Raw genomic sequence first — 72,089 nt, 5'->3', positions numbered from 1 at the left:
TGCACGAAGATGTCAAACTAAGTAGAAATGGTAGTTTTTTGTCCATTTACTTTAAAGTTCAAACTTATAGAAAGCAATATGAATTGTTAAATGGGAATTATATTGGATAAGCAGACACAACAAAAAGGTAATCAGAATGACATTTAAAAAGAAAAATAATTATTTTTATTTTAGCACAACACACTGGTATTTAAAAAAGTGAAGAATATGTTAGAAATTAGTTTTCTGTTGAAATAAACCCTGAATGAAAACAATTCAAACAATTTAAGCAATTAATGATTATGTTTTATGTGTGAGACCCTCTGCCATATACTTCTGATTGGAGAAGGAGGGAGAGAACTTCTGTCATAGAACTGCCTGAGATAATGAAAGAGGGATTCATAAATAAACAATATTAAGAAGTATCTATAATAATGGAGTTATTTATAAACTTTGAATACAATGCAGCATTGGGTTTTTAAAATGATATGCTAAGAATTTAGAATTCAATTAAGTTTTAGATATGAAAAAGATAAAAGGAATTTGAAATACTGTGTAAAATTGAAAAAAAATGGAAGCTGTTTTTTATTGTTAATGTGATTTTGATTTATAATGCTATACAGAATTCAGAAATTCAGACTCCCACACCTTCAGATATGTACACTACCCCCACCACCAAGGCAACATCACCCTCCTTCATAGTCCGTTGGGTCCCTTCCGACATGTGTTCTTCCTCTTTCCCCTCCAGCACTGGTAACTCCAGTTTCACAGTCAGAATTCAGGACTTTTTTTGGTTTGGTGTCCTCTAACTCTATTTTGTTTCTCTATATTCCACATTTGAGTAAAATTATCTGAATTTTTTCTTTCCCCTGTATGATTAATTTGACTCAACTTAATCATCTCCAGTTTCATTTATGCTGTCACAAGTGGCAAAAGTTCATCTTTTTTATAGCTGAGTAATATCCCAGAGTTTGTATATACCACATCTTCCTGATCCACTCATCTGCTACTGGTCATTTAGGTTGCTCCCATACTTTGGCTACTGTTAATAGCGCTTCAATGAACATAGGTGCATATATATATATATATATATATATATATCCTATGAATTAGTGCATTTGTATTCTTCAGGAAGTAGACGTAGGAATGCGATGGCTGGGCTATTTGGTAGATCCATATTTAATCATTTGAGACACATCTATATTGTTTTCCATTTGAGACCAGTCTACATCCCCACTAACAGAGTAAGAGAGTTGGAAAATTCTTGATATATCTGGAACCATACAAATAGAGACAGTTATAACTTACATTATTATCATAATGAGAAAGAAAAAAAAAACTCGGGGTGGGTGTGGGTAGGAGATGGTCTGGTTGGTAGGTCCTTACCCTTGCATTTACAACTGCATTATACAAATCTAAAGCAGAGACACAGAAAGAAACAATAACTGGATTGTTATCATAGGTAGTGAGAAAAGGGAGAGCTAAGAGAGAGAGAGAGAAAACTGATAGACCAAACAAGACTGGTTGCAATCCATCCTACCCCAGATGGCATTCACGTTGCAGAGTCCAACCCAAAAGCCATTAGGAGAAGGTGGTGGCTGTCTGCTGAGCAGAAGCTTAGAGCATGGGTGGGATCACAGTGTATGTACAAGGTGGTGACTGATCCACTGAGGAGAGACTGGTGGCAGCAGTACACATGGAAGAAGAGGCTGGCCACGTGTGGAAAGGGCAGGCACTCTGAAGCTAGAACACAGTCTAGAACAATCTAGAGAGCCTCGGGAACTGGAGGTGCCCATGTGGAATAGCTGGAGGTGAGGAACTCGAGAGCAAGGGACTAGAGTCACAAACATAGCTCTTTACTATGAACAGAGTCCCGGCCAGAGTTGATTCTGGTTTTTAAATCTTCATGGTCACTCTGCTCTACCCCTTGCCCATAACTGCCCATCTCTCTTGCTCCTGTAAATATAATATTGGTATAACCAGTATGATTTAATTCTGAAATATTCATCTTCCTTAGTGCATATATAGACATTTTAATAATAAAGTCACATTTTCATAGTCAAGTCATAGTAATCTGTTCCCTTCGCTTTACTGAGAACCCAATTTATACAGAATCCATTGACATACTCACTGCTTAGCTCCTCCATTCTTATTTAAAAACTATAATTATCCTGGTTTTGGGGAGGGGATACAATTTTCAGTACAGTTTCAAATGAGGAAGACATTTAATTTGGAAGAGTAGATAAGTAAGACCTTTTTATTTGGAAGGAATCATTTTGCACTTTAAGAGAAAATTAAAGGTCAGAGACAAAGGGCATGTTTGGACTACTTTATGCAGAAACAATCCAGCTAATCACAGAAATTGAAAGAGAAAAATGTGAAGACAAGTTTTAAAATGTTCATCTTTGTAGCAATAACTTCACTCACATATCCATGACCTCTATTTTTGCAGTCAATCTCCAGTGAAATTATAAAGCAAATTTACCTTTGGAATCCTTTTGTTTCATTGCTCCTATTTTTTTTTTTTTTGTGGCAGTTAACTTTCATTTCTAAATCTTTCCTATTTCCATTGAGAATCTTCCATCAATATCTTTATGTTAGTCTTCTTTCTTCAGATATGTCTTTAACATAGTTCTTTCAGTTCATTAAGTAGCTACCCCTTAATTAGATCTAAGTCTGGACCTTCTTGACTCTCTTATCTATGTCCATATCCTTAGTCTGTTATGTGATTGACTAGAAAATTTTTGGTATCAAAAGAAAAATTCTTTGAAGTGAAGCATGATAAATATTTTTGACACCCGTGTAAGAAAATGAGCTGTTTTTCTGTATCAGTAACTTTCATCAAATTGAATTAGTGGTGTATTGCATTAGTTCTCTTTCCCACTATTATAACATGTGAATTCTTAATAAGATAATTATGTACTGTATTAGGCAAATTTAATATTCATACATTATAAAAAAACATTGCTAATATGATAGAAAACTGCTAGGAGGAGCAAATGATTTCATTAAAACTTAAATAAAGCTCACTTTGCATTTTTCCCCTCCTTGAGTACCTGTCTATACTAATCAGATGGTAGGCAGTGCAGAAGGTAGTCTGGGCCCTCGAGACTAAGCAGAATATATGTCATCCATATTCTTACCACAATCTGATGTCACCTTTCAGGCTCAAGATCTTTCTACTGCTTTGTAGTTGCAATCTTTTAGTACAGAATTTTTTAGGATGTTTTAATTTAAAATGATCATGACTTGCTCTACTTTGTCCTGGCTTTGTTAATTTATGTCTGTCATAACTGCAGAAAGAAGATATTTGTGAGCAGTAGAATAACTCAATGAATGTTCATGAGCTCTGAGTCAATAAAATGATGACACAAATTCCACATCCTTTTAATGTGACATCTGCTTCATCAGTTGAAAGAATTACAACCCCTTGCTTTGGAAGAGTCTTAATGACACAGACTAAATTTTAACAGATAAGTAACTAAGATGAACATACTATTCCCTTCCATGCATAAAGAGAACAGTATTTTAATTGGACTGAATTAGACTATATGCTATATTTTGAAGATCTCCAAATATTTTACTTAATTTGGCTTTAATAACCACACGCAATATTAAAATGTAAAATAAAGCAAAATATTACAAAACCAAATGTAATAAATATGGTATTTTATTCCAGATTTTGCCATAGTAAACAAAAAAAATCTGTACATATTATTTGGAAGTTGTTTAGCCCATGTGATTCAGCCACTGCAAGTCAAAATGCAGGAAAATATATCAAAAGTAATTTCTAGTTACAGTCTATTACACAGATGTTAGAGCAAATAGAAAGCTTTCAGTGGAGACTAAATTAGGAACTAGTGGACATGTTAATTCTGAGAAGAATGTTTAATAGTTATACTCTATAGAAAGTTGATATTTAATATATGTGTATATTTTATAAAATCATGAATGCATGTGGTTTTCAAATTTTATAGCTATTTATAGTTATGTGTCAACTACAATTTACTAGATACAATATTTATCAATTATCAGATTGCTATGATTACCAATCAGTGGAGAACAGAGGAAAAGTTAAACTATGTCACAATGTTTCTGACTATTTTTAGGTCCTTGAGAATTCATTCAGGATGAGCCTTACAAATCTCTAAGGCTTGACTATCAAAATCATTTACAAATAAAAGTGAAAAATAAGACAAACACATTAGCATACCATAAGGCTTAGAAATACCGTACAAAGGAAACATATTGTCTAATAAGTACCAGTGCCAAATCTTCAACAATTACACTTACATAACATATTTATGCTTGTTTTTATGTTGATAGCCAAATGCTCAAATGACAAAAAAACAAAAACAAAACTATTATTAATGGAAATTTTGAAAAGAACATAAACATTTCTGTTACCATATTTTTGTTCTTTCAACCCTCAGATTTTACTTCAAAGTATGATATTAAAACTTGTTATGAATTTTAGACAAGGGTAAAGTTAATCTGATTATAAGTTTAAACAGAGTCTTATTACATAACTACATTTTAAAATGATCAATTTTATGGTGAAGTATAGCACTGGAATTTTAGTGGTAAACTTAATGTAGTATATATACAGGTTGGTTTCTAATGATGCACACCAGAAACTTTTATAATGATATCAAACAGTGCTACTTTAATTATATATGTTCTCATGTAATAGTTGAAATTTTGGATTTTAAGATTATCATTTAAAAAAATTTTGGATTTAAAGAAATCAGTTATTATCTGCTCTTGAAATGTTTTCACACACAATTTTTCTCATGCACTAAATTAACTCATTGTTGATGCTTATTCTTAATGTTTTTATGCTTCAAAAGAAACTGACAAGGTTGTGTAAATCAAAGAATAGAGAAAAATATTAACCTCTAGAAGAATTTCTTTTTCTTTCTCTTTTTTTAAAGATTTATTTATTTATATAAGAACTGGGGTATAGGCCAGATAAGCGGGAGGGTGAGAGGATTCACCAGAGACAGAGCAGGGAACAGAACAGGCAGACTGACTGAAATACACTAATGAGGGGAGCAATAGGCACCATGTGTGTATCTCCTTGGCTGGAGACCAAAGTAGTGCTGCAGAGGCTGTGGACAGCTTCACAGCACTGCACTCAACCCACTGCATCACCAGGGAGGCCCCTAAAAGAATTTCCTAAACAAATTACCGCATTTATTGTATTTGTATGTTGAAATATTGAGCTCAATAAAATTAAATTTGATTAAATTTTAGGACATATAATACCAGACTAAATAAACAAATATTTGTAGAAATAGAATGTGATACCATAAAGAAGAATAAGTCTTACCAAAGCTAAAATACAGTAAACCATTAAATTGTCATGAAATCAAATTAAAAATTATTCAGCTCACAATTATGTAAATGAGAATTGCTGCATTTTCAGATCTTTTTGCAATTTCATTGCTGGGACAAATTTTAAAGTAATTCATGCAATATGGAAAAATAGCAAGGTCAGGAAAAGACTCCAGTCTACCTCTGTCTTTCTTAATGACTTAAGGTAATTGGCAGTCTTACTGTTTATGTCATTCTTTAACTTTTTTCAAACTAACCTTCAAAACATCACATCGCTTATGCATATATTGTTATTTTGATAATTTATTTATGATAAGTTGCTCCAATTATAGCAAATTGTAGCATCTGTGGTTTCATTTATGGTGTTGAAGGAAAGTGATTACTGTATTACGAGGCGGTCATGCTCTGGAGTATAACAAAACATGAAATATGACTAGGTTGAGCAAGTTCTTATTTTCCCGCGATGTGGTTTTCTCTGAGGAGCCACATCTTGTACTTACCAGATGTTCCACAATAATAGTAACTTTGGAGTTGCTTAGTTGTTATAGCAAGACAATCTTACTACACAGGAAAAGATTGGTGTTTTCTCTGCTGGTTGAAAATGAAATTGGCAATTTTAAAGGCAGTTTCAACTGAGCAATGTGGTTTACATTGATTAATCTATCTCATTAGAATATTAGCTAGCCAATCAGAACCCATTTCTCTCCATTTTCTAATCTATGCCATATGTCTAGGTCATAAAAAAACACTTTCTTTAATTTTGGCTACTAAGGAATTTGTATTAGAAAAGAGGCTGCCCTTTCCTCTTATCCACAAAACTGAAAATAAGTTTGTTTATGATAGGAAATGTTATTGCTCTAATTCAGATTTACTAAGGTTTAAAGACAAATGTGGAAAATCATTTGATTGTTCTATCTTCCAATCTTACCTCTTATTTCTTGGTGTTAGTTTGAAAGGAAATAAATTAGTCATAAACATGTATGGTCTGTCTTACATATATTTGTCATGCAAATTTGAATGAATATTACATTCAAAACTGTGGGTAAAGAAATTACAAATCTATTGATCTGGAAAAAATCATGTGATTTACATAATGGACTAATACCATACACATAAAAAGAAGAGTTCTCACGTTTCGTTTCTAAAAATATACCTTTTTAAAATCACATTGTATATGACAACAGTAGATGTCTCTCTACCTTGGGATAAAATAGACTAGAAAAGATTGGGAAGGACTTCCTTGGTGGAGTTCAGAGAGGGTTCTTTTATTACTGTATATCTGTCATGTCCCAGCTATTTTGTAAAGAACACTGGTAATATATATTTAAAACATAAAGGCATATACACATTGAACCACCAAAAGATCTATGGATAGTCCTAAAAAATAAAGAAAAGCAAGAATAGATATGGTTCATTAAAAATGTTTGATGCGGGTCTCCTGGTGGTGCAGGCGGTTGAGCGCCAAACTATGAAGCTGTCCGCAGCCTCTGCAGTGCAGGTTCATTCCCGGCCTGCCCACGAGAATCCCACATGGCGCAGCAGACCTCTCCTGTCTAGCCCGCTGCTCCCCTCAGCAGTGTACTTCAGTCATTTTGCCTGTTCTGTTCCCCGCTCTGTCTCCAGTGAATCTTCTCACCCTCCCATACATCTGCCCTATACCCCAGTTCTTGTATAAAAATAAATCTTTAAAAAAATATATGTTTGATGCATCATTTTTCCTTAGTCCCAAAATTTCAAAAGGAAGTAAATAACCTCCATAGGAAAATGATTGATGCTTTTTTATCCCATCAAATAGTAAATATTTATATAATAAATTGATTAGAATTATGTCATTTAATCTGGAGAAATTTTCCCAAGGCTATTGAAAAAGGTTCTGATAAGAAGTAAATATAATATCATAAACTTAGATGTGGGTGTGTTTGTGTTAAATTTAGATATTGTAAAAATCACAAAGAAAAATATGAAAGGATATATTCAGTTGTAGAGCAAGGGTGTTATGATGACCAAAATGAAGGTAAGTATAGGAGAAAAGAAGCAGAAAGCAAATAAAAACCTAAAAAATTAAAAGAGTATAAACAAAAATACAATAACAAAAAACACCACAAGATATGAAATCCTGAATATATTTCATACCATTATTATTATTATTATTATATAATTTCATAATTGAGTCCTTTGTTAAATATCCTGTCATAACTGTCTTTTTCCATCAGTGTTTTTCACAGCATCAAGATTTATCCATTACAACACTCTTCACAATTTTATTAGTGCTATTGTTATTTGCCCTTCTCCCTTACAACATTCTCAGGTTGAAAAGAACTGTGACAAAGTGACAATTTTGTTGAGCTCAGCTCCTGATATAGCTTTTAAACACCCGTTTTGTGAATGAAAGGAAATCTAACCATTATATACATACATATATATAATTATGCAAATATACATAATATATATAATTATATAATTATGCAAAAATACATATACATGTATATAAATATATGTATATAAATATATGTAACACGAATGGCACATAAATACCTAATAATATCATTGTGTGTCATAAGGAAACTCAGATTAGAGATCAAGAAAAAGAAAAGCTACTGACAGGCATTAGAAGGAAACACAATACCCAGGTGTAGTATAAAAGAAGTTTAGAAGGCAAATGGCTTGGGGACAGAGGCAAGTTAAATGGCAAGTTAAATGGCTACAAATTTGGCTTCATGGACACAACTCATGATAAGAATGTAAGGCAAATGATATTCAACATAATAAAGAACCAAATTAGAAATTTCACCAATCAATCAGAAGAAACACTGCTCTAGTCCCAGATCAGGGTCATGGAAACTCTGCCGTGGCAAGTATGAACCCCTTAGTGCTAGATTTGACAAGGCCTGGAATCATGAGTACAGGGCTGAACAGCCTTTGCAGTGAGATGGGACTCAGGAGCTTATGGCAGCAAATACTTACAATTATGGAGGTCTCTCAATATTTTCTTCAACATCAGGGATGTCATTGTGCTTCACAGCTAAGTACTAATAGTAGTCTGAAGTAAGCACAGCAGAATGAAGGAGGGAGAAGCCAGACTAAGGGCAGTTAAAGAGTGAATGTGAAACTTCCTTTTCTAATAACATAGCAGACTACATACACAATGACAGTGAACAGGATGTAACCATGTCCCAGATTAAGAAATAAAGCATTACCATTGGTTTTGGAACAATCTGCTTGGCCACATATATTTCACATGTCTTGCTCTTTCTAATAAGCTTTCCTAATTTTGTATTTCTTCTTCATTTTTTTAAAGATTTACTTAATTTGTATGCATTTTTAAATAATGGTGCTTTCTGGGGACATTTTTAAACTTAATATAAATAGAATTATATAATTACTTCTTTAATGTACCCATCACATTAACTGTCATTCTCCCTTTCTGAGGAAAGTTCTGCATAGATTATACTGTAATAGAGTAGACAATGGGTTTTTAATGGGACAATATCATCCCCAAGAGGGTGAAAATTAGTTCTTGTGATAGGGAAAAAATTGTTCTTCATAAATAATACTATTATCTGTAATATTAAAATTCCATATAGGGGGGGAACAGAGATTAGGGAAATGTCAAAAAAAGGCTCTTAGGTGGGCAATAATGAAAATAAGTTTAAAAGGCACTGAAGTAGATTAATAAATGAGGTAAATCGAAAATAAAATGAAAAACAAACAACTTCTTTTTGTTTTAGAAAAGAAACTGGCAAAGAAAAATAGGGAGAACTAGGAATGACAATCAGGCAACAAACCTAGAGGCTACCAGTTTAGGCTTGAGTGAGGTTTAAAGCATCAGGAGCCATTGCAGGGAAAATTAAGCAATGGAAAAACATTGGTAGAAAAGATTTGGGAAAAGAGATGTATATAGAAACACATCCATTAAAATATAATGTCAAAGTAAGACAAAGTAAAACAGGTAAGAGTTGAGGAATTACAGTTTCTAGAAAACAACTTGTTCAAGTACTTGATGCTTATCCAGACAAGAAAGTTATCAAAATGAAGATTTGCATAATACACCAGAACTTTTTAATAGGATTATTAGTAATTTTTTAATCATTCAAATGTAGAACTGAGACTAAACAGAATTATGGACCAAAAACCCAGAGTGTATGTTTTATAGAGTTGAAAACAATACACAAAAATATTTTAAACAAATGTCCAATGTTGGAAAACCTGCAGAAGTGTATCTCTCTACTTCCTAAATTTCTAGGCCAGTAGACAACTGATATGATTTAAAAATATACATGCATATTTATGGTAAAAAAGTAAATCTTTCTCATCTATCTTTTTCTCTAACTACCTAAATTACAAGATGTGGTGAAGTCTAAGACTAAGATTCAGTTTTATCTGTGGCCTTGACATCTGAACCCTGGAGGGCCTCAAATGCTTAGGTGTAAGCTTCCTTCCCCACTGAACTCTAGTGGATAAAAACTTCCAGCCAAATAGTCATTCTTGTAATAGGAACCAAGTGTGGCACCTGCTTATTGATGAAAAGCAGGCATCAGTTCCCTACCAGCCTACTGAATGTTTCAGCCCACTCTGTCTTCTGACAGGAGCCAGAATCACCACACTTCTTCCAAAAAAAAAAAAAAAAATGATACCACAGTCCCTACATATTCACTCTGTTCCAGAATGTAACCCCTATTTGGCACTTTTGCTATAGGGTGTTTCTTCCACCTTGAACTATGAGTACATGTGACTAGTAATCTGCTGTCTGTCTCATCTTTCAGTGCTGAATAGTATGTGGATATCCAAGGCAGAAGTCACTCCCTCACCAACAGGGTGAAGAGGAGATAATCAAAGCACTAACACCATTTAAAACTAGTCAAATCATCGCATAGCTTTTTCCCAAAAATTGAGATACTGTTTTTTTTCCATTACAAAAACAGAGTTTTCACTCTTTTCCCACCTAAGTACTGCCTATGAGTAGCTTAGTATTAAAAATAGGATATTGTAATGGGCATGAAGGACTGAAAATTTAGAGTCGTTGGTAAGATCTTTTATTAAATGAGATTTTAATACATATATTGACCAGATAATGTATTCTATAAAATATCATTTCAGAGACTGTATTGTATAAAGTGAGTGCACATATAAAATATTTATTCTCATTCCTCTATCTTTAATGATCATAAAATTGTATTTTCTAATTATTGAAAAACGCCAGCAGTTTTGATTTAAAATGGAAGGAAATGTTGTGCTAATAAATATTTGAATATTTTTCACTTTAATGAAAGAGGAAAGTAGATCTTTCATCCTTCAGAGCGAGACCAAGGGTAGGATGAGAAGGAGAGAAGAGGAAGACAGAGAATAGAGGAGGGAAGGGAAATGGGGGGGACAGAAGGAAGAGGGGAAAAATCAGGGAGAGGGAAGGAGATAATGAAAGATGAGGGACAGAACAGAGCATTAAAATTCAAAAATCATAACCAGTATAAAGGGCACAGTGATTTCTTTCTAATTATATGACTTCCTGTTTGTGAGTGTTACTAAAAAATGTTTTCAATCCTGTCCAAGGGCATTTTACAAAGACTGTGGAATTGATTTAATATTTCCCATTGATCTTGCTGTCAGTCGGCTCCTACACTAAACAAAGACAAAACAAGCCTTTTAAGACAGATCAGTGGTAACTAAATTGATAATTAAATTGTGGTTGTACATGTATGACCTGAAAATGTAATAGGAGTCACCGAGGGAACAATAGAGGGTGATTGATATGGTTTACATTAGCGCACAATTTGGAAGTACGAGCTTCGGCTAAGGGCATGCCCACAAGGATATGCATAGACAGATGTTAAAAAGGAGACTCAAATCTCACAGAACCCAACTATTCAAGAATTTAGATGAAGGACAATTTCATAATATTGATGTAAAAGTCACATTTTACAAGAAGAAATAAAATGCTATGGAAATCTAATCTGAACGTATCAGCAACTGACATTATACTCTATATCCAAAGCCACAAAAACCCTTTACCACAATCAACCATCAAATTGAGATGTGTCAAAGTGGTTCTTATTATGACATATTTCCATTTATTTGCCATAGAATTATGGGAAATGTGGACTTGTTTTATACAATCAGAGTGACATTCAATTCACATAACATATTTAGGTGAACACACACACACACCACACACACACACACACATATAATTTGATTACCTGACTTATACCACCGTGAAAGATACTACAGATCTTTGATGCCTAGGCATCATAGTTTAAAGTTAAAATTTTATTTCTGAAAAGCCCCACAAAACTTTGTAAATTAAGACAATAAAATAACAATCTCTTGCTTAGCTAATCAAGAGAAAGAGGCCAAAATTTCCAATATTAGGAATGAAGCAGAGGATATCACATCACTAATGATCCCACAGATATTAAAAGTAGTATAAAATAATATTATAAACAAATTTCTTTCCATAAATTCTACAACATAGAACAATGGCCCAATTACTTGAAGGTCACAAACTAACAATACTAAGTTAAGAATAATTAGATAATCTGAATTTTCCTAAATGCATTATAGAAATTAAAATTGTAGTTTAGAAAAAGCTTTCTTAAAAAGAAAATTTGGAGCCAACATTGTTTACTAGTACAGTCTACCAAACATTTAAGGAAAAAAAAATTTTCTATGGAAAAATTTACAAAAAAAAGAAGAGGTTGTACTTTCTAATTCATGCTAAGAGTCCATATTATCCTAATACAAAAACCATGCACATATATTTTACACACACACACACACACTTTGATCTATTCATAAACCATTTGAAGAAGTGCTGATGCAATAGTGACGGACGGCTTGAGTGTCTGGGCTATTTGCCCATGTAGCTTACACATTACATTTTCTGCTCAGATAAACCTATATATCTTCATCCCAGTATATCACTTCTGTTTTTCTGTAGATTGCTGCTGGACTAGTTCAACTTTATGACTCTGGGTCTAAAATAACCCAGTTTACCACAGTGTGGATAGTATTGGATGCATCAATTGTTGATTCCTTCAGTCCTACATTCCTCCTATAAGTGAAAACATCCGATATTTTTCTTTTTCTTTTTGGCTTATTTCGCTGAGCATAATCCTTTCCAGCTCCATCCATGTTGCTGTGAAAGGCATGAGTTTAGTGCTTTTTATATGATGCTTAATTCTCTCCTTCACATAGCATGGCCTGCTCCGCAAGCCTAAGAGTTTACACTGTGACTTTTCTACTAGGGCTTGCCATAAATTCTACAGATTGTTTTACCATATATACTAGATGGCTACATTCTAACACCTTAAAACGTGCCAAGTTGTAGAGCCACAGTGGAATGGTGGCTTGTATCACAACATGGTCTTTCTCCAGTGCCTTTTCCTATAATAAATGAATCTCAAAGTGGGCAAATTCACAGGTTCTTTGTAGATCAGTCAGAAAAATTTTTCTATCTGTGGAATCTGCTGCTTCTGAAGTCAAAAAGAATCATGAAGGTGTCTGCTAAATTCTTTTTTTTTAAACATTTATTTATACAAGAACCTGGGTATAGGCCAGATGTGCGGGAGGGTGAGAGGATTCACCGGAGAAAGACTGGGGAACAGAACAGACAGACTGACGAAATATAGTGCTGAGGAGAGCAGTGGACAAGGCAGGAGAGGTCTGCCCCGCCATGTGGGATTGTTGCCCTCCGGACAGGATTGAACCCTCACTTCAGAGGCTGCGGACAGCTTCACGGTGCAGCGCTCAACTGCCTTCGCCTCCAGGGAGGCTCTGCTAAATTCTTATTGGTTGGAGGCAAAGGTACAATTTCTTCCCTTTTTAATAAAATAAAAAATATATATAAATGATCAAGTTGATTTTTGATGTATATTTTCAAGAATTTTAGCATTTATATAATAAACACTAATGTTAGGATACAGAATGACACCACCTCTTATACCAAATTTGCTTATACTGTCTATTTCTACCACCTCTTATACCAAATTTGCTTATACTGTCTATGTCTTCACAATACTCCCCTAATCCCAAATTCCTAGCAATCACGGATCTGTTCTCCATCACCTTAGTTTTGTTTTTTATGAGGATGTCATATAAATGGAGTCATATAATATGTAACCATTTGAGACCAGTTTTTTTACACTCAGTATAGCTTTGAGATCAGTCCAATTTGTTGCATATATCAATGGCTCATTCCAGTTAATTCTAAGAAAAGTTCCATTTATGTATGCATATACATATCAGTTTAACTTTCATACATTCATAAATAAAGGATATTTGAACAATTCACAATGTATTATATAGTTATGAATACAGCTGTTATAAACATTTTTGTATAGGTTTTTGTGTTACTATCTTTTCATTTGTCTAGAGTAAATACTCAAGAGTGAGATTTCTGGGTCAAACAATATGCATGTTTATAAGATACTTTATAGGAGCCTTTAACCATTTTCTACATGGTTGTACCAATTTGTATTCTCACCAGTAATATATTATATTTCTAGTTCTACAATGCCTGACTTGGCTGAGACCACTAACCTTGAAAAGCTAGTTAGTGTGTATTAACTTGAATCTATTTTTTCATCCTATAGAGTGCATGTATTTTAACAAGTCTTCCACTTTGCCTATTGCCAATTGACATTGTTCCATCAGAATATCCAGATGGTACAAATCCTTTTGGAAGATAATTTGTAGATGATGGTGCAGATAGTATAGCCGCTGGGCAAGACTATCAATAATTACTGTTGTCTGTCTTTTGTTAATGAATCTGCTTATTGTATTCCTTCCTCATCAAATATTTTAGGACATGTTTACTTGATAAACATGGCCTATACCTAAGGCCATATTTATTATATTCTAGAAGAGAAACTATATTTATCCCTGCAATGGCAATTATAATTGAGTTTCCTGAAGTCTTCTATCAACTTTCAGTATATGTTTTGTTTTATGGGGACACAGGCAGTGATTAAATGCAGTCATGATGGGGGAACATGAACCTTGGTTCCTGTAGGTATTTAAGGATGACAATAATCACTGTCATTCATCCTTAGGATTTTGTTCTTGATCCAATATCCTGTGCAAGTTGAGAGAAGCATCATAAACTTCTATGTTGCCTTTTGTATTGCAATAACTGTTACTCTATGGGGCAAGTAATCAATGTGGAAATTCTGCCAATTACCAAGTACTTCCTTTAGAATTATACATTTGGGTGGCAGTAATATGAATACTGAATGGGTCTGTGAACCCACTGACTATCTGAGCTGTACCTTTAGTCAGGTTATAGTCGTGATCTGACAGGCAGATTTAATATCTTTCTAAATAAATTAGCATAGTGAGGGAAACAGAAGTGCTTGATAAATGTGTTTTATTTCAGGGACTTTTGTCACAAGATATCATCCCATGGACATTTAAGATTCTTATTATCGAGCTATAGTAACATGTTGAAAACAGACTAGATGTGTATATAATTATCATAGTGCAACATAAATTAGTTGATAAATGCAACCAATTATATTCTTTCATTTACTTTCAGTTACTATTACTATCTCATGCTTAAATTTCAAGTTTATGTCTCAGTTGTTTTTACTCTATGTTTTCTATCTAGTCTCACTTTATTTTCTGCACTTTCACTTTAAGTATGTTTCAAAGCCATGAGTAATCAAAATTTAAAGTATGTCACTGCTAGTGATATAGTTATGAGAGTGGTAGAGTTGGTAGAGTTATGAGAGCACACAGATGGCTTGTTAGGGTGGGAGGAGGCGGGTTGGGGAGAGAGCCTGAGTAAAGCTGCAAAGGCTAACTTTCAACCTGGGAATCTTTCTTTCTGTAACATAAGTTCACTGCCAGCAAGTTGCACATACAGAAACCACAGTGGCAGCGGTAAATTAGAATCAGAAGACTTTAATGAGAGACAGATATCCAAAATTTATTGATCCTCAAGTACAGTTATATACCTTTTCTCTCCTGAGAAAATTTCAGAGTTTTCATTTGACTTTAAAGTATATTTTATAGAAATCAATATATTAAACAACAAGAACCAAACCAAACAGTCCTGTTATTCTTAAAAAATATCCTTGGGGGGCCTCCACGGTGGCACAACGGTTGAGCACTGGGTTGCGAACCTGCCCGCAGCCTCGGCGGTGCTGGTTCGATCCCCGGCTGCTCCCCGGCCACCGGAGGAGGGTCCCACTGCTGCTCCCCTCAGCAGTGTACTTCGGTCCTTCTGCCTGCTCTGATCCCCACTCTGGCTCTGGTGAATTCTCTCACCCTCCCGCGCTTCTGACTGTACCCAGTGCATGTATAAACAAAACAAACAAACAAACAAACAAATAAATAAATAAATAAACATGCCTCTATAAAAATTAAAAAAAAATCCTTGGGAACATGAAGCATAAAATATTTTAATTCTGAAATGAGGATAATGAGACAATGGATTCAATGTCATATTGGATAATTAATTTATATTATCCTTAAAAATGACTTTAGTTGGACATTATAATCAAAACCAGAAGAAGATACTATCTCACACCTATGAAAATGACCCATATAAATGGAAAAACAAAACAAGTATTGCTGAGAGTGTACAGAAAAAGAAATCATCATAACCTGTAGGTGAGATGGTACACTGGTTGACTGGTTCAGTTCCTCTGGAAAACAATATTAAGGCTTCTCAAAATGTTAAAATAGTTCTACTGCATTATCTAGCAATTCCACTTCTAGGTATCTATCGAAATAATACAAAAAAAAATCATTGGGATATTTGTATTCTATGTTCATTGCAGTGCTATTTAGTATAGTTAAGTAGCCAAGTTAAGGAAACAAAGTGCCTAATAACAGGTGAGAAGATTAAGAATGTGGAGTACACACACACACACACACACAGAGTCATAAATACACACACCAACACACTGAAATACTACTCAGCTGTTAAAAATGATGAAATCTTGTCATTTACACCAACATGGTTGGAACTGGAGGGAATTATGCTAAACAAAATAAGTTAGGTTAAAGACAAATACTCATGATTTCACTCATGTGGACTACAGAGAAACAGAACAAAGGGACAGACATATTAAACCAAAACAAACCACAAAAATATGACAACAGAATTGAGGGGGAGTGTCAGGAGTAGTAAGCAAAAAGGAGTGGGGGACCAGTAGTCTGTGGTTGGGGATTTTCTGTTCCTTGGAGATGGGATGATGTCGTAACATTCATCTGACAGGGATTGAACCTATACCCCCTAAATCATCTATGGTGTTGTAAAACAACCTTACTTTCATATAATAATATAATTTAAATGCAGGTTTTAGTCTTCAATAAATGCTTACTGTTTGCACAGGCAGTAATGAGAATTAATTTCTATGTTGTGTGTTTACTTTTTTTCTTTTAAAGATTTATTTTTTTATTTATACAATAGCTGGGGTATAGGCCAGAGGCCCAGGGAGGTTGAGAGGATTCACCAGAAACAGAGTGGGGAGCAAAATAGGCAGACAGACGGAAGACACTACTGAGGGGAGCAGCAGGAGCCACAGGAGAGGTCTGCTGTGCCATGTGGGAATATCCCTGGCCAGCCGGTTATCCAACCCAGGCTGCAGAGGCTGCAGACAGCTTCAACAGTGCAGCACTCAACCTACTGCACCACCAGGGAGGCCCAAATTTTGTTTTTAAATATGTCAAAACAACAGATTATCTTTTGAAGTAAATTTTATCTCAAAAAATAAATACTTAGTCTTTAAAATTTAAACCACTATCTTTCTCAATTTGGTGTTTTTAAAAATTAAATAGAAAGAAGAAAGGAGATACATTTTCAAGTGATATAATGCATCAGAGTGCCTTAGACTTGTGTTAAGTTTTCACTCAGCAGACCCATGTTGTGCCAACCCTATTTGGCTGGGCATTTATGCACAAGGGGATGAGTAACTTTGGGTGTTTTGTTGAGAACTATTATCCTTAATTTTCTTCTCTCTGTATGCACACCAGTCCTATTAACATTCTTTTGAGTTAAGAGTATTGCTTTATCATTACGTGGTGGATGGCAGCCTTTAAGGCATGAGGGTTCTGAAGCATTTCTCAGTACGCACACTAACAATTTCACCATCCAGCTTTACATTTCTATTTATCATGTCTAGGCTTCAAAATACACTACATTGGGAAGTAAAATTACTCTAAACAAGTTACCTATGAATAGCATAATAATACTTCATCCACACCTTTGCTCATGATGTTTTTATGAATGAGATGATCTTTTGATATAGCAAATCATTGATAAAATGAAAATAAGTCAGCTGAGATTTCAGGGCAGATCCAAGAAAGAAAGCTGATTTTTTTGCCTATTTAGTTGTCTTGACTTCTGGTATCTGCCAGTAGGTATTTGAGACACTTCATTAGAGTAAGATCAACCAAGTTTTCCTACAATATTCAGCTTTCTTAGAAAAAGAACAGACTTCATTCCCCAGACATTATTTGAGTGTTGAAAGAAGTGTCGTGTCTACCAAACTCAGTAAAATACGGATTAAAGAAAAATGGTTTTATTCTTTTTTCAAATGCTGTTTGAAGGATCCATGAAGGTAATAAAACAAACATGTAAATAAATATATATAATATAAATATATTCTATATAATATATGTGTTATATATATAAATATATGTGAGAAAAGACAAATTTCTCATATATATATATATGGATGGGTGGGTCGGTGGATGGATGGATGGATGGTTGGATGGATGGGATGGATGGATGGATGGATGGATGGATGGATGGTTTGATGGATGGATGGATGGAAGGATGGAAGGAAAGATAGGTGGCTCATGTTTCTTGAAGAATCAAAGACATTTTCTTAGACAGGTCAAATAACTTCTAACAAATTACTTCATAGTGACATGTTTTTTTCAATAAGAAACTTTTGTAAGTCACATAAAAAATTTAAAAGTGACATTTCAATATTCTTTTGAGTGTAACCACTTACAAAAACAGCCATCTTATGATAATCTATAAGGAGCTAAAATTTATCAAACAACTTCTAAAATAAAATCGAATTCACATATTTAAAGAGTTTTAATGATCTTCATAAGAGATAGTTTCTCCATGTACATTATTTATTCTAAAATATATTGGTCAATTATTTTATAAGCTTAAATAAGCTTTACTTTTATAACAGGTGTCACTTTCCATGTACTCCTCTCTCAGTGTTTTGACATCACTTATAACCTTATACTGAATTTGAAATTCTCTGTCTTTATTCAATTATCACTATAATTTTATCATATTCTCTAGCATTTCTCACTTTTTTCCATGGTTCCTAACTTTGTTTAACCACGATATTACACATATCTCACAATTTTCTCTAGCTTTGTTATAATCCCCCACCTTTCTTTAAGCAAAAATCACACATCCTTTCCAATTGTTCTATTTCATGTGATAGCCTTTCCATATTTCCCATTGTCCCCAAAATACATTTCTTTGCAATTATTCATTTGCTTTTCCAGCTACTAACTCCATGAAAAAAATCAGGTTGTGGTGCCCTGCATTTTGAGAAAGCTTTTCCCAATCATTGGTTCTTCTGATAATTAGTACAAAACACTTACCAGACTTTCTCTGTTTCTTTGAGTCCTTGAAAATGAATTATTTATGCAGTGTATGTAGGATGATTTTTGGTTTTCATCTAGTGTGTTTATGAACCAGAGTTGCTATTCAGATACTATAGTAAATGTCTAGTTGAAAATTTATCACATAATTAAAAGGTGAGATGTAATCTCAGAAGGAAAAAAAAAAAAAGTATTTTTCCATGAATCTAGCATAGTCTAGCAGAATTAAAGAAGGGAAAAATGAGAAATATAACAAAATTAGCTTCCTATTTTTCAGAGAATATTACTATTCCTTATTATGAAAAGGGAATAACTGTCCTCTACCACTTTTATAGAGAAGTTGTTGCTTAACCTAATTATGTTGCTGAATAAGTCCCAAATATATTCTGCTGTATGTGATATTATAACCTTTATATGCTTCTTTTACAAAAATCTCTCTAAAATCAGATTTCAAATTCCATATAAACATTCTGGGAAAAAAAAAAAACACCTCTTCTACACCTCTTCTCGAATAAAGCATGATGTGCTGATGCCACAATGATGATTAGGGACTAAAGTACAGAAATCTCAATAAAAGCACAGTGTAGCTATGTTAACCTCCACCACTGTCCTGCATACACACACACACACACACACACACACACACGTGCACACACTGCTGCTGCTACTAACAAAAAGTAATTAAATACACTGAATTTAAGAAATTGAGTTGAGCCACAATTATCTCAGTACTTAACAAGTTAGTACTAATATAATGATTAACACTGGAGTTTAATTATATATTTCACAGGTAACATATGCTAGCATGGTTGGGAGTAAAAATCTAAAAAAAAAAGAGAAAAAATAAATAAGAAGGAGAAAAGACAAATTTCTCACAAGATTCATGTTTTCACACCTGTTTTATTTGACTTCTTATCACTTAGCTCCTAATTCTAGAAAATAATTAAATGTGTATTTTCATATTTATTACCCTTAATTTTGAAAAATAGGTAAAAGTGGCATACATTTAAAAAACTAATTTTATATTTATATAAAATGGGCCATTAATATTAAAACACAATAAACAAACAGAAGGCATCTACCAGGTGAACACAGGGAAATAGAAATAATTACAAGCAGCTGTTGAGAATAATAGAAGTATGGATTTTCTAAACACATTGATGTTGTTTTTGAGTTGCAAGTCACTTACTGGCTTTATTTTGAACATATTACATCATTATAAATTCTCATTAGTAATTTCATCTTTAAAATGGTGATTAAAAAATAGCATCCAACTCATACTGCTATTGTGAGCATGATGCTTTTGTCATAATAAATGAAAAGCATTTAGCCTAATGCCTAGCACTGATAAGAACTGAATAAAGACAAAACTATTTCATTATTAATAATGTCTCCAGGACCTTCTCTATATTGTCAGTCAAAACTCTAACTATGATACAAAATTAGAATAAAACACTTTGAATTCTTTGAAAGAAAAAGAGGGTTTAAAGATGAGGCGTGTTACATTGTAAGGTCTTTTACCGCAGGGCAATGCCTTTGTCTTTTCTAGCAGCTGGTTGAATCTTACACAATGCCTAACATGCAATAAGTACTAAATCATTTCTGGTAGAATGAATGAACTCTTTCACATGAAAGGCAACCCAAGTTAGAAAGAATTATGCTTAATAGGGTGTGCTCTGAATAATGGGCTATCTAAAAGAAAACAATACAACAATGCATATTTTAAAAGGGAGGATGTTTTATTGAAAACTGCGAATTAAGACAGGACTGAACTAATAATATTAATGGAAAAAATATACACTTCAACTCAGATTTTGCCCTTTGTTAGAAATATGAGGCTGAAAACAATATTTATTATATATTTTTAAATGGATGATAGAAAGTCATGACAACCTGACCAGGAAACTTGGTAAATATACAAAGTATGCCTTTTATTCAAATATAGCTTACACTCTGACACATATTGATACATATAAACAACTCTAATAATATAAGCAATTCAAATACATGGTTATGATCAATTTTGGCTTTTCATGGGAAACAGAAATCAGTGTATCAATCTATCTGCTTACCTATCTACCATCTGTCATCCATCGGTCCATCAGTCCATCCATCCATCCATCTAGCTGTCCATCTGTCCATCCATCCATCCATCAAGAGAGGAGAGGACCAGAGGCCCAATGATTCACATTTTGTGTACTAGAGCAAGCTGGGGGTGTAATTCAATGGGAACCTGAAGCCCTGAGGAGTAAGAGAACAGATGGTATCACTCGAGGTCTGACACCAAAAGCCTGGGAATTAGGAGTCTCTGTAGTAAGTCCTAGAGTAGGGAGACTGAAGAGCCAATAGCTCCAGTGCTCCAGGACAGGAGAACATAGATGTTTCAGCTCAAAATGAGAGAGAGCAGTTGTTCTTTTGATCTATTTGAGAATTTGTTCTTTTGAGAATTTGTTTTTTTGATCTATTCATGAATCAAGCATTGAATAAAACGTCCTATGTTGATGAGGACAGATCTTTACTCAGTCTATTGATAAAAATGCTAATCTCTTCCAGAAATACCTTTGCAGACATGCAGAAATGATATTTTAGCACTCTCCTGGGTCAGTCTTGTCATTCTCTGCAGATGAGTCTTCAGTTTCTTGGTAAGACACTCCAGCCTGCTTTCCCTTCACTCCCCTCTTCCTTTATGCTTGAACTTTTTATCTGAATTTTTTACCCTTTCCTGCTTCCTTTGGACTTCCTTCCACTTTTGCATGAGCAGGTTTAGCTGAAAAGCTCACTGATCTCCTGTGTCCACTTAGGCTCACCCTTGATTGTCCTCTCAGCTGAGATGACCTTCCTCTTGGGCATGTTGAGGTGGGGCGGGCTCTTACTGGGTGCCTGTAGAGCTTTATGGAAGCTGTGCTGCCTGACCTCTGATCATCTTCTTGCTGTTGGAGGTAGGAGAACCAGATGGACCAGAATGATTATAGCAACTATCCAATGTCCATCACGATATTATCTATCAGGTGCTTGCTGATGGAGCAAGGGAGGATTACTTCCTCAGATCTGGAGAAGTTGTACTTGGGCTGCTACATTTATAGAACTGTATCTAGATTCCATGACCTGATTTATGTGATGATATTGTGGATTTTGAGCTGATGCTATAACTGGGTGGGGATAGAGTATTTTTATATAGCAGAGACAAATGACTCATTAGACACCAAAGGATCCAACTGAGTCTTTCTACCCTTTCTCCTGGAATTTGTTTTCTAATATTATAATTCCTTTCATTTGAATGTGAACTGTACTATTTTTGCTTGATTCTAATGAACAAAATAAGGCAAAAGTGATGAGATATGAGATCTGATTCTAGGTTTTAAAAGTTTGTCTTCCATTTTGGAACTCTCTAACTCTATAGCTTGCTTACTCTGTCTCTTATCTTGCTTTGGCAGAGTAAAGATTTGTATAGTGTCTGCATCCCTACATAGTAGGCCACATGGTAAGAAACTTTGTCCTAAGACAACAGTCAGTGAATACCTGAGAGGCCTTACAATATCCTTGTGAATGTGCTCAGAGAGTCCTCCTCCACAAGAACCTTAAGATGACTACATTTCCCATAACACCTTGATTACAACTTTGTGAAAAACACTGGGTTAAATCCACCCACCTAAACCGTTCCCATATTCCTGTCCTACAGACACTGTGATATAATAGAAGGTCTGTGCTTTCAACTGCTACATTTTGGGGTAATTTGTTATACAGCAATGAATAACAATACTTTGGGTTATGAAATGTATTACTAAACTTCAGCTCTGGCTTCTGTAAATCCTTTTAAATAACAAAGGATGAGAGCAAATGACACCTTATAACTCCCAGAAATTATGGTTCTCTTTAACTGTAATGGATTTCTTTTGCTTCAGCATAGAAAGCCAGCATATTCATTACCCATGACACACATACCAAAGTGATATTTTTATTTGTAAATACTACAACAAATTTCAAATGTGTCATCCAAGAATATGCTCAATGTTGACAAAGCTGTTCTTCAGTTATCCCAGAGGAGATTTTAGAAATTGATAAGATCCAAGCACAAATAAATTGTTTGGTGACATATATGTATGTATATATGTATATTTATAGAATTACTCTATATATATTCTATAAAACTAAAATAAAAAGATAATCAAACTCACAGTCTGAATTCATGATCACTTGAGAGACTGAATTTCAGTGTTCTGTTTTGCAATGTAGAATACTGTGTATTTTATTGCAAAGTTGAACGTATACCGTGGGTCAATCATATCAATATTTTAAAGTCATTGTAACTTTGACTAAGACTAAAAAGGAAAATAAACTATGTCATCCCAAATATGATTCATATAAAAGCTAATTTCCACTTCATATATTTTGTTCCAATAGAATCCTTGTAACAGTATCATTTAGGTAAAGAACACAGTAAAGATATACCAAAAATATACCGAAGTTTACTACTTAGGTTTTTTTATAGCTGCAGTGCTAAATTAGAATAATAACAAAGCATATATTGTTTCTTTGTTTACTAGTTTATAGTTTGTTTCACTTCACACTGTTGACTTTTTTGCATTTTTATATATTGGGAAGGATGTATTTGTATGTGTGTGTATAAACTGATTTTTTTTTTCCTTTTTCTCCAGAACATGACATGTTCTGGAATCATTGTTACTTATTATAATGTACTTTTACTTATTGATTAGTTGTTTTTTTTTTTTTCTGGGTGAGTTGACTATATCAAGAAATCATTGTACTCACTTATAATATTAACCAATATGAATACAGATACAGATAGTGCTTTATTAGTACTAAACATGGAGCTATCAAATAAGCAATATCTTGGAACTCAAGAATCATAAGAATCAAATAAATTAATCAAATAAACACCTTTGATTAATTATGTTAAGGAATTAAGTTAGGTGGAAAAACAACTGACAGTATTCATAATGAATTATAAAATTTGAATTTTAGAAAAAAGTGGAAACAGAATGTCTCCATAAATGGTGAACTAATGGTGAGGTAAATGGATTGCAGAAATTGATAAAGTAAAAAAAAGGAAGTGTGGATCTTGATGTTAGCACTAATTTGCTATGAAAACACTGTGCATAGAATAGCTGCTAAAATAAGAGAAAAAAACATTTACAAAAAAAAGGCTTATGTAAAATATCATTTTACTTATGTTAATATTTACAGGATGATTTGAAATTGTGCTCTGAATCAGAGAAGGGTGTTTGACTGCTTCAACATCCTAGGAAGAACTAGATGCATATCCATATTATTATGTCAATATAGAATCATAAGCAGAAAAGGAAAGTTCACTTACTCAGTGGCCATTATAACATAAATTGAATGACACTTCAAGTATTTGCAAAGTAGTGGGGCTAAAAGACTTTCTTGTGTGTTTCCTGCATTGAATCACATACAACCACTGACCTGAAGTAGCAATCTTAGCAGCAGAAAGAGACCATAGCCTAAAATGGTGAATAAATTTTGGCTCCAAGAAAGGAAAAATACCAAATACTTTCAGGCGATGAGGAGATTCAAAGTGTTGCCTTCCTATTTAAGCATTAAAAAAACAAAAAACAAAAACAAGGACCAGTGTGGTGGTTTTCTTTAAAAGAAGAAGTAAGGGAGTAAAAAGATGTAATATGGAGGACAGGATATAAAAGATTGGTGTTCTTTTTAAGTGTTAAGACTTAGACAAAATCTTTGGCTTTCAATTTTTATCACATGAAACAGACTAAAAAAACAAAAAGACTGGAAATTGTTGAGTTTGGGGGATAATATCAATAGTATTAGCAGGTAAACCACAACATTGGTGGCAAAAAGCTATTGGCATTTATCACTAGAGTTCTACACCAGCAGAAAGTTGGTGACATGAACTGCATAGCTCCCCCCCAAAAGCACTCATCTTCAGTAAACCCTTTAGATGTGTCTCTTATGTGCTTAATGTGTTAGAAAAAAAGTAGCAGGAAGATGCAATACCACTTAGAACAATGTGGGATGATGTAGAGTATCCAGTTGCCTGCAGTTGGGAGAACCAAGCAACTCTCCAGAAAGAGAACACTGTTGTAAATTTTGAATCAGCCCATTAGGGTAATGTCTTCCTCTGTTTTTCTCTTTTTCTGTTTTCAAAGGAAAATTCATTTTGCCACCTCCTCCGATCTCATTCAAACATTATACTTTATGCAACAGACAGAAAACAGGTCTTTGCTATTATGAATCATTGGATAATAAAATCCACTCCAGGTTATTTTTATCATCAAAATTACTAGATTTTGAGAATAATGTATTATTATCAACTATTGATACTTTGCTATTGATAGCTGTGTGGGTTGGGAAAAAAATGTTCAGATGGTGGAAGAGAAAGCTCATTGGCATAACTACCCATCACCCCCCTTCTTTGGCAACAATACAACAATCAAATTACACCTGAGTATATGCCTGCTTCCCTTTCAGTTGCACATAGTTAGATGATTATCTTCTGGAAATGAGATATAATGCCAGTATAGGATTTTTTTTTTTTAAAGATTTCTTTCTTTCTTTCTTTATTTATTTATTTATGCAAGCACTGGGTACAGTCAGAAGCGCGGGAGGGTAAGAGAATTCACCAGAGCCAGAGCGGAGACAAGAACAGGCAGACTGACTAAATACACCAGTGAGAGGAGCAGCGGACGCTGCAAGAGAGGTCTGTCTCGCCATGTGGGACCCTCGCCAGCTGCCGGTGATCGCAAGTTGAGCTGCAGAGGCTTCGGGGCAGCTTCACAGCCCAGCGCTCAACGCTGCACCACCAGGCAAGGTCCAGTATAGGAATTCTTGTGAATGTACTCCTAAAAGGGGAGGTTTGAGTATGCACCTTCTTTTTTTCTTTTTTCCTCTGGCTGGAATATGGATATTTTGACTTGAGGGCACAGTTGCCATAAACCTGTCATGGAAATAGAATTCAAATATGTCAACAGAAAAAACTTAATGGAGCCTATTTTTTGAGTCCATCAACACAATATTGGTAGATGAAGTATAAGAAAATGTAGTATAAATTGTCCTAAAGAATCTATGCCCTTATCATTTTCTTGCTTTTTCCATAATAGTTGAACTTAGTGCTTCTCCTGAATCCACAAATGGCAGAATAACAAGGTAGAAAAATCCTATGTGGTTTTCAGTCACTGTGAAGTGCTTATCAGCTTTCCCTGTTTCTAATTTTAATCACAAATATTTTAGAGATTGCATTACATGTATCTAAACTGAAAGCTAGTAAATGGAATTATTCTAAAATTTTTGCTTTTTATGACTAGTTCTCAAATTCTCAAACACTTTACATAGCATACTAAGCTGGCATAAACTATTCTGCTGCCTTCATTTGCTAGGGCTGCCGTAACAAAATACCACAGACGAGGTAGCTTAAACAAAAGAAATTTATTTATTTTATTTTTTAAATATTTATTTATTTATGCATACAAGAACTGAGGTACAGGTCAGAGGTGCGGGGGGTAAGAAGATTCACCAGAGACAGAGTGGGGAACAGAGCAGGCAGACTGACTGAATACACTGCTGAGAGGAGCAGCAGGTAAGGTAGGAGAGGTCTGCTGCCCTATGTGAGTTAGCTCCCTGCCTGGTCGGGGATCAAACTCATCCTATAGTGGCTGTAGATAGCTTCATTGTGCTGTGCTTAACACCTTGCACCACCAGAGAGGCCCAAAAGAAAGTTATTGTCTAACATTTCTGAAGACCAGAGACTCTCAGCTCTTAGACTCCAAATCTCCAAAGTAGCATATTGAGTATTAACAAAATAGTAAGTGAATGAATGAATGATACCCTAAATCTACCTTTCTCCTAAAAGGAGAATTTTTGTCTTACCCATCTTCTTATTTCATCTGAAAACAGGAAATGAATCTTGATGTGAAAGGTACACCTGCCCGCCGCCCCACAGCGATGGAGAGGTGCACTTCTTGTCAGAGGCCAGGAAGCTGTGTCAATAAGCCTGCTTATTGCAAGAAATTAGTTGTCCAAACCAAAATTTTCAAGCATTTCTTTGCCCTCTTTATTCTTCACAGATTTATTGTTTCTCTGTCTAAAAACATATCAACTGGCTATTTTGGTCTGTTACTAATTTCCTTATCTGATGGACTTGCTTGTGCATGAAATTAATTTTTTTCTTTTTCTTGCTAATCTCTCTTGTGTCAATATATTTTGCATTCAATCAGATAAAACAAAATAGGTAAAGGGTAGGTACCTGCAAAATATTCCCCACAAAACTAAAATCAAGATATTAGCAAGATTGTTTTCTTCTGAGAAACAAGAAGAAAGGAGATGATCCAGGTCTCTCTTTTTCACTTTTCGGTGATCATCATCCCCCATGTCTCTTCAATGTCTTCCTTTTGTGCATGTCTGCCTCTGTGTCCAAATATCCCCTTTTTATAAGGACTTGAGTAAAATTGAATTAGGGGCCACCATAGAGATATCATTTTAATTTGATTATATCTATGAAGACCTTATCTCCAAATATATTCTCAGGTACTGAGGGTTAGAATTGTAAGAGGTCATATTTTGAGAACACAATTCAATCCACAATACTTTTTTTTTTTTCCTTCTGAGAAAGTAACACTATATAAATAATTGGAAAGTAACAAATAAGAATATTGTTCAGTACTGTGGAAGTGCGGACTTAGTCCTAATACATGAAGTTCATGCTAAACCTCCTCTAGAGTGTGAGCTTTGGGCCTGTTTCATTCTTGGTATGGAGGTCTTTTTTTGAATCATGTTTAGAGGTCAATGAAGTCAAGGAGGACAAATGACTCAGACATTCCTCTTTATTCATGAAGAAGAAACCAGGTCTTCATTGAAATTTAAAGTGTCCTCCTTAAAATTTTTCAATAATTCCAACTACCAGCAGGTGTTCATGAGGCATCAGAGATTTATAACTTTGAACAGCAGCCAGATTTATTAGCAGAACATGAAATTAGAGTCCCTGATTAATCCTATTTATGCTGTAATTTTAATTTGTAAATACACCAAATTTAAATAGCCATAATTGCCTATAGAAAATACACCTTTCCATAAAACAAACAAACAGGAAAATAAGAAAAGCAATGAAAGTATGTGATTTTTAATTTTCTTATAAAAGAGAAGTAATAACCTATACCTATATCATGTGATTAGCTATCATCCAGATATTTGAATATGATCAACATGGATTCCACCTAAATGACACTACCAACATGATATTCTTGGTGTTTTCATAATCAGAACTAAATTCTTTTAAGATTTTACTGTCATTTTCTATTTTTATCAGTTTGAAAGTAACCTGTTTGACTTTCATGTTGCAAGTAGGGCTTAAAGTTGAATAAATCTAGAAATGCAGATTGTTTCTCCTTTCTCTTATTCACTTTTTTAAAAACAGATTTATTTATTTATTCAAAAACTGGTGTACAGGTTGGAGGCGCGGGAGGGTGAGAGAATTCACCAGAGACAGAGTGGGGAGCAAAACAGGCAGACGACGACAAAAGCACTGCTGAGGCGAGCAGTGGGTGAGACAGGAGAGATCTGCTGTGTCATGTGGGAATCTCCCTGGCCAGCCGGGGATCGAAACGGCACTGCAGAGCTGTGGACAGCTTCACAGGGCGGCACTCTACCCGCTGCACCGCCAGGGAGGCCCTCATTTATTCAGTTTTCACACACATTTATGTATTGTCCATTCTGTGTGAAATATCAGACATGGGATATTAGAGGATAGGAAGTTTCTTTTCTAACAGTCACCAAAAACAAATGAAAAAAGTACAATTTAGTACATTAAAAACATTATTGCAGTGAACATTTCTTGAGAATGCTAAGATAATTAATGCAGTCCTAAAATTTTGATAATTATTACTGAGGGGATGCTTCCAGAGGGGAGCATTCTTTTTTTTTTCTGAAAATTAAAATATTTTATTCATGACACTAGTATTGCTAAGATACTTTATGTATTTTTCTCCTTCTACAAAGAATAGAAATGAGCAAAAAAAATGTTAGATACTCCAATCCAATAGAATCTTTTAACCTAATCACTAACATTTGCCTTTTCAAACTTTGAATATTTAAACTAAACTTTTAGGCGAATAATGAAGTAACTAGAACTGGTTTCCATAAATACTTCCATTTATAACATCACTATTATGGCTTACCAGAATTTCTAGCTGGCCATTCAATGCTGTAGATTTTGAACTTGCCAGCCTCCATAATCATAAGTCAATGCCTTAAAAATAAAGTTCCCTTTCTATATATAGACCAGGTCTATTGATTCTTTTCTATGGAAAACCCTACCTGATATATAGCGAATCAAGGGTTCTAACTTATATCTAGCTGACCCCAAAGTCTCTACTCTTTCTAGTGCATAATGTACCTTCTTGCAAAATATATAGCTCAAATAAAGATTCAGTCAGAATTTAGAATGTAGCATGTCTTAGCTGGACATTTAGTCATTCAGACAGACTTCAAGCTAAGGATCTATTCTAAATTAATACAAAGGAAGAATAACAATATAGTACAGTAGTTAAGCATGCAGAATTGAAAACAAGTTGCCCAGAGTTTTGATAATATCTCTACAGCCTACCTGCTTGCTCACAGGCAAGTTATTTACTATCCCTTTGAAAAAAACTGTAGTTCACTCTTTTTTTTTTAATGATTTTTAATGCCTTTTTTTTTTAAACAGAGGCATGTTTTATTTATTTATTTGTTAGTTAGTTTGTTTGTTTGTTTTGTTTATACATGCACTGGGTACAGTCAGAAGCGCGGGAGGGTGAGAGAATTCACCAGAGCCAGAGCGGGGAGCAGAGCAGGCAGAAGGACCGAAGTACACTGCTGAGGGGAGCAGCGGCGGCAGGAGAGGTCGGTGTGCCATGTGGGACCCTCCTCTGGTGGTGGCTGGGGAGCAGCAGGGGATCAATCCGGTGCCTCAGAGGCCGCGGGCAGCTTCGCAATCCAGCACTCAACCGCTGCTCCACTGGGGAGGCCCTGTAGTTCCCTCTTAACCTTTAACTATTTCTGTTCACTCCATCCCTACATATATGTTATTTTCTGTACCAGGAATTATATCCTGAGCCACTACCAGTTGTGACTGAAGTCCTTTTCACTATAGATAAAGGGCAAGACAGGCCTGGCAGATTGCAGCTGTCTGGGGTGGTTTTTCATTAGTAAGTTACTGACCGGTACAGGTGGGTGAAAGTTTGGCTCTTTTGACTCCAAGACAAAATTCATAGCCTAATTTATACTTACAGGGCTTACCTCTGGGGTAAGGCCACACTTAGCTAAGAAATTACACCTTGCTTAGTTTCTTTACTGTTCCATACCTGCTTCCTTCATCTACTACTGGTTTCTCCTGGGAGCCCTTACTAGATAGATCATTTATTTAATAATCCTTATCTTCATATTTTCTTTCGGGAAAATTAAAAAGAATACTCAAGTTTTTCATTCCTAAAATTTGACAGTAGACTCAGTCAAATGTTGTGAGGGTTCACTAAACCATTCCTTGCAAAACACTTACCATAGTTTCTAGTACATATTATATAATAAATGTTTTAGTATATTAACTACAAACAAAATTAAACAAGATGTCTTCTAATTAATAAAACAAATAACTTTATTGAATCCTTACTATGAAGTACACACATTCCATGCACCAAAAAGCAAGAAATCAATTATCCCAGATTTGATCTTGGCTATATTCAATCTGTATAGAGAAACAGACAAACCAATATTAAAAATGAAAGCAAGTCCATTTATGTCAATAGTGCACACCAAATGCTAATTTTTTGTGGTTTTTTATTAGATAATTAAACAATATGCCTTGGGCATCTAACTCAGACAAACTAGTCAAGACAGAGATTTGACTAAGAATTATACAATTTGAAAAGTGTGGAGGGTGAAGGGAGTGTTAAAAAGACAACAATATGTACACCTATTGAAAGACATGAACATTACAATTGTTATTATTTGAGTTTAGTGCAGCTATGTGCATATGTTAAATTAAAGTATGTGTTGGCATGCCAGTATGTGTGTGAGTATGTACGCACATGTCTCTATGTTGAAGTGTGATTGATTTGGGGGAGCAAGATTGTCATTGAGTCTGAACAGAGATACAGGAATTGTATTATGTAGGAATTGTGTGATATATTCAGAAGTTTATACTTCATTGAAAAGGCAACCAACCTTCAGTCAAAAAAGGACTGTAGTAGAGGAATGGAATGCTACAAATACTCCTTTGATAATGGTGTTGAGAATAGAACTGAGGGCAGGAATAGTAAATAGGTTTTCAACTCACATGTCAACTCTGATCAATTGGTAGTAGCTCCCTGGAGCACTTGTTGAGAAGGATTTTGAGGTCTGGCCTAGACATAGTGAGGAAGAACACCAAGATTGATTGCCATTGTCTTGCCATTTATTTCCCACGTCCTTAACTTTTTTTTTTTAAATCTGTTCTCTGTAGTATATATCTGTTCTGTATACCAGATATAGATTAACTGATATCATAAAAAATACAGAGGGAATTGTTTTTACCTCTGAATGCTTCTAACCTTGAAAATGCAATAACATTTTTACTAATTTTAGAAGGAAGTTTATGGTTTAGCAAAGATGTTGGCATAGAGACAAACAAAAATTATTAATTTAATTATTTCAGCCAATTTGTAAACTCTATTTGAAAATTAATTCTGTTAATACATGCCTGTTGTAGCATCAGAATAAAAAATAAAACAGATGCATGCACAATAAGAAATTTTAAGTCTAGTTAAATATTATAAGACAACTGTGTTTGTGAATAAATGGAATTTGTTCAAACTAGGCCTAAGTACAAAGTATTTGAAGTCAGACAAGTCAAGTTGATAATCCTGACTTTGTCACTTACTAACAATCAGAATTTAGGCAAGTTTTCTTTAGTTGTCTCTTCTCAAAACAAGTAGTGTTAATTAAAAAAAGGTTTTTTTTAAAAGATTTATTTATTTATGCATACAAGAAATGGGGTGTAGACTAGAGGTGAGGTATGAGGTCGGTGGGGTGTGAGAGGATTCATCAGAGAGAGAGTGGGGAGCAAAACAGGCAGATCAACTGAAATACACTGCTGAGGGGAACAGTGGGCAAGACAGGAGATGTCTGCTGTGTCATGTGGGTTGCTTCCTGGCCAGCTGAGGATCAAACTCTTGCTGGAGTGGCTGGTGATAGCCTGATAGCTCTATGTCTTTAACTCCTGAGCCAACATGGAGGCCCTAATTAGATAGAGTTTTATGAAGCTCAAACTTACTAATATGCATAAATATAAAATATAGTTGATTAATTTGTTTAAAAACATCTGGCAGTCTTTAAAATCATAGTTCCTATATCACAATTCCTGAATCACATTGTATTAAATGTTTAAAAGTAGCATAAATTAACTTTGAAATCAACCACATACTAAGAAATGTTAGAAAAAAAATTCACTTATTTTCCATATATTGTATTCTAAAATGTTACATACTAGAGTTACTAAATATTCATGGATCACATAGTAATAACCTAATAATACAAAGAAAATGCTTCATTCCCCATTAGACAAAGAACAACATGAATCAGATTTCCTAAGGATTCCACAAGAGAAAATCACATAGTAAATATTAAATATAAATTTAACTGTAAATCGATTTTCATAGAAGTGCTCCAAAGTGCTTTTATAGCACGTGGTTATTAATATATGAATTCTGAGTTGAAACATGGTTTCAAATATTATTACACTCCCCAGAATACCCACAAGGAAGATCAGATGTGAGAACAAATCAATATTTTCATTTTTTTAATGGCTAATAATCACCCTTCCAAATGATATCTCCATTGATGGTACAATCATAATTGCAAATTTTGTTTGATTATGTTAAATAGGATAATGCTGGAAATAGCACTAATGATTTTATATAAATTAATGGTTTTGATAATGCTTCTTGTAACTTAAGAGGACTTCAAATTGAAATGTGACTGATTTGAATTTTGTTCAGTTTCTCTCTATTTTATCAAATGCTATATTAACATGATCCTGGAGGCTGGAATTTCAAAACCTAGAAAACTGAACTAAATTTGTCAAGAAAATTACCCCTGTAGCAGTCAAATACTCAGAAAATAAATATTGTTCTATAAATAATCCAGCAACAACTGTATAGTAATTTTGATAGAAACAACCAAAATATGGAACTATTTTTATATTGATTCTTGTAGATGTAAAAAAATAAATTTCAGACTGTTTCTTTTAATTTTAAAGGATATTATATCCTATGGATAACCATTTAATACACCATTAGAGCACCATTGCTCAATTACATAAAGATCAAAATAGTAAAAAAATGAGTCATTTTATAAATTTTTTCTATATTTAGAATTAAAATCTGTCTATTTCTAGCAATTTTATGTCTCACATTATCATCTTCTTTTCATTTAGTAGAAGCATGGGGAAAGAAAATGTACTCTTCAGTCATGGTTGAGTTTCTTTATGTTTCACTTCAGTTTTTTGGGCATTACTAGTAGCTTTTATTTCACAGTTGTTTCTTGTTTAAGTCTCACACAAGATGACAACAGCATGGGGCAAATCATTTTTGGCTTAATTTGAAATGCTGCTTTCAGGGTATTTTAACAGCATCAATTCTCATATGAGCAAGTAAAGATCATAAATGTTATCTGTATCTCCCCAGATAAACTACAAATAGAAAAACAAATACACGGAAGAATTTGTAAAGCGATAAAGGATTTAGTACATCTTAGCCATGCCAGTAGAGTTTGAACATAGACAAAATCTATAGAAATGATATTTTACATACACTTAAAAAGAACTAGGTAAAAACAATGAAAATAAAAATGCTTACAAATAAACAACCTCTACAGCTGAAATTCAATGTAAATGTAAGCTCTCTATGTAAAATATATGTTCGGTGTCAAAAAGCTCTGGGTGTGTGCACATGTGTGTGCAAATGTGTGTGTGTGTTTGCACATATGTGACATTAATTAAAAGTCAGGTGGCCCTTATACCAAAAAAATATACAAAAATCATTTCAGAAAAAAAGTGGATTGATTGAAACTTGGCAGCAAAAACTGTCTTGCAGGTCCTTGTGTTCTCCAATGAGAACAAATAACCCCCCAACTCCTTATTAAAAGAAAGAACAATCAAATGAGATGGCCAATCCACTCACATTTAAACACAATCTAACTTGGTTATCCCCATCTAAATTGTGTTATATATTTGAAAATGTTTATATTGGGCAGAAATCAGTTTTCTGCTATCATTTGGGATAACAAGAAATCTCAGTTGTCATGTTTTTAAGTGCAAAAACCTTGTCAGAGCATTCATTTTGTAACAGGGTGGTCCCCAGGATAGGGGGAGGTTCCCTGCCCCACCCAAGGAAGGGTGGAGCTGAGCAGGAAGAGGAGAAGCTGCAGAAGAGACTGAGGAAGGAAGCAGGATGGAGCCAGGAGACCTGGAGGAGGCACATGGAGCCTAGAGACACGTGAAGAAACTGCGCTTGTCTTTTGGTCGTAGACTGGGTGACACAGATGTGGGTGAGACCCATGGGGAGGTGACAATGGCAGCTTTTATCTTGATGTTGATTTTGCTCTTTTCCTTCCGGGCTTGTCCGGTTGTTTGTGACCCTTTTCTGTGGGTCCCCACTGGAGGATGCTTTGGACTTGTGGCAGGCCTTGGGGCCTTGCTCTGGGCCAATCCCATTTGGATGGACTTTTGCCCACGAGGGGATGGGTAACTTTGGGTGCTTGATTTAGAAACTAGATTCTTTGCCTTACCTGTATTGTTTCCTAGTTTTATTAAAGTTCCTTCTCATTAAAGTCTCATATGTTTTGTATTGATGTGGCGGATGGCAGAACCCATTTAGAATAGGCAGGTTTGCGGGGCTTGGGCTGCCCTTCTCCCTGTCCTATAACAATTTCATCGAAATTTGTAAAATTTTGGACTTCTTGCAATTTGTTCATAATCTTTGAGATCTGTCTATGTTTATTAATATCTGATTTAGAGTGAGTAATTGAATGTCACAATGAAAAATATGAATGTCTGGATGGAACTGGAAAGGATTATGCTAAACAAAGTAAGTCAAAAGGAGAAAGACATATCTGGAAGATTTCACTTGCATGTGGAATATATCTATATGTCTATATCTATATCTGTACACACACACACATATAGTTGAAATTTATTCTTAGCAGATGCTTTTTGAAAAGGATCTATATCTTGTTTTCTCCTTTTTTTTTTTTTTTTTTTTTTACCAGGACCAGTAATACCTTTAACATCAGATTAGATCTAATGAATGAGCAAAGCTATTCTGCCTCTTCTGGTTTCTCATTTGAACTTACCTTTTTTTTTTTTTTTCCTGACCAAGAGTCACACTATTTTGTTTGTACATATCTTACATAACTTCTCTAATATTTATCTTTCTATTAATTTAAAAAGTTCTCAGCTTACTTTGCCAAGCCTCCTTAAATCTGCTAGCATATTCTAATGTTTTTTATATTATTGTTTTACCTACTAAATAGGTTTCCAAGAACAATGTGTGCTTCTGAAATATATCCTGTTTGTTAGCGTATGCCTTGTTGTGCTTAAACCAATTAAAAAAATACTTTGTCTATGAAAGTAAAAGAAGCCTGTTTATGGGACATTCTAAATTCAGATTTTAAAATCACTTCTTTTGCTTATTACATGTTAAAAAAAGCTCACAAAAAGAGTGAATTAGATGATATAGCCAAATACAAATGCAAATTAAGGCTTTGCTTAAACACCATATCTTATCTATAAGATTGGCAAACATTCAAACATTTGCAAAAATTCTTTGTTGCCAAGGCTATGGGGAAACAAGAACTCACGATTTTTGTTGGGAAAGCAAAATGGTACAATCTTATGAAAGGGAATTTGGCAAATTACATATGCAATTACCCTTTTACACTATCTCATTTCAAGAAATCTATCTTAAATTACACTGGCAAAAATTCAAAAATATACACACACACATACACACACAAGTATATCCGCACTAGCAGTGTTTACAATTTTATTTTTTAAAGATTTATTTTATTTATTTATGCATATAAGAGCTGGGGTACAGGCCAGTGATGCAGGGGGTAAGAGGATTCACAGGAGACAGAGTGGGGAGCAGAAAACGCAGATATACTGAAATACACTGCTGAGGGGAGCAGCAGGCGAGTCAGGAGAGGTCTGCTGCACCATGTGGGTTAGCTCACTTGCCCTGGATAGATCTAGTGCTTCAGTGGCTGCGAATAACTTTATAGTGCTGACTTAACTCCTCTCTCCACCAGGGAGGCCCCAGTGTTTGCAGTTTTAAATATTGCATTTTGGATACAACTTCCTGGTCATCATTACTATGGTACTACCCTCAATAGAGGTTTTGCAGCTGTAAAGAATAATAATGTAAGCATTTGTATACTCCGGTGATCTCTAATTAATATCCAGGACATAATATTTTTAAAATGAAAAGAGGAGTATCATATGTATTTGGTATGTGTGCAAGGTATCCCTTTTTTGTTTCACAGCTCCTAATCTACCATTTCTTATCCTACTTTATGATACTGGATCAATATCTTCTAAAATTTCTTCCTTACAGTAGCAAAATCATTCAACTTTGCCAAGAGAAAACATTAGGATGACTGTAAGGGACAATCATTTCCTTTTCCTTTTCTGGCATTACTTTTATTTCAATTTTTCATTTTATTCAACCTTTCATTCAGCATTGTGGCTGAGATACATTGATACTCATAAGAGCAAATATAAGCAAAAATGAGTGTCAAAATTCTCCCTATTGAAAATAAAGACACTCTCACCCCACCTTTTTAAACCAAAGTTCTTTCTTTGTTTCTTTGAAAGCTACGCAGATCTTTTTAAATGGTGAATAAAGTAACATAGGAAGCTAGAAACCTCATCAAGGCCTGGGAGATATTTGTCAAGCAAGATTTTGGCTTGATATCCCAGTTTCTTGGGAGGATGGGAGCATAACTACAGCGGGTGGGTGTCTGCTCCAAATTGTAAACTTACCCCTGTCACAAAGCTACAAGAAATTATTTTTTTTCTTCTAAAAGCTATTAATATATCAAGTGGCTACCTGAGTAGCCAAGTGATTCAGGATGAACTGTATGTAACAAATAATACTGTTGCATATTCTTATTCAGGATTATTGTTTTAAATATGTAAAATATAAAATTTCTGGGTGTTTTTGCAAATCACATCCTAGTTTCATGATTTTTTCAATAATAAAACTTTTGTTTCTCTTGCAGTTTTGTGGAGAGATTTTTTCTGGTGTGGCAGGAGGTTTAGTTTTGAGACCAGTAGGGTTTTTTGTAGTTCTGTAGTTGTCACAGCCTCTTTAAAGAAATTTGGAATCTCATCTTTTGGAAGGATTCTGCTTTTTTTCATCATTATCCCCTAGTCTATAGATAGTAGTTTCATATTTGAATTTGCTAATTGGGGTTCTCTTCAAGTATGTCCTTACCTCTTTTAATAGCCAACCACCTTTGTATAGATAAATTACTAATGTTACTTGATATTTTTGAGGTAGATTGGTTTACCATATTTTATATCATTTAGAGGTATAGCATCTCCTCTTCCAGGTGCTGTTACACCACACCTACTACAACATGCCCATTGTCCTCCACCATAGTCCATTGTGCCCCCTTCCCACTTTCTTCTCTCTCCTCCCTCCACCATTTGGTAGACTCAGTTCTATTTCCTTTATTTTAAATTTCCTTTTTTAAATTCTGAGTGTTTTTTGTCTCATGGTTGAATTTGACTGACGCAGAATTGATTCTGGGAGTGGCCTCAGGAGACAAACTCTCTAACATGGAATCGGATTGAGCTTCAGTGTAGTATTGAGCTCCTTCCAAATAATCACCAGCAAGCTAGATACTAACTTATCTAGTTATCACGTATGGCTGATCGTGATAAATTCTTGCTGAAACAGGTGCTTTGGGAGGCCAAGAGACTGCTTCACTTGGTCGTGGAAGTAGTCATGGATAACTGCCTGACTGTGGTATTACCTGGATTTCTTAAAATGTAGTGCACTGCTTATAGAAAGAAAATAACACACTCAAGTATTTAACTCTCAGTTTAAATTACAATCTGAAAACTCCATGGACTTTATAAAATAATATGTTATTTCTTATATCTTCAAAACCAATGTTAATAAAAATAAACACAAAATTTAATTGTGTAGTAAAACACAATGTCAGTTGAATTCATAGCCTCACCAAGTTTCTCAAGTGACAGGGTATGAATTTAAGGGAGTAAAATATGGGATGAAAATTTTGCACTCAGATGAAACTGAGGATTTTAGACATCTGGATTACTTCCTTGCTAGTATCAGTATCACGCTTGCTTATATATTCCCGAAGGTCAGCTTTCAAACTTTCTTGAAAACGCTGTGATAAGCTGTTCTGAGGCAAATGCCTGGCAAGGGGATGTTCGTTTTCCTTGTCTTTTCCTATTTTCCTTTGATTATCATGACATATTAATGTCCCCTCTAAGAAAGATCGTTAAATAGGAGCAGTGCTATACCCTTGGTGTTACTACCACAACAATAAATGTGTTAAATGACATTTGGTGGTGACATCTACTAATTCCATTTATTTTACCTTTTGAGTCTGTACAGAAGTCAGGTGGTATTTAAGTAATGATGGGGTACTTTCTAATTTAATCTGGTTATAACTTCAGTTGCAATGACTGTTGCTATAGTCTGCTTTGTAGGAAAATTATCATACCTCCCAAACTTGTTGTTATTTATTTGACTAAAATGTTTTTATTTCAAATCAACTTGCAAACAATTATTAGAAGGAATTTTCACTTACCTAGGGAAACAGCACGATGATAGGTTTAGAAGTACAAAAACTCAATTTTGCCTCAGGATTATATCAGTTTAACTCTCTGCTGTAATACCGTCTGTAAGTACTTTGATTCTATTCCTAATCCACAAACGATCACACACTGTTCTTTATCAATTACATTATTTTGATTGGGTTTAATGAGTAGAAACTAGAAAGAATCTACTTGAATATCTTGGTAGGACATATGGCAGCTGTAGGAGATATTGGCAAGCTGCAGCCTGTAGGCTAAATCTTTTGTAAATAAAAATGTATTGGAACAAACCCATGCACATTTGTTTACACATTGACTACGCTTCTTTTTATACTATAACAGTGGATAATTGAGAAAGATATATTATACACCACATATCTAAAATCATATTGTCCTCACTGAAAAAGTTTTCTAGCCCTTGTAAATAATGGGTAGGATATGAACATTAACAAATCTTAGGAAATTGCTACCAAAAAATAAGTTTGGGGGAATTTAATGGTCTATAGCATGCCTAGACATCCCATGAGTGAAGAATGGTTGCTATAACTTGCAGTGTAATATATGGTAAACCTTTTTGGATTTTGAAGTTATTTGAACATGAAAAGAGGTATGTCAATGAAGTTTTCAGTATAGGCTTGGACTTTAAATATATTTGAAAGCCCCCTAAAAGTCATGCACTGAATCAGAGAATCCTAGTAAACAGATAAATAAACAATATGCTCTTGGATGTGAACCATATTCTTTCTGAAGATATCTCAGTACTTGTTGAATGGGCACATAACAAAGTGAGCATGATGGCTTAAAGGAGCCTGTTAATGGGTTTAACAACCTGGACTGCCCCTTACCACTAATGTTCAGCTACTAATCTACTGATAACAGAGTCCAGCAATGAGTCCATGATATGGAACCACTGCCTAGATAGCCAGTAAGTCATCTGGTGACAGGTTGATTTCACTGCATTTTATCCATCATTAAGAAGCAGAGATTTATATTCACGGGATATTCTGGATATGACTTTACCTTCTTCACCTATACTGTTTCTGCCAGCAACAGTATCAAAGGGCGTAAAGAACACTATCTTTCAAATATTATCTTTTCATGACCTCTCATCATATTGTATAGAACATTATTCTTCTGATTAAGAAATTATTTTCTCAGTAAAGGAAGAACAGTGATATTGCACCCATTAAATTAACTGGTCTTTTTTTTAAAGAATTATTTATTTATGTGTACAAGAGCTGGAGTGTAAACCAGAGGTGCTGTGGGGGGGTGGTGAGAGGATTCACCAGAGAGAGTGGGGAACAGAACAGACAGATCTACTGAAACACACTGCTGAGGGGAGCAGTGGGCTAGGCAGGAGAGGTCTGCTGCACCATGTGAGTTGCCTCCTGGCAGGCTGGGAATTGTACTCATGCTGCAGTGGCTGGTAATAGCTTGATAGTGCTGTCTTTAACCCCTGTGCACCCTGGAGGCTCCTAAATTAACTGGTCTTAACTCAATCTTCATTACATAGAAGTATAGTAGCCATGAGGACATAAAGAATACTGAATAGATGGGATTTTGACTTAAAAGATAAAGGATATACTTTCAGTAAGAGACCATAATAGGGTGCTTTCTCCCCCATAAGCAGAATACATGGGCCTGGAATCAAGGGATGAACGTGGTGTGTGCCTCCTCTATTTTTATTCCTAATAGCCTGCCTGGAGAGGTGTTGCTTCCTGAACCAATTACTTTTACCTCTGAAAGATTAGAGGTCTTCATTCCCAGTTGGATAATGTTTCCACTAATATATTCAACAATGGTTGCGCTGAAGTAGAAGATGAAATCAACACCTGGTCATTTTGGGATATTTATGCCACTAAAATAACATGTCCAAATTAAAATAAACAAACAAACAAACAAACAAATAAATAAATAAATAAAGGAGTTGCTGTCCTGGTTGGAATGATTAATTCTGGTTACCCAAGAGATATTGGGTTAGTTACATAGTGACAGGAAAAGGTTATGTTTGGGGACTGAAGGATTCTCTGAGAGTACCTCTTAGTACTTTATTTCCAATAGTGAAAATTTATAAAAAAAATATATAGCATCTCCAAAAAAGGTAGAAATTTTGAGAATCCAGATATTTAAAACATAAAAATGTATGTAAATCTACAAGGCAAAAAGACCAAGGAAAATGGATGATAGAAGGAAAAAGTCGTATCTATCTTCTATGGCCTCACAATGATTATTGAAGTACTTTTCCATATCCTCTTTTTCCTTTTTATATGTATGTGTCAAAGCATACATAAACATCTGTGCTTCTGTGTGATTCTTCCATATTTGTTTTAAATACAATTTGTAGGAAGTTAACTTCATAATTTAGTGTTTATTTTTACTCCTAAATTTCTGTCAGAGTAAACCTAACATTTACTTATCTTCATTCCATACTGTGAAAGAAACTAGGCAATTATCAGAGCCAGAGATGGCTACAGGTGCCTCTCCATTTTGGGAGGAAGGTTGAACTGTATCAGATTGCCTCTGCATTTTGGGAGGAAGAATAGCTGCATCTTGTCAGGCTTAAAAACTGATAAATATGGAAAGTGAATTAGCGCAGTGTGGATCATGCCAGTTGTTGACTTAGTTTCTATGTGCTTCAAATCCATCATTTTTGCTATCTTTTGTTACAATGAAGTTGGGCCCTTTTTTTTTTTTTCAATTTTTCTTTGTTTGATTTTGCTAATAGAGTAGTGGGTGCTATTGTAAGATAAAAACCTTGTTTACTGGTAAATAACTCCTCTCTTCTGCTCCCTTAATAATCTCTCTCTTCCTCTCCCTCTCTATCTCTTCCCCTGACACAACATGCTTTAAGGAGAAACATGATTAGAGTTTTATCAAATATTCATTGTCTACAATGAGAACTGAAAACCATATATACATTTCTGTGTATTTTGAATTCTGAGTTACTTCTGGAGAGGAAGAAATAGAATGTTGATCCATTTGTTAGATGCTGGCACCAAAGTTAACATGTAGCAGGAGTGTCCAAATTCAGCAGATGCTGTTTGGGGAAATTTTACCATGAAGAAGGGAGACAATATGACTTTGTGGATGGGCCTGTCAAACCAAATCAATATACATCATTGCTTCTTCATCTGAATACATACCGAAATTAAGGAATTGCAAGTTAGCATATCACTTTACCACAAGTAGCAGAGAGTGTTCTATCTTTGCCTTGAAAACTTGTAAATTTCTTACTATATGTCTTGGTGTTGATATCATTTTGTTAAGGTACTACGATGTTCTTATATCTTCATGTATTTGCATTGTACTCCCTTCTCCAGGTTTGGGAAATTATTCTGTATTATTTCTTTAAATAAGTTATCTGTTCCCTTCTTTCTCTCTCTCTCTTTTTTTCTCTCTGGGATATCCATTACTCTTATATTGCATTTCCTCATGGAGTCAGATAATTCTTAAAGTGTTTTTGCATTTTTTCTTTGTATCTCTCTTTCTTATTCTACCTTAATTATTTGTGTATTATCACCCTAAAGGTCATTGAGTTGGTATTGCAATTAATTTATTACACTCCCATAGCTTTCTCTAAAAAAAAATTATACCCTCTATTAATCTTTTTACAGTCTGAAACTTCATTATTTTTTGTTTAAAGCTTCAATTTCAATTTTCTGTTCATTTTATTCCTTGAGACTTCAGTTAGTATGTTTTCTTCCATTTCTTGTAATTCATTTATCATGGCAATTTCGAATTCTGTATGTAACAGGATAAAAAAAAAATCTTCCATGCCTTATGTTTGGTGTCTGGAAATTTCTTCTCTCTCTATGGTATAGAATTTCCTTTGGGGCACTGATTGCCATTTGTGACCTTTTTTACCCATTAATTACTTTCCGAAAATTAAAGTTGCAGAGCTTCCACTTTTCCAGTAGATGGCGCTGTATGACAGGGATAGTTATTGTGTAACTGGGTAATTGGTGAGTGGAGGGGACCTTGAGGGTCTGTCTTTAATGGGGTGCTATTTAGTGCTGGCCTGGCTTGTGCCTGCATCTGTGCTGCTGACCTTTTTCTCCAGAATTCAGATGTGTGTATTGGCTCTATATGTGCTAGCCCCCTCGTGCCTCCCTGGTGTGCTCTAATACAGCCTTATCAGTTTGGTCCAGTATCAATCAACCCATATCCACCTATTCCGAAGGAACTGATAGAGTGAGCCATACCTTCTTGAACTTTGTTTTCTCCTCTTTCGGTCCCCTCTCTATCTGCTTGGTCACAGCACTCAGGATTGTTTGTCCTATGGTTAGATCCTCAGCACTCAGCTTTGCTTTCCTTGGCACAGGTATGAACCACAGTTTCATTAGCTGTTGCTCCTTCTTCTCACTCTTTGTTTTCCTGAGATAACATTTTTTTCCACATCTCTTCTGTGGTGCTCAGTCAGTATTTGTCCCTGGCAATTTTGAAGAACATCAGTTTAACAACCCAGTCATAGAGGTCTCCAGATTCAGTACCTATCTGGCCTTCTTGGTTTTTTTCTCCTTGGAGCTCAGATGGGACTTTACTCTCATACCATCTTCCATCTCTCTTGCATGTGTGAGTTTTATATAGAAAAGCTATAGTTTAAATGCATAGACAGATTTTTTATTATTATTTATAACATTGTTACATTTAAGCTGATACTTTTACCATAAATTGTATGGAGGGAATTTTTATGGTTTCTCAGTATTTCAAATGTGGAACTACTGTTATTAACTTGCTGATGGTCTACCTAAAATTATTCATTTTATTTATGCTTTCATTTTTGCTTTCAACCTTATGCTTTGTAGACACACTAGACCTTATTGTTTGTGCCATTTTATCAAACACTATTAAAGAGAATCATTTAAAGAAATGAGAAAAAAATAGAGGTAAATGTAATAATTTATAGAATCAACAAACATTTTAAAATACACCCCATTTAATGTCAGTATGTTTTAGTTGTAAATGTTATCTATCTATGTGTTGTCTTATACTTAATCTATAACTTACGAAACTACTATGTTGAGTTAATTGACTATATTTACAAAGAGAAACAGAGAGGCAAAATATGATGATGATGATGATGAAAGATTATTTTAAAGTATCCTTACCTTAGTTTGTTGCAGAAATAAATTTTAGCCTTTTACCCAGGCAGGGAAAGAACAAGCAGTACTTCAGGAATGATGAGGTCAGGAGAAGCTTTATTACTCATGCATGAGGTCCCAGACCTGGGACCTGCTCAAACATAAGGTCTGAGCACCCATCTAGGGAAAAAGGGTTTCTTTTATACATAACCATCTTACATTGATAATATCAGTCAATAAGCACAAAAGTTTGTGACAAAAGACAGGTTTTCAAGGGTGCCCGGGAAGATCCATCAGCCTGGTGGCTGTCTGGCCTTGTTAAAATGTAACCTCCTTTAGGTAATCTCATCTAGATAGGCTTTAGAGAGGCAAAACTTGTTGTTTACATTTACTTTGCATTATTTACTGCACCAGACCTGTGACTCTGTTAGCAGGAAACAGGATAGATTTCATTTGATTACCAGTTCCCTTTAAAGTTGAAGCAGAGCTCTTTTTGTTAAAAAGTTCTCCACCACAATTTTTCTCATTTTACCTTAAATTCACTTGAAGATTATTCCTTATAAGTTCAATTATTAATTAAAACAGCTCATTTTTAGTGTCCTCATAATAACTTTTTATACTCATAACTATTTAAAATTTATAAACATTAAAGTATTAAATTTTATCATTTTATTTATAATTTCTCGTGAGTATTATCATTGTTATTTATAGCTGAATGTTCTGACATGCTTGTTCTTTTTATATGTGCTAACATTCATGTCATCCTTCAGTATTCATGATCACATATATCTTGTAGATTAGAAATGAATAAACGTCCAAAATTCATGTTTCCTTTGAGAAATACAAGGGAGAAGCAATTCACTTGAGCTCCTATCAGCTAGAACCATCGCATCTTATAAGTACTAATTTTTTCACTTCTCTTTAATATTTCCCCAATGTATAGCATAGGAAAATGGCTAATCTCCCATGAGAAATAGAAAAATCTGGGCTGATATAATAAAGATTCTGGTGAAAATATAAACTATTTTATTATTAAGTAGAGAAATAAAATAAATGAAAAACAATTTTATTTGATTGAAAATAACTTTTTGTTGCTGTGTATTTTGTATTTCTTTATCATCTCAAAGGCATTTACTTAAAAACAAATTCTAGGATTCCCATCCTAGTATATGCAGCTCTGAAAACTAATTTCCAGAACAGTGTAGCAAAATCCCCCTCAGAACCAACTCTGAGTAAAGCAAATTGATGGATGTGCACTTTCCATGCAAATCAAAATCAAATGAATTTGTCACGAAAAGTGAAAGAACTTGGCTGTAGTCATTTTTTCTGTTCATATTATTCTCTACTGATATTTTTTTCCTTCTTTCCTGAATGTCAGTTTCTTAGCAAATTATAAAATGTATTCTTTGTTCCTCTGTTTTGTACATTTTGTTATACTGAGTTTAAGCAATTTTATTTCTTTCAGCCAATTCATTCAATTTGTAAATTATGCCATATAGTATATATATATGTAAATTTTATCTATGTGTATGTTGGCTTAGCAAATTACCCTTGCAATATCAGCAGTGGGTGGCACATCATAGACTATCAATACATTTAATGCATGAATAAATGACATAGTTCTGCTTAATTGTTACATTGCTTATATTACAAACTACTTTTATCTCTGATCAGAAAGTCATGAAACCCTAATGTCAACGCTCTAATAGTCCAGAAGCATAAAACCAAGATATAAAATTTCTATTATATAGCAGAAGATCAACTTTAAATATTTACTTTCTCCAATGTAATTAAATTCCTTAAAAAATTGAATTTAAATTCCTTAACAATTTACACATTATTCATTTTAATCAATTTTTCTTCTAGAAAAAGGAGATAGATTTATATTCAAAAATGTTTCTGTCACATTTTGCTTATAGCTCATCAGTATACAACTTTTATACTCTGGGATTTAGCATTACTTTAAAGTAACATTAGCAAGATATTATAAATTTAGAAAAATGTTAAGTATGATTATTATTATGTTTCTTACAAATAAAGAATATGACACTAAGCCAATAATTTCATACCCCCTGTTTGATGTCCCACATGACTCATCAAAGTTTTGGATCTAGTTTGAAATCAATAGAAAGTATATATGGATGGGTATTGCATCATGAATAAAAACATTTCAGGAACAACAAAGTAAATACGACCTTTTATTCTTTAAGGCAAAATATGAGAACAAAGACAGTATTCAAACTCATAATTTTTTTTTCCTGGAATTAAACTTGAAAGTTATCTAAATTAATTCACAGTTTTAAAAACAGAAAGAGCCTCAAAACGAAAGATTTCATTATGAATTAAATACACACGTACAAATGATCAAAATAGCACCTGAATTTTTATGTGAACTGCAAAACATAGCAGCATTCTCACTGAGTTTGAAGAGCAGAATTACAAATTCTCCATTTCCTAAATGTTTTTTGTGTTTTTGTTTTTTTTTTTTCAGTTGCTTATTAAAATAAGTTGCTTGCCCTGTGTCAGGCACATCTTTATAGCCATAGCTCTGCCTCCATGACTTTGAGTCTACCTTATGGAAGATAGTTGTATACAGTAAATGGGTTATAACAGAACCAGTTGTATTGGTTTGCTCTAGAGGGGAGAACCCCTAACTGTAAAAATTCTTAATACAGCATTGCATTTTGCCACAAAGTCTGCCCTACACAGTTTCTATATACACACTCCCCACCAACTGTTTTATGCACTCTTGGCTCCCCAGCTGAGACAATTAAGAGAACAGGATTTGGCATTCTGTATAAATATGATATAAGAATCTGGAGCTGTTTCCAGGTTGGCAGAGCAGGGGGTAAAAAATAAGGCTTTGCTCCAGAACAAAAACTTTTTAATCTTATAGGCAATGATCGAAGAATGAAAAAGGCAGATGCTAGGAGGGTAATGTGGGGAAATATGGAAGCTTGGCGATCAGCAAAATAGTGTCAGTTAAATTAAGTACAGAAGAATCACTGCATTCAAATAGAGATGGAAGGAAAACTTGAAATGTTTGGGTAGGAGGAGCAGATTGGAAGCACATTGCTCTGTGTGATATTTTTCCTGTACACTGAATCTAGCTAAACATTATCCAGTTTCACTTCTGCTACTACCATTTACCTGGTTGTTGAGTCTAAAGTACTGTAAAGAAAGTATAATGGAAAACAGGGATTTTGGAAGTAGTAAATGTGGTAAGGATGTGTTCCTAGTAGAACTGGTATTAGAAGTGAAGCAAATATAACTTTCAAATTAAAGAAAACATTGGTAATATTTTAGCTTTGATGATGTTATATATTAAACATTCTCACCTTTATAATTTGTTTTCTACATTGAAAAATCTATAAATAAATAAAAATGCTAATTGCTATGTTCATTTCTGTTGGCTCTATTGCTTTTTCTTCCTTTGTTTTAAAATAGCTTATAATTAATGTTATTTTTAAATGGAAAAACTGAAAGAATAGACTTTATTCATACTTCATATAAAAACAGTGATTGAAACTATTTTCATAGCACTATTGGCTTATTTCTAAGGAAAAAAATCCACATAGATGCAGATGATTCCAAAAGCTATTTTTTCTGATATGATTTCTAGTTCAAATGCTACACACACGCCGCTAATTATTTACTTTTTACCTCAATGAAGCAAACATCTCAAAACTGAAAAACCAGAAAATCTGATGCTGTCTTTTAAATTATATCTCTACCAATTTTTCAATTTTGTGAAAGGCAACACAGTATTCTATTAATAAGAAAAACTAGCATACAATCGTGAAGGATAAACTAATTGTTTCTTTAGATACTCATTTTTTTTTTATCAACTACACTCTCCAAAACTAACTAATCAATTAGAAAATCTCACTTTTATTATCTCCAAGCATGCAGATTTTGCCCATGCCCTTACATAGGTCTTATTTCCACCTTAATAAAAGCACTGTTAAGTTGCGCTGGCACTAATGGCATAAAGAAGGAAAAAAAAAAAAACACACACAAGAAGGAAGAAAGGGAAGAAAAGGAGAGAAGAAAATAATGGCTGAAACATCTTCTCCTGCCTTATGGAAACCTTTTGTGGTCTAGCCCAACCATATGTCTAAAATTATGCTTCTTCTTATGCACAATGTCATTACTTTTATTGCAGTAACCTTGATTTTCAACACTATACGGTTTATGGGAAGAGGTTCACACCTCCTTAGATTCATATCACCACCTCATCCCATCATCAAAGCACAGAGTGTCCTTTACCAAAGACCTTTGGATCTCCTGACCCCTTAATTACCATACCCACCCTGCTTCCTTTCTAGTAGCCTAAATTCTGCAGTCATATTTCTAGAGTTTGTTTTGGTTGAGTTTTGTCGTTTGTGACAGCATGGATGGTACTAAGGGGATTATGCTAAGTGAAATAAGTCACACAGAGAAAGTAAATGTTGTGTCATTTCATTCATGTTTGAAGATAAACCAAGCAAGCAAACAAAACAAAACAAAATGAAAACATACCCTGAGATTCGGTCAATAGAATGGTACTCACCAGAGGGTAAGAAAAGGGGAGGTAGGTAAATGGGTAAAGAATGTCAGATATATGGTGTTGGATGGAAATTAGACTTTTGGTGGTGATCCTAGTGTAGTATATATAGACATTCAAATATAAAGCTGTACACCTGAAACTTCAAAAAAATCTAACAACAAAAATAAACTTTGAAACTGTACTCAAACAAAATACCATCTAAGATGGATAAATTATTCTTAAATATGTTTTGTATATTTACCTATAATAAGGTCACCAAATTATATGCTCATAACTAAAGTATATCAAAATATTTAATATTTGAAAAATATTCATATTAACTTATTAGAACCTTAATTGGTTCAACATTCCTATTGCTTTAATGTTTTTCTAGCTAGTAATTATCAAGGGTTCGTATACAAAACATTACACCAATGCATATCTTGCATTTCTCAGAATTCCATGGTTTCTCCTAAATAGCTTTGCTTGGCTGAAATGAGGCACACATTAGATAAAAACATTCAGCTATTATAAAATGACATGAAAAGTAAGGACCACAAGCAGAATAGCAAAATTGAAATATTAGAATAGAAATGCAAACTACTAGGAAATACTAGAATTACCAGCAATTAGAAATTGATCAAAATGCTTCCTTCTGGAAGAAATTTTTAAACAGTAGATTTTATTTTCCTGTGATTTAATCAATTAAACATAGATCGTCATGTTAAATTTTGTTTCCCTACTCTGTATGATTTAGCTCTTTCTATTAGGTTAATGCCAATAACAAATATTTCACAATACAAAGATCTTGAACATTAATAATTTTAAATGTGCTCTCAATCTATGTTAATAAATTATACATTAATTCTAAATAGTATTAGCAACTGAAGAGGAATTAAGTGGGATGAAGTATTTCTGGCAATTAGCACAAAGAAAATTATTTCTTAAGACATTATTACAACACTGAAAGCCAAATCACTTAATGATATGAGAAAGCAGCAGTTTGCATACAGTATTTTTTAATGGCATTAATACTTTGTCATCTTGACCTGTGTTCATAGACCTCCATAACTATAATATCTAAAGTTATTATCCAATTGTTAACAAAAGATAAATTTAACTACTGCGAGTTGCTTGAAAAGTAAGCTAGATGGTGCTAAAGAACACCATTCTATTCATTATGTTAACATAAAGCATAATTGTTGGTAAGTATAAATGAAAATGTTGGGACTTATTACATTGTCCTGTTTTTTGGTATCACGCTATGATATAAATGCAAACACTTACAAGGGAGTGAGATTCAAAAATAGGATGAGATTAAGAGGTAGTACCAATTCATAAACTTGTACTGAAGTATAACATACCAAAATCACAAACAAATACTCATCATTAAATAGCAAGTATGTGTCAAATTTCTACTGTAGACATTTTGTTACACTTTTACTAAATCTGTGGTGTGAATATTTTCATTCTCTTGAGGTAACTTTTTTTTTTCTTGCACATAATTGTAGAAAGTTGGTGGTGGGACTTAAAGTGAAAATTTGCCACTGAATTATGCCATTTATTTGTATATCATCTGTTGCTCATCTTTATATTTCTGTTAACCCCTTTTATACTTATGTCTGCAGGAAAACTTTTTTTTCAAGTTAAAGTTCATTTTGCATCAAATCAGACTTATTTATGTTAAAAATTCATCAATTCGATGTTCAGAATTCAGAATTCTGTGCATCAGACTCTCTTTTATAATATAAGTTGCAGGGTACATTTAGCAATTTTTGGAGATACAGGCTGAATCATTCTCCTAGGGCTGCCATAACAAAATACCACATATTGGGTGGCCTAAACAAAATAATAATAATAATAATAATAATAATAATAATAATAATAATTTTTTCACAGTTCTGGAACTAGAAAGCTAAGATCAAAGTGCTTGTCAGGGTTGGTTTCTGGTGCGATTTCTCTCCCTGTCTCATAGATGCTTACCTTTGCACTGTGCCTTCACTGACCTTCCTCTGTGTAGATGACAGGAGAGAAGGGAGTAGAGAAAGGACTCTCTGATGTCTCTCTTCATATAAGAATGTCAGTTCCACAGGATTGTGGTCCCACCCCAAATCCTATTTAACAGTCACATTGGCAAGTAGGCATTTGATATGAATTTGGGTGGGGCACACTTCAGTTCATAACAATGACTTCTAAATTGTTATTCACCTATGATGAGAGCTCCTTATCTCTTCTGTACCATCAGGAGCTCTAACTTGCTGAAGTGCAGCTGGGCTTTGCTGCTCGTTCTTAATTTCAAGCACAATTCATTCTGGTGATAGTTGTTATTCACATAGCCTCTCTCTCAAAGGCTTCATGTAGTACTTTTTTTTTTCAAAGATTTACTTTTATTTATTTATTCCTATAAGAACTGGGGAGTAGCCAAGAGGTGCTGGAGGCAAGAGGATTCAGCAGAGACAGAGTGGGGAGCAGAACAGGTTGATGGACTGAAATACACTGCTGAGGGGAGCAGCAGGCGAGACAGGAAAGGTCTGCTGTGCCATGTGGTTAACTCTCTGGCTGGGATTGAACTCAGGCTGTGGAGGCAATAGTGCTGAGACTTAACCCCTGCACCACCAGGGAGGCCCTCATGTAATATTTTTTGACATTAACTCCAGACTTTTTAGGACCTATTACTGTCTTTTGAGAGTATGTTTCAATTTTTTTTGTTCCACTACCATGCCTTATCAACTTCTATTCCAAAACATGAGGACCCATGTAGTTCCAGTGCAGGAGTACTGTTTGCGTAAAAAAGAGAATTTTTCCAAACTACATTTTGAGAAAAGCAAGACAAGCTGTAAGATAGACCAGGAATATTCTTAAACCTAGTGGTTGTTTTAATTGCCCTTCAAGCAGGGTTGTGATCATTCAGTGGAGAAAATCAGTATAATCTTTACTGACATTTTGTCTCTATTTTTTCACTCATTGGTTCCTTTCTCTCTTCATGTAAAGTTGGACATAATATTTCCTCTTCAAACATGCTTTCTCTATCCATCACCTCTTTTGTCCCCGCCATGGTATTGCTTAATTGATGCCACATTATCTTCTTCTAGAGACTAAACTCATCAGCCAATCTTTCGGTAGAATGTATTAGGGAAAAATAACATTAACAAGAAGGCAAATCCACTGTGTCACCGGGCCAGGGGGTTGGATTCAAAACATATTTTGTTAATTATACATGTAAAGAAAAATTACCTTTAAATTTTGCTCTGTATTTGTCACTCATTTCAACTTCATTCTTAATCTTATTGATAATTTAATTAATTCTATCAAAATCTTCTATAATATCATTTCTTAGTACTTTCACACTTCACTGTAATATCTGTTCTTAGTAACTTTCTCACCTCCTAGATTAAAATCTTTGGAATTTAAAATGTATTGGTCTTGCACATGTTCTTGTTAACTTTTGGAATTATACATTCCTAGAAAGTTCAGAAAGTGTGCAGGTAGGCACCCTCCACTGTTCACCCACAGTCCCTGAATGGTACCATCTTGCATTGTGTCAATAAAACCACCAGGTCATTGATACTAGTTTCACAGAACTTATTCACAACTCATCAGTTTTCACATGCTCTTATCTGTGTATATGTGTATGTGCTTAGTACAATTTTGTCATGTATGTAGATTGATGTAAAAATCACAAAAATACAAGACTGTTCTGTTATCACAAGAATCCCTTGTGTTATGTCTTTATACTCAGATGTACTTCCTTCACTCTCCAATATTTAACTCCTGGCAAATGTCAATCTGCATTTCCTTTCTTGTTTTTTTTAAAGAATGCTGTATAAAAGGAAACATTGGTGTTTAACCTTTGGTGATTTGCTTTTTCTTACTCAGTATAATTACCTGGAGATCCATTCAGATTGTAGAATATATCAATCCTTTTTGATTGCTTAGTCATTTTCCTTGGATGTATATGTATATGACATATGTAGATATGTCCAATTTTTTTTTTTGCCATTTGGAGGACACCTGGGTTGCTTTCAACTTGAGGTTGTGAGTTATATATATTGAGTACAGGTTTTTACGTGAACATTCAGCTTCTCTGGGATAAATATTTAAGGGTGCAATTCCTGAATCATATGACAAGTGCACTTTCAGTTTTTAAAAAACTACCAGACTGCATTTCAGAGTGTTTTTTTTTTTGTTTTCATTTCCACAATTAATGAGTGAGTGATCAGGTTTTTCTCCACAATTAGTTGCATTTTTATTATCACAATTTTTTTATATTTGCCTTTTTATAGGTATATAGTAAAACCTAATTTCAATTTTAATTTTCATGTCCCTAATGGCTGATGATGCCAAACATCTTTTCACTGAGCTTTGTTTTATAACTCCACACCTTACATATGTGTATGTATGTGTATGTATATATCTGTAGGTGGTCTTGGTTCAGAAGAAACTGAAAATCTCTTAAATGGATGTCATAAAATTAACAGTTGATCACCAGCATCAGAAGTTATAAGACTATATACTGTTTTTCAAGGTAGTGAAAAGTTATTTCATACTTTTTGTAAGGATATAGGTTGATAATATAAGCCATACCCTCAAAAGGAACTAGCAACTGGATGAGGGAAGAAATTTATAGAGGAAATATTATTTTCCTCTAAGAATTGCCAAAGGTTTACCATAAGAAGCATGAACTATATTACACAGTTCACAGCTGGAATATTAGAAATTAAATTAAAAGTCTGTTTATTTAGGATTATTCTTGCTTAAAAAGTGCATAGACTATTTTAGCAACAGATAATAATGAATAGAATGTTAAAAAGAAGAAATAAAGAATAAATGCCAAGACAAGCAGATTTGTTAACTATTTGAAATTTTGATGGGTAAGATAATATCTTAAGTATCATATGATATGATCATTAAATCCCCCCCCCAAAAAAATGTACCACACTTGGAGCTGTCTTTATGCTTGTTAATTTTGTCTCATTCAATACAGTTGTAGGAAGTTTTCAGAAATAGAAATTTATGGTTACTTTTTCCGGCCTCCTTCTCAATCCACTGCATGAAGGAACAGATGAATAAACTGACAGCATTTCTTATTGTGCTTGAAAGGCAACCGAAGCTTTCTGCAGAAGCCAAAATGTGAATGAAACACACATACACATATACAAGTGAATGGTAAAGTGCAAAAAATTGAGAGCAGATAGATCTGTTCTGCTAGTAAGACCATAACAAAATCATCTCCTCAGAGTTGAGGCTGTTATTTTTTCATTCAAAGCATGCATCACAGACAATCCCAGAAGTTTAAAATCAAATATACAGATTAAGCTGGGTGAAATGTTAATCATGTAAAGCAAAACTGAAGGATTTAAGTTTCACAGAGCAGTATGCACCATATGCATGTTAAATATGGGAAGACAAAATTCCATCTAGTTAATTGAAAAATAGATACTGAATACAGTTAACATTAATTATAGTGATATATAATTATATCACTATATGAATTATAGTGAATTATATCACTATATGAATTATATCATATATAATTATATGAACATATAATTATAGTGATGCCCCTAAATGTCTGATTTACTTAAAGAGAACCTGGCAGTGGTCTTTTTACTATGGCGTGAAATTACTAGAGATGAGTTCTGTATCATAATTTTCCATTTATATCTTCCACTTATCAGACATCATTGAGAAAAACAAACAACAGTGATAAAATTTATCTTCACTAATCTTTCCCAAACTTTAAAAGTTTATTCTTAGTATATATATATATACTATATATATATATATATATATATATATATATATATATAGTACTCATATAAATTAATTGTTCAAATAATTAAATGTTGTAAGAAACATGACCAGGTCCTAAATTGTCCTTCAAACAGATTCAAGTACACTTTTATGCAACACAAACTTAATTTGGTAATAGTAATGATAAATCAAAAAACTACAGACTATATTACTTACTATTTAGTACAGAACTAAGTAGTGAAACACAGAATTTGGCAACATTAAATCATAGCTTTCAAATTGTTCTTAATCCCAACTGTAGTCAATAAATACTTTATTATGCATGTAGAATTTTTAAAGATCCTTAGGAAATAACAGAGAAAGCAGTGTTTTGATTTAATTTTGTTCCTTTTCTCTAAACCTGGAATTTACTTTACCTACTGGAGGTACTTCATATCTTTTCACATTAAAAGAAATGTTGACTGTCTAATTGACTAATAGATTCTTGAAACAAACATTTATTATTCATAAAATAAGCACTTTGGTTTTGCACACTTACCATCCCCAACTAATTATCTTAAATATATTGCTTTAGGAATTTCTTTTAAACTCATATGGTAGTCAGAATTCTAGCAGACCACAAAATATTGGCCCCCTGATGTATGTTGCCTATATCATTTCCTCCTATTGAATGTAAATGGAACTTTTGAATATAATGGCATATCACTCCCTTGCTTAAATTGCATTATATGTCGAAGTTAAATGGGATTTATAGATGTAATTAAGATCTCTCATTATGACTTTGAATCAATCAACAGATTACTTCTGGTTGTGGTTGTTATGTAATTAGAAACAATAGAGACACTGGACATAAAGGCAGGAAGCAAAAGTAAACACTCCTCTTGAACCTGAAACAACAAACTGCCTCACTGCAAGGAGTCCATGTGACATGTCTCTAGAAGCTGAGGGCCTCAGTCTTATAACTTCAAGGAACTTACAATAGCCAATGAAGAATATTCTAAGCATCAAATGAGACTGCAGTCTTAGGTGCCATCTTGACTGAAGCCTTGTCAAGACTCTGAGCAGAGGATCCAGCCAGGACATGTCCAAGCTTCTATAATATGGAATCTTAATCTTGTTTTAAACATAGAACTGTGGCATTTTATTACAAAGTAAACATAGCTCATATAATTCCTTCATTGAAAGCAAGAATCTATTAGTAGACTAAATCATTTCTGAGGTCTTCTATTGGATATTCTATCACTATGTCATTATTGATGAATATATAAACACTGAAATATTTTGAGTACTCAAAATAAAATAGAAAAATAGATTTACAGGTAATTTTTCCTAGAATTTAAACTACATTTGCATTGATTCTCTTATATAAAATTAGGGTCAGAAATCTGGAACATAAGTAAACATGGTTTTTCAGTTTATTGGTCTGTTTAGGTTTATCTTGCATTTCTTCTGGAGTGTGTGAAAAATCTCTAAATATAAACCAAAAACTTAACTTTTGCATATATACAAAAAAAGCATGAAATACACAGAAGCAAACTCAAGTCTCAGAAGCAGAAAAACAAAGCATTCAGCTATTCATGCATTTGTGAACCCCTTTTAACTAAATACTTACATATTTGACTGAATAATGGTAATAAAGAATTTAAAAATCTGTTAAGAAGAAAAATTAAAAACAGTGAACTGCTTCTTGGCAAAGAGCACTTTGCTAATCACTTGAAGATTTATTCTTATTTTATTTTCACATTCCACTTCCTATCTATTCCATTTACTTCAGAAATTAATATATTTAACCTCCTGAAAAAAATTATCAGTTAATAATTAATTTTATGTGATTCAAGTAGCAGGAAGACATTCTAATTTATTATTATAAACACAAAATAAAATTATGTATTGTTGGTGATTACTATGTATTCTCAGATCTGAATTTGAGCCCAGATATTTATAGGTACTAGAAGAGAAAGCCAAAGAAAGAGAGAAAATGTTACACATATATACATATCTTTTATAAAATATAACAATATGATAAATACATAAAATTAAATATATGTAAATATTTTATAAGTGTTATATATATGATTCCATATATATAAACACTTGTACTTACTTTCTTTAAGTAAAAAGTGATAAATTCTAAGGGTAAAATTTCAAATTCAAACCAAAGGCACAAGAGAGTCAGATAAAACAAGCAGACATTGGGGGAACGCATAAAGAACGCACACTAGATATTCTCCAAATTTAGTGTTTTTTTTTTTTTTAAGATTTATGTTTTTATTTCATTTGTGCATACAAAAACGAGTGTAGGCCAGAGGTGTGGGGAGAGGGGTGATGAGATGATTCACCAGAGACAGAGTGGGGAACAGAACAGGCAGATCTACTGAAATATACTGCTGAGGGAAGCAGCAGGTGAAACAGGACAGGTCTGCTGTGCCCTGTGAGTTAGTTTCCTGGATAAGGATCGAACTTATGCTGCAGTGCCTGCCAATAGCTTCATAGTGCTGAAACTTAACCCCTTGCGCTGCCAGGGAGGCCCCAAATGTAGTGGATTTTGTGGAGCTTGGCAATGCTCAGGAATAAACTATCTAATTGGGCTGAAAAGCCAGAGGAAGGAATGCATCAGGAGCAAGCATTTCATAGTCCTCTCCCCACTTACACCTTGAAAGAGGGAGGGTTCCTCTGAAGCTTTGTTTCAGAACATGTTCTCACTTTTCAGAGTCTGTTTGCAGGCTGACCCCTTCACTACTTAGCTCCTCATTTTCATATACCAACCATTCAATTCCCTCGGGGATTTTTCTCCTGACAATGCCAAGAAGGATAAGTCCACCTTTTTCATGGTTTTTAGTCCCTCTAATAAACTTATAATTTGTAATTTGAATCCATTGGATTGGTACATTTAATGAATGTGTCTCCTACTGCCCTATATATCTTATGGCACAATCTTACATATAAGTGGTAAATTTCAGTATGTTTCTATTTTTAATCCTTTCCAATAAACATGTAGTATATATGTATCTGTAAGATAAATTAAAAATATCTTTAGAAATCACCATAGGATATGGGAATATACTATGTCTGGATCGTAATAAAGAAATCTTTGAAATAGGTGGTATAGAATGGAACCAATTTGTTCTTTTCTAGTTTTTTCTACTTAAACTCAGCTACTTTGTTCATAATCTGGAGAAAAGCAGGCAGGTAAGATTAGGGGAAATACGTTTTTTCAAAAAATTGCACCCAAATTAAGGACTGACATTTACATTGTTTCTCTTTCATGGTTTTCTTAAAATAATTATACTCTTATGTGAACTACATTTTCTACATTCTTCTACTCTTCTACACTTACAAAGTAATAATCATAAAAAATAAATTTAGTTTTTTATGGGCCTCCCCTGGTGGCTCAGGCGGTTGAAAACTGTGCTGTGAAGCTGTCCATAGCCTCTGCAGTGTTGGTTGGATCCCGGCCAGCCGTTGAGGGTCCCACATGGTGCAGCAGACTTCTCCTGATGCACCCGCTGCTCCCTTAGCAGTGTATTTTGTCAGTCTGCCTGTTGTTCCCTGCTCTGTCTCTGGTGAATCCTCTCACCCTCCCGCATATCTGGCCTGTACCCCGGTTCTTGTATAAATAAATAAATAGATAGGTAGATAGATAGATAGATAGATAGATAGATAGATAGATAGATAGATAGACAGACAGATAAATAGATAAAATAAATTTTTATAAAAAATAAAAAATAAAAAAATAAATTTAGTTTTAAGGAATACTACTCTGTAAAGGAATTTACAAATAAAAATGTTGTCATCTTTGTCATGTAGGTATAGTTAGTGTTTTTTTTTTTTTTTTCATGCACATGTGTTGCTTGGTGTTTTTAGCTACAATGTTAATATCATAGATTTTCCAAAAATATATGAAAATGGTTCTATTTTTTAGATTATTATATGTTTATAGTGAAAGTACACGTTTAAACATCAATATTCTTCAACATTCCCTGGATTAGGCTCAATAATGTGAAGAAATGCAAAGTCTATAAACACCCTTAAGTGTTTTTTTTTAATATGGCTATAAATTGCAAATTATCAAAATCCCTAACCAAAATCCTTAAAGAAAAATAAAAACACATCATATTTAGTTTATTGCATGGCCTCCACCTACTTAAAAAGCAGCAATTCAAAATATTTTCATTTATTGAAAAAACACTTAACCTGATCACTACAACTAACAGATGCTGGTGACAAGACATATGGTTCGTTCATAGTACCTAAAATTAAACTTCAAAATCTTACTGTTTCTCCCAAGCTTTTCTATGAAGAATCCCTTTCTAGCTTTCTTATCTCAGCATTTTTTTGCTATGTTTCACTGCCTGCATAGAAAAAGGATTATTTCAATGTCTTGATCAGGCTTTCATTGAACAATCAGAGAGAAAAATGATAGACTTGAAATTAATAAGAAACAATTAGAAATTATCATTTTTAATACTGGGTGCTTATTTAACTTTAATGCCATTACATTAAATTAATGTAATAAAAATCAATCATTCAATATCATGGCTGCCTTGTAGAAGATGATAGAAACATAAGATAATCAATTTAGCTTTTGTTCCATTTGATATGATACATGTGGCTTTTGACAGCAAAAGAACTGAAGAAAGGTCTTTGATAACAAGTAATAGTAGTGACAGTGATAATTAAAAGCCAAAATAATTCTAAACAACCTGTATTATAATATGATCTTTTGTCAGTGGAAAATAATTCCATCGTATTGTTTAAATCATTTATTTTTAGCAGACTACAAATGCACTTCTAAAAATGCAGTTTAATAATCCTATCAGGTATATTGCTTTAACTTGAATTTAAAACAATCAAAGATGTTGGTTTTATTAGTAATTACAGTGCTTATGGAAATATGAAATAACCAGATTTGGATAATGAATTTTAATTTAGTTTATTGGGTAATATTTAAATGGAATCATAGAGTAAGAAGTGCTTTAAAGAATTAATTCTATTATCTTTTCAGATTGGAAAATAGTTACATATGTTTAGTGTAGGTATAATTCTAATTATAGACAATAAATAATACTTTAACCATTACTTTATAAGAGCTATTATCAATTCCAAATATGCAAGTAGAATAAATTTATAAATTGCACTTACAAATAAAATTTTATTTTTACTGCTAATAAACTTTTGGCAAAGTTTATTATTCTCAGTGTTTTATATTTTTCACTTGCAAGATAAAAATTTGTAATAAAACATCCATTTATTTTGAGAGATCATGAAATAGGGATTCCAAAGAGGAAGGAAGGAGGAAATAAAGGAAGAAAGGAGAAAGGAGAGGAGGGAGGAAGGAAACGATGCTTTTAGTTTAAAAATATTTTATATCAATACATTTAAGCAATAATTGATCATATTTGCTTAATTTAATACATCAATGTTAAACTATAAGCCAGAGCTACTCTCTTAATGAGAAACATGTATTTTCTGTCCCTTAATAAAATAATTTTAATTACTTTCATTATGAAAGGTTGCCTTCTACATTCCTAACCTAAGTCTTCCTTTGTAATCATTTCCAATTTAATTCTGTCTTTTACAGTAAACATCATTTCAAATTAACAATAATGTCTGACTTAAAACATTGCCATGTGATGCTATTCTTATTTGTTATTAATTTTTAAATCCATCAGTTGTTAATCAACTACTAAAGTGTCCAGATGTACCAAGAGCAAAGATTCCAATGTGTCCAAAGGCATCATCTTCTATGGCACAGGTGGTATCCATCTGTGTTTTTCTTCTCATCACAAAACACTCATAAAGCATCATCAGGAGCTGAAATAAGTATTTATTGAATATTTCAATGCCATTCTGTAAACGTGACATCATAAATGTGGACGTTACAAACATAGACAATAAAAGAATACCATGGAATGGAAAGCTTCATATAAAAATGTACACACATACACAAATGTTTCTGTGTACTGAAATATGGAGAAATGAAACAGAGAAAATAGTATAATTTTTTTTTCACTCTTGCTTTCTTTATTTTTAATCAAATATGTGTTAAAGAAGTTTTAGGTCCATAACAAAATTGTGCAGAAGTATAAAGATTTCTTATACACTGCCCACCCTCACACATGCATAGCCTTCCCCATTACCAGCAGTCCCTACTAAAATGGCATATTTGTTATAATTAATGGACCTACATTGATGCATAATTATATCCCAAAATCTACACCTACATTAGGATTCACTTAGTTGTATATGTTCTGTGGATTTGGTAATGATATGTATCCACAATTATAGTATCATACTAAATAGTTTCACAACCCAAAAAATTCTTCCACCCTAATACCTATTAAACACTGACCTTTTAACTATCTTCATAATTTTGCCCCCTCCTGAATCCTGATAGTTGCAATCATGCAGTATGTATATTTATCACATTGACTCCTTTATCTTAGTAGCATGCAGTCAATTTTTTATATATCTTGTAGTGCCTTGATTGCTCATTTCTTTATATACCATTGAATAATATTCCATTGTCTGGATATACCAGTTTATTTACCATTCATCTACTGAAGGACACTTTGGTGGTTTTCAGACTTTAGAAATTATAAATAAAATTGTTATAAACAGCCAAGCGCAAGTTCTTGTATGGATATAAGTTTGTAACTCCTTTATGTAAAAGCAAGGAGGACAATTGCTGAATTTTATGTTAAGATAATATTTAGTGGTATAAGAAACTGTCAAACTGTCTTTCCGTTTACTGTTTTGCATTCCCACAGCAGTGGTGAGAGTCCCTATTACTTTATATCCTCACCAGCATTTTGTGTCAGTGATCTGAATATTGACCATTTAATAGATATGTATCTGTATCTCATTGTTAGTTTAATTTTATCTATCAGTTTAACACTAATAGTGTTACACAAAATATGTGATCATTTTTGCAAATACAGAAATGTGTACCTGTTCTAATATTTAAAATTAAATTTTCTTACTTCGTATATAGTATTCTTGTCTCTACCCAGGGGTTGAGTGAATAGGAAACAGCCAGAAACAACTAAAATGTTGAGAGCAGCTAAGATCCTCCATTAAATACTGACACATATATATTTAAAAATAAAATGAAAGTAACGCCTATAAAGTTTGTCAACTTTATGAAAAGCTATCCTATCTTTTGTATATAATATCATCTAGTATATTATCAGCTGTTCTATGTACTTTTTGCCTACTTAAAGCAATTTAAAATTTCCATTAGCCACTTTAATAAATTATTTGATCAATTCAAATGTATTCTCAGCTATTTCCAGAAGCCAACAATATGCAAACATAATAGATGTCAACTATGTGAATGTATTTACAGCACCCAATTAATCCCTTAGATTATTTCACCTTTTTAAAATGTGAGTACCATTGTTTAGGGTTTGCTCATTCAGTTTTACTTAACTGATTTTTCACAGGTTGCTACAATTGGCAATAAATCATGGCTCCCTTTTTATTCTTCATGGTGTCAACAAAATAATGCTGCTATTTATATCAATATAAAATATGCAGATATGTAATTAGAAAGTGATTCTAATTAGTATTGTGCTTGCTAATAATAATAAATGTAGTCAGTTGATGATATAATGTGTCCCAACACAATTCTTCTAATAATTGTTAATAGTATACAGTTACAATTAATCATTACACATATGATTTTATAGATAAGTCCCACTTTTGATGCACAAAATACTTTTTGTAAGAGATTTCCTTTTATCGAATCAAAATATGAATTAAATGCAATATTTGGGTTTATAAAAGTAGAAATTTTGTGTCCTGGCAATCATTATTTTAATTGGCAAAATACCATTTTTAGTTATAAAGGGCAGATGCAATTTAGCATATATAAAATTTCTTTACTTGCCAGCAGATGTGTACTTCAACTCAAACATCTGTTTGCTTTTTTTTGGTGCCTATTCATGTGTGTGAGTATATAATTTATATTAATTTATAAAATGATCTTCGAAAAAGCTAAATTTTTTAAAGGAATTAAAGTGTTAGAGAAATTGCATAATATTTTCAATGAATTCTGTATAGTGGAGAAGCAAAACTCAGAGAAATTAACAAGAAGTTTATACCTTTGAGATGCTGAGATTGTATCAAACATATGTATAATCCACTGATGCCCAGAAATTGTCAGTTGTATTTGTGTGAAGTCATTATTCAGTTATTATAGTTATTTCGCAAGAGGTTAGTTGTTTTCTATGAAATCTTCCTAAAGGTGTTAATGATTCACAATTGATTTTGTAGTTCATTTGAAACTCATGTAATAGGCAGAATTATCATTTTGTTTAATGGTGATAATTTATTATTAAAAATCAGCCACTTTTAGAAAGAAACCCACGTCCTATACAGTTAATGAACTTAAAAGTTTACTGGAATTTCAACATCAAAAGGAATAGTCAGTGACAGATAGTACTTCCAATGGTATTTCCTTAAAATTCCATGATCCTAAAATATCCATAGTTATTAAAATAATCAAAATATTTTTCTAGTATTATATCATTGAAATCATATCTTTTAGTTCCATCTATCACCTCTATAACCGCCCCCTTCCCCCACCCCCATTGACACACACACACACACACACACAATGGGTATCCTCAAAATACGAGCATTTGATGGTTTCAAGTTATAGGTAAAAGTAACAAAATTTTGACTCATCTGAAATTTATTTTAGGGCCAACATTGCTTTCTTAATTATTCCAAGATTTCTACTTATACATCTGGAAATGTAGTGAACAGATTTTCTTAAGAAGAATGATAATTACCTCTATCTAGTTTTCCAGTGGTTCCTGAGCACACAAGAAAATAACTCTTGCTTGTGGAACATATGACTTAGATTTTATGTTTCCCCCATTTTTTGATGGTTTCCTAAAGATTCATTTTGACAGAGGCAATTTGCTTCACTTCCCTTGGGCTCCTCACAATATTTCACTTCCCTTGGCTCCTCACAAAGTCAGGTTCTGCCATTCCCACTCCATTTGCTGATCCTTGAAGAAAATGGCGGGCACAACAGGGTGTGGAGGCCATGGCATTGTCAGTGGCCAGCTGGAGGGAAGACTTCCAGGGAGTTCCTGGAGTACTCCATTTCCCTGGCCTTGATACTCCCCTAGAGTATTTTGCCTTATCTATTTTCTCATTTAACTTCTTTCTGCTAAATTCCTGTTTACTGAAGGAGATAATTAGCTCTGGGTGATTATGATAATTTTGCCTTCACTCTCCAGTTATCCTCCCAATAGGCACACACATACACTCACACAAAAATGCTTACTAAAAAGGTTTTCATGCCTTTTGGAGAAACTCAAGCTTTATGAGTAGCTGCTATTATTTGGATGTTTTAGATTTGTGTATCTATCCCTACAATTTCTGCTTAACTAAACCATCTGCCTCATTCCAATTTAGGAGTGAAAGAAATTTCAGGATTACTGTTTAATCAATTTTTTCTCTCATATCTCCTTCTCAGAATTTTTTTGTAAAATCAATGTGGGAGTAAATTGGGCAAGATTAAAAGTTAAGCGATTTCTCTCTTCCTTTTCTTGCTAACCAAATCCACTGGATCAAGTACATATATTTTTCTGTTTGTTGCTTGGATTATTGTAATAGATAAACAAAAATACAGATATATAGGTAGGTAGGTAAATAAATATACTGATATAAATTTAAGGCAGTTAAATTTTAATTTTTCTTTTCACTTTTTCAGTTTGTGTTGTTCTTTTTTTGTTTTTGTAGTGATGAGTATAGTTTTGTTTCTTTGGTGTTGCTTGACTCTGACAATAGTCATAATTTGGACTTACCAAAGTAAATTTGTACTTACTGGACTGTGATTTAACTCCAATCTCTTGATTTCTGTACTATGTGAATTGTGCTTTTAACCCTGTGTATGAATACAGTTCACATATGCAAAACAAAATGCCCAGAAAGCAGAACATGTCAGTCCTTGAATGAGTCTTAATAACACCCTGAAACAGGAAGGGCAAAGTCGTGATGCTTTTGAAGCTTTGAGTCATGCTTAAATTAATTCTTTTAACACAGGAATTTGATTAAGCTTGCAGAAGAATCATGATATGATCTTAAGCTTCAGTTAACACAGTAAAGCAAGTTTTTTTTAAAGATTTATTTATGCATACAAGAACTGGGATATACATGCCAAAGGTGTGGTGGGTGAGAGGATTCACTAGAGACAGAGTGAGGAACAGAACAGACAGATTGACGGAAAAATAATGCTAAAAGGAGTAGCGGGCAAGACAGGAGAGTTCTGCTGCACCATGTGGGTTGCTCCCTGGCCGGGGATTGAACTTATGCTGCAGTGGCTGCAGATAGCTTCATAGGTTGTCTTAACCTAGGGAGGCCCTTCAAGCAAGGGTTTTGACATATGTTTCAAAAGGTTTTGGGGACTAAACACTGATTTATTTAGTGCTCTCATGAAAATGGAAAAGTTTAATGTTTATTCATATGGGTTTTTCAGAACAACGAAGTTATTTGCAACTTGCATTTCCCTTGTCAAGAGTTTCCTGAAGTCATATAGTGTCATACTGAAGACAGTGCAGTGATAAATTCCTGTTAATAGAAACTGAGAGCTTTGTGGTTATAGATGCTTATTATTATCATAATGAATTGACTTAGAAAAAAAAACATACTACACTTAATCTTCACATTTTTAGCATCAATGTGTTATCCTGTTATGCCCTGTTTAATTGAGTCTTTAATGAAAATTATATAATCATAATAAAGTTTATAGTAAAAAGGGATTTTAGGAATCTTCCTTCCGATGTAGGGAAACAGTGCCAAATTCTTGACAGGTGATTGTCCAGTTTTGGCAAAATAAAACTATCCTGCCAACAAAAAACCCTTTCACACCAATATAAAAGATACTGAGAGAACAAATTATCATTAAATAAAGATTATGAGATTCACATGCATACAAGTTAACACCAAAGCGGCTATAAATCCAGACATAATTTCAGATTTAAATAGTAAAAGGGAAGAAAGAAAAATTTAAACTCCCCTTATCTCTTTCAGACACAAATAATGCACCTAGCACTTGTCTAGTCTATGCATTAGAGAAGGTTAATTTCAGGGTTATGTATACATGGTCCAAATGAAAGGGGAACCTCAGGGCACAAGCTATGACTCAAAGCCAGCTCTTTCCTGCTGCCTGAGCAGGTCGATGCGGTGACTCTGCTGGTGTGACCGGCACCCCCAGTGAGGACAGGTGGACAGCCGGCTGGCACAGGCAGCAAAAGGGGCCAGTAGCAGCAGTGGTGGTTTTGCTGCCCCAGCACATGCCAGAGGCTGCCAGTGCACTGTTCTATAAGTGGCAGCAGCAGAGATAGTTCCAGCCTGTGGCGTGAGCACACTGTGGGCAGTTCCTGCCCTCCGCGCCCCCGGGGGCACAATCTGGCAATCCTGGTTTGAGTGCAGAGCCCTAACTCTCCAGTGGCAGCAGCAGGAGTTTCTCACTGGCCTCCTAGAAGCATTGCTTCTAAGCAGCACCCAGGCCGCCCTGCAGCTGGAAGCTGCGGGATGGCTACACAGATATCCATGCTAGTGGGCCAAGCTTGATGGCTAGCCGTGGTGCTAACTGGGTTTGGATGCTGTAGCTTTCTCTTCCCAACCCCTACCTCTCAGAGTTCTGGCAGCCAGTGTAGAAGCTGGCTGCTTGCAGACAGTGCAACTGGCAACCAGTGGCAGTGGGTTGCAGACATCTTATGGTCTGCCACCAGTGATCCTCCTGGGGTTCAGGCAGTGATGGCAGCAGGCAGGGAGTCCCCTGACACGCAACCCCAGGGTAGGCAGTCCCAATGGGGCTGCAATGGCAAGATTGCCCTGTGCTGAAGCAAATACCAGCAGAGGAGGCAACTACAAGCACTGCAGCCCCTTGTTCAGGACTGAAAAAGAGTATGGGGATACACTGGGCTAGCTCTATTGAATTATTTATTTTATATATGAAAAAATACTAATATTTTTATTAAAATGCCATACCTAGAACAGAAAAGGTGTCCCAGTGCAAACTATGGACCACACCATTTGCAGCTGACACACTTGGCTAAAATTTCCAAGCCTTTGGAAACATTGATTTTTCCAACTGCTAGGAGCATCATGAATGATTATGCTCATTGCAGCTGTTGTGCTTATCCAGATCTTTTTAACGTCTATTTACTTGCATTAGCACGGGCTAATACATTTTTCATTAGAAATCACATCTAATGTTCATTTCAGACTTATTTTTGCTCTATTAATGGTTTTCATGTTTTAAGACCCAAGCAGTACAAGCACTGGGTAATTGTATAAATGGAGGATCATCAGTGTGATGCACAAATCATTTTTGATCCAATGTTATAAATGTTTAATTTTCACAATTTCTGACATGCCCTCTCCACTAACACAGCTTAATTGCACATCTAAGGGCAACACCATATATCAGTTTAAGTAGAAGTACTGCCTTTTAAGTTAGATCTGTCTCCACAAAATAAAAAAGATCTTAAAGCTGCAAATATCTCCAAACCCTTTTTTTAGTTTGGAACTATGGAGCTTTTTTACTTAAGCTTTTATTGAAATGAGTATTTATAGCATGGTGTGGTCAGCTATTCTGTTGGATTTCTCAATAAGAAAAGACAAATATGATACACAGCTTTAAATTAGAACAGCAAGGAGTACAGAATATTGCAGTGAAAATGGGACACAGAACCAAAACAAGTCAAAAGGCTTTAATGCTTTGGAGAACACATACCTTGAGAAAAATCACCATTTAAAAAATCTGTAATGCGGGGCCTCCCCGGTGGCGCAGCGGTTGAGCGCTGGGTTGCAAAGCTGCCCGCAGCCTCTGCAGCGCCGGTTCGATCCCTGGCTGCTCCCTGGCCACCGGAGGAGGGTCCCACATGGCGCGCAGACCTCTCCTGCCGCCCGCTGCTCCCCTCAGCAGTGAACTTCGGTCCTTCTGCCTGCTCTGCTCCCTGCTCTGGCTCTGGTGAATTCTCTCCCCCCCCACACACTTCTGACTGTACCCAGTGCATGTATAAACAAATAAATAAATAAGTAAGTAAGTAAATAAATAAATAAATAAATAAAACATGCCTCTATTTAAAAAAAAATAAAAATAAAAAAATCTGTAATGTCATTCAATTTTCACATGTTCATTTTTGTATTTTTTTCAACATTGAGCTATCATGGTGGTGTGTTCTGTTAATGAAAGCCAATTTCCTTTCCAAGATCAATTAAAAATCAAATAAAATACATGGAAGGTATCTGCTAAAAAGTAGAATCCCATTTTATTTAATAAAATTGCATGAAAAATAAAATTAGTGGGATTCAGCCTCTAAGTAAATAGATATTAATGCATGAAAATGTAATGATTAAAAATTCTGTCTCAATTTTCCAGAAACTATCAAACAGTTGTATGATATAAAATATATAAGTCAGATCAACTTTTGTTAAGTATGCAATAGCAAATTCTTCAAGAGGTTTTGATGAAATTTTAGACTGAAATAATTTTTGATCTCTGTGTTGTTAATTTTTCAGCAGTACAATTTGTAAAAAGTAGACCACTATTCTTATTTAGTTTATAATTTTTAATTTGAAATTGTTGTCCTTGTGGTTTTGAATGTATGGACTGATTAAAATAGCTTTTTTCACATTCTTCTTTAACACAAGGTATGTCACACTTTATGCTAGTCTTCCTTGTGAAGTAAAATAAATTCAGCACTTTTATTATATGTTTGAAAGTGTTTTGTCTGATTCCCTGCTCAACCTAATAAAAATTACTGATAACAGTGCATGACATTTTCCTAGACATTATAAAGAGAGCGTGGTATAGGATGATACAATAATTCAGATAGAAATATAGAGAATGAGTAAAAGCATTGTGCATAGAATTCACTTGCAAACGTACCAGATAAAAGGGGAAGATTCAGAACTGGATTCTGTAGCGGACATATACATATATTTTTAGATTGCCCTTTATCATTTTATATTTTTATTGTGGCTTTTGTATATTGTTTTACTGAAGTGACAGTACTCTATGTAATTCAGAGATACATGGTCCAAACCCTACTGGAAATACTTTGATGAGGATGTAACTTTTTTTAAAGTTTTATTTTATTTATTTATGCATGCAAGAACTCGGGTGTAGACCAGAGGTGCAGGGGGTGAGTGCATTCACCAGAGACAGAGTGGGGAACCGAACAGGCAGATCTACTGAAATATACTGCTGAAGGGAACAGCAGGCAAGATAGGAGAGATATGCTGTGCCATATGGGTTAGCTCCCCAGCCAGGGATGTAACTTGTGCTGCAGTGGCAGGTGATGGCTTAATAGTGCTGAGACTTAACCCCTTGAACCACCAGGGAGGCTCTAGACATTCTAAGTTTAAAGTAAATTGGTACATATTCTTTGAAGTACATTAGGAGTAGCTAGAACAATGGCATTAGATCTTCAGTTATTTTATTGGTAAAACCAATGAAATCTAGTTCTCCTTATTTCTGTTTGTTCTTTAAATATCAAAATTCCAACTGAGGTAATGTTTAAAATCATATTGACTTTATTAAATTATTCATGAGTTGGACATTTTTATATCAATAAGTTGCACAAAATGGAAAGGTTTTATAGTCATGAAGAGGGTAGACAAGTTTACTAGCAAAAGAAAAGAGAGCTAATTTGAGGCAAAACTACCTATCATTAGGGGAAAACAAGGGTGCTACATCATGCAGATCATTGCAGTAATTCTCACCTGGAAACTCCAGATTGGTTAGTTTAAATGGGCACTTTTGAGAAAGGCTAAAACTACAATTTAGTTACATATTAAATTTTGTTGGGGGCTGGTGTGAATAATACCATTGTGGGCCTCCTGTTTCTTTATTTTTATATAGTTTGCTAATGCTGTGACAAAAAAAAAAAAAAACTGACAAAGCATGAGAACAGGACATTTCTGTATAAGGTTAAAATATAATTGTTGTAGCATAATTGTCTATATAGTAGTTCATATACATAGTAGTATGTATTGAAACAGTAGCATAACAGTGTATGTAGATAAAAGGGTCTCATCTAATCATCTCCAGGTACTTCTCAACAGAAAGATTTATTTCAAAAGAACTTAGATTTTGGTTGTGCTCATAATATAGTATAGATAGTTGTTGAAGTATTATGTTGTATACCTGAAGTTTATATAATGTTATGAAACAGTGTTACCTCAACACAAAAAGGAATTTATAAGTAGATATTAGATTTTTTTCAATAGTGACACCACTGTCTCCTTCTTTTTCACTTGTTACGAAATAAATTAGGCGTATAAACACATGCTTAGTTTTCCTCTACTCTTTACAAAGCACTGACTTACTTTAGGTGAAAGTTTAGATTTGATAAAGCATTAAGCACAATGCTCAATGTTGTAGAACTTGATTAAAAGCATATCTATTAGTTTAGGCAATTCAAAAAAGGGAAAATCAATTAAAGATCACATTAACATTCATGTGAGTCAATATAATTTAATAGATAAACACAAGGGTTTGTGATTCAAACAGGCTTTGTTTCAGTGCCTGCTGTGTCATTTGTTAGTGTTCATTGATTAGATATATGTCTTGAACCACCCATTAAATCTTTCTTTACCTTATTTTTCTCATTTAGAATGTAAAAACAATTTTTGGTGTTATTAGATAGAGAACAATAGAGTTGCTTTGAAATTTAAAATGAAATATCAATGCTATACATGTAAACTCTTATTTAAATATTAGTTATTACCAATAATGTGCCAAATTAACTATATAAAGAATGGTGTTCCAACAGAAATATGAACAAGCATATTTGAAATAAGTTAAATATTCATAGATTAGACTTCTGTATCTTATAAAAATCCTCACAGTGCATGATATCTATCATCAAATATTAGAGATGAGAGAAATAGAAACATTTGAATATATTAAAATTCTATTTTTTTAAATGGTTCAGTGGTTAAAGTGAATTAACTTACAGGAAAAAAAACTGCTCAATAAGGACATCTTAAGGTAAAAGTAAATTTTTATCTTTTTGTAAATTAATAAAATAGGAAAAATTTAGAAAAGTTGATATATAAAGCAATCAACACAAGTAAAATTGTAAGATAAGTTAAAATTAATAAAAATAGAAACTGTATGAATAATTTGACTCATGAATCTCTGTGAATACTTCCCCACAAAATAAACTATAGGTCAAAATGACTTCTTGGCTAAACTCAAGCATTTAAATGTATATATAACTAATATTACATAAAACACTTCAAAGAATAAAATTGGAAGAATTTGCCAACCAATTTCATGAGGTCAATATACCCTGTTGTCAACAACAGAAAAGTAAATTACAAGGAAAAAAAAAAGTAAGAGGTCACTATCTTTTGTGACTGTAAATACAAAAATCTTAAGGACAGTCTAGCAAATTGAATTTAGTGACTCAGAGAGAATACTACTTCATGTCCAAAGCAAGTTTATTTCAAATATACAAGATTGCATTCATTTCTAATATATATATATATATATATATATAATCTAGTTTGGATTTGGATTAATTTCTAAAAAATAAACTATTTACTACACATATTTTGTTTTGAAATGTTGTCTAAGTATTAAAACCCTTATATAGTCTAGTCCTTCCTTTTCTTCAGCAGCTAATTAACTCTACACTCCCCTCAACTATTTCCCTGATCTCACATCTAGGGTTATTATGCACTGTCCACAACCCCCCTTGGGGTCAACACCCACAAAACTAGGGTTTGATCTGTACCCTGGAGCACTTGGAATTATTCAAATTAGTTAATTGGCAGGGAACTTGCAAAACCTAGATGACCTCACCTTTCCTGCCATAGATAACTGCTATTACTCTATCCCTGAGTCCAATTCTTTGCATAGCCCTCCTGGGTGACTACTCTTCTTCCCAGCTGCAGTAACAGAGTTCTGCCTTTTATCTTCACATCTATCAGTATAATGTGTCACACCTTCAAAAGCCTTTATATCTTACAAAGATTTGTGCTTGGAATTTTTAAGTGTAGGCAGAGTGCATATTTGTTTTAAAAGATCCAAATACTTTACTCTTTCACATCTTATACTAAAGCAGTATTACTTTATTTTCAAATGCTTATGGTTATTGCTAATATCTAGAAATAATTTAGAATTTTATATATTTACTTTGTATCTAGCAATATATTTAATCTATCAATTCTATTCATAGCTTTAGAGTTTCAGTTTTCGTTTATCATGTATAATACAACCATGAAATTTTACAAATCCTATTTTATTTCTTTTTCTTCAAATGCTGTATATCTTTCTTTTTATAGCACTACTTAGATCATCAGTTAAATGTTTAGTACAGAAAGTATACATTCTTGTTTTAATTTTAATCTTAATACAAATATTAATTTTAAACTTTAGGCTCTATATTCATTGAAGGTTTTTATAGTTATCTATAGGCTAGAAAGGATTTCTATAGGATTTCTATTTATAATTTTCAAAAAGTTTTATCATAAATGTTTGCTAAATTTTTTTCCAACTACCTTTTTACATAAAAGTGATGGTCTTTGTTTTTTTATTCTCCTTTATTTTGTTAATATGGTTAATTTATATGACAGTGTAAAGGAACTAGAATAGCAATGTAGTCTATTACCAATGAAGAAATTGCTTGAAGAATGAGGATCAAAAGGAAAACACTCACTATAAAAAAATACATGAAAAGGGCTCCCCCTGGTGGCGCAGGCGGTTGAGCACCGCACTGTTAAGCTGTCCGCAGTTTCTGCAGCACTGGTTCCATCCCAGCCGGTGGGTGAGGGTGCCACATGGCACTGCAGACCTCTCCTATCGTGCCCTCTGCTCCCCTCAGCAGTGTATTTCGTCAGTCTGCCTGTTCTGTTTCTGGCTCTGTCTCTGGTGAATCCTCTCACCCTCCCACGCATCTGGCCTGTATATCAGTTCTTGTATAAATAAATA

This window comes from Talpa occidentalis, unplaced genomic scaffold (genome assembly GCF_014898055.3).
Source record: "Talpa occidentalis isolate TD23 unplaced genomic scaffold, MPIMG_talOcc4v2.1 talOcc4.5, whole genome shotgun sequence".
Lineage (NCBI taxonomy): Eukaryota > Metazoa > Chordata > Mammalia > Eulipotyphla > Talpidae > Talpa > Talpa occidentalis.
The sequence above is the reverse complement of the archived record's forward strand: the minus strand, read 5'-3'. Positions refer to the sequence as shown.